This window comes from Nicotiana tabacum, chromosome 19, assembly GCF_000715075.1.
Source record: "Nicotiana tabacum cultivar K326 chromosome 19, ASM71507v2, whole genome shotgun sequence".
In the NCBI taxonomy this organism is placed as follows: domain Eukaryota; kingdom Viridiplantae; phylum Streptophyta; class Magnoliopsida; order Solanales; family Solanaceae; genus Nicotiana; species Nicotiana tabacum.
The window spans coordinates 87,893,271-87,965,359 of NC_134098.1; the positions used below are offsets into that span (position 1 = coordinate 87,893,271).

A 72,089-nucleotide genomic window follows, 5' to 3' on the forward strand; every position below is an offset into this window, starting at 1 on the left:
GCAGAAGCGGAAGGTCTCCGCATAAGCGAGACCACAGGGGCACATTTGGCATCGCAGGTGTGGAGCTGTGCTGGGCAGAGGGTATGCGCAAGTGCGAGGTTTTGGCGGCACCTGCGAGACCACTGATGCGGTGAAGCGGCCGCAGGTGCGGTAGTCGGGCTGCGCAGTGTTCTTTTTAAACAAAGGGGTTGGATCAATTCCATATCATTTCGTCCATGGGAGCCGATTTTGGAGTGCCATCTTCATCAGCTATTATGGGGTAAGTGATTTCTTCACAATGTGAGTTAAAAACATGATTTATATGGATTCAAGCATGAAAATTTGTAGAAATTTAGAATTTTAAAAAATAACCTAGAAATCGGTATTTTTGGATTTTTACCACGAAATTGGTCTTGGAATTGAGAATAAATTTTATATTTGAGTTCGTAATGTTATGGGTAATGGTTATCTTCGAATATTTTCGGAATCTGGGATCGTGGACCCCAGAGTTGCCTTATCGACTTTTCGAGTGGAGTTGTGAACTTGTTTAAATTGATTTGTTATGAGTATTAGAGTGTATTTTTATGGGTTTGCACATTGTTTGACTAGTTTTGGAGCGACGGGAACCGGTTTGAGGTGTTAGAGCGGCGTTGGAGCCGGTTTCGGAACTTCAGAGCGAGGTAAGTCTCATGTCTAACTCTGTGTGGAGGAAACTACCCCTATGTGATATATTTAATATTTGTAACTTGTTTCGGGGACTATATACGCACGAGGTGACGAGAGTCCATACGTAGTTAGATTCATGTTATTGTCCGGGTAGACTTAGGTTTACATCATGTTGTACTTGTACTATAGGGATTATCCTTGCTTGTCTAATTCTTCTATTTCGCATGGACTTGCTATTGTAGAGTTTTCGCGAGTTTTATGATTTGCCACGGAATAATGGTGTTCCTCTTACGGATTTCTCGCGCGTTATACGTTGTCATCGAATAATTTTCCTTTAAAAAATTATAACTCTCATGTTCATTCGTGAATGGGGGTCAAGGACCCGTTCAAACTTCTTATTCTAATGGGATCGGGCCGTTCGCCTCGGCAGTTTAATAGATGCATCTATGGTTCGTGTCGTTCGACTCTCGGCAGTGCATAGTTTAATATTTATGTTGGATCGGGGCGTACGCCTCGACATTTTTATAAAAATATCCTCATGGAATCGTGCGTAATATTTGGCAAGAAGCCAGAGTATCTGTGAGATTTTCCCTGATTCGAATTATAACAACCTATTTGGTGAGGTCCATATATATATTATATATATATGCTCCGGTTGAGGAGGAAATTTCTAATTAAGAGCTTGAGTTTATTGTAAGGGGGATAATTGTACCATATATTTACACTTGTTTATTTCATTTATTTACTCTGCCTCATATTTGTTCACCTCCTTACTGTACCTGATATTATTGGACCACTAGTGAGTGCAGATGTCGACCCCTCGTCTCTACTCCTCCGGAGTTAGTCTAGATACTTACTAGGTACACGTGGATTTACGTACTCATACTACACTTGCTGCACATTTTTGTGCAGGTACTTTTATATCCGGTGGTCCTTTGGGCACGGAGGCGCGGATGATGCGGGGACTTGCCGCGAGCTGCATTTCAGATTAGATCCGCAACCAACAGAGTCTACTCCAGAGTTATTTGTATTTTTCCTGTCTAATTTGTATTTCGGACAGATGATGTATTTTAGTTACTTCCTAGTAGATGCCCGTGCATTCGCGACACCGGGTTTTGGGAATGTTTCTGGGTTGTTCTGTATCAAGGTTGTAAAAATATTGCCATTTACTTTGTAAATTTTATCTTCTGTCCCAGCCCATTCCACATCTCGCCCAATCATTTGTCAAACCAAAATATGTGGAAGAAGAAGAAGAGGCCTTCACGACCAAAGAAATTGATGATATTTGTGAAGCCATAAAACAAATGATATACGAGTTTCACATGGTCCAGCCAGGGGAAGGCACAAGCAATGCCGAGGTGCAGCATATGGGCCCAGATGCCAAGCTCCAGAATTGGAAAGCTACCCCATTCCCTATCAGATGGGAGTTCTGGTAGTCCACTTGTCACGACCCCAATTCACCCTCCGTAGGATGTCGTGATGGCACCTAGTCTCTAAGATTAGGTAAGCCTAACAAATTGCAGAATAACAAAATAAGAGTCTGAAACCCAAACCTCAATAGTTGTAATAAATGAAAACTGCAAGTCAAAGAACTACAATCTCCCAAAATCCGGTAGAAACAAGTCACAAGCTTATAAGAGAAATACTAATGTCTCTATACATCAGAGTCTACTAAAATAAGGAAAATGACATGATAAGGATAGAGGGGGACCTCCGAGGTCTGCAGACGCTGGCAGATGTACCTTGAAATCTCCGCACACAGGTAGCTCACTGATATCTGGGCTGGTAAGAAGTACCTGGATCTGCACAAAAAGATGTGCAGAAGTGTAGTATGAGTACACCACAGCGGTACCCAGTAAGAGCCAAGCCTAACCTCGGTAGAGTAGTGACGAGGTCAGGTCAGGCCCTACTGAAAATAATAGAAAAGTAAGATAGAGGATATAATAATATAATGAAATGATTGAGAAGTGAACAACACAACAAATAGAGGTAAACAACATGGGCGCTCCCGAGGTACCGCCTCGTAGTCCCAAAGTAAATATGCAGTACAGGGGGATCTCCCGAGGAACCGCCTCGTAGTCCCAAAAGTAAATATACAACAGATATCCGAAGGGAACAACACATTTACAGCAAGAATCTCACAGTTAAAGATTTAAATCAAATAAAATAAGCAGGTAATTCAGCTAAGCATGTTGCACATATTGCAAGTAAGAGTTAGGGCACGTAGACATGTGGTACTAGACTAAGCATGATCACTACATATACTAAAATAACTCAGATAAAGAATTTAAAAGAAGACTACTCAGCAAGAACCTATATTTCCAAATTTATCCCGTGTAAGCACTCGTCACCTCGCGTACACGGCGCTCACATATCACAAAATGTTACAACAATATCAAATCCTAAGAGGATTTTCCCCACACAGGGTTAGACAAGCCACTTACCTCAAGCCAAGCTCAATCAGACAATAAGAATGCCTTTCCCTCGATTTTTTGATTCCGATCGGCTCGAATATAGTCACAATTAATTTGATTAAGTCAACACAAATTATAGGAATTAATTCCATATGAAAATTCAGATTTTTCAACAAAATTCGAAATTTAACTTAAAAATCGCTCGTGGGGTCCACGTCTCAGAACCCGACAAAAGTTACAAAATATGAACGCCAATTCAACTACGAGTCCAACCATATAAAATTTACCAAATTCCGACATCATCTCGACCCTCAAATCTTCAATTTAAACTAAGAGGGTTTTCTAAATCTTCCAACTTAATTCACCAATTAAATGTTAAAAACAACCACGGATTCGGGTAATTTAACCAATATTGAGTTAAGAACACTTACCCCGTTATTTTTCTTGAAATCTCCCAAATCTCGCCTCTCTCCGAGCTCCAAATCGGTAAAAATGGATTTTCAGAACTTAAACTTTATGCCCAATGATTTTTTCTCTGCGATCGCAGACTAACTCACGCGATCGCGAAGAACAATTTTCCCCTGCCAAAATTTTTACCTTACACGATCGCGGACTCCTTCATGCGATCGCGAAGCACAGCTTCCTCAACCCTACGCGATCACGAACTTGTCCACGCGATCGCGAAGAACAAAGCACGTGGCCCAGCTTCTGCCTCCTATACACTACGCGATCGCGACATTACCCACGCGTTCGCGATGCACTGGCGTCCAAAGCTACACGATCACAGCCCTATTCACGCGATCGCGAAGGGCAATTTCTCTTCTGCTCAGCAAAGCCTATGCGATAGCGGACCTTCTCACGCGATCGCGGACCTTTTCACGCGATCGCGGACCTTCTCACGCGATCGCGTAGAAGGAAACCAGGTTCAGACTTCAGAAAGTTCCAGCAAAATTCCAAGTCCAAAAAGTTATCCGCTAACCATCCGAAACTCACCCGAGGCCCCCAGGACCTCGACCAATTATACCAACAAGTCCTAAAACATCATACGAACTTGGTCAAAATCTCAAATCACATCAAACAACACTAAAATCGCGAATCGTACCCCAATTCAAGCTTAATGAAACTTAAGAATTTTCAACTTCTACATTCGATGCCGAAACCTATCAAATCAAGTCCGATTGACCTCAAATTTTGCACACAAGTCATAAATAACATAACGGATCTATTCAAATTTCCAGAATCGGATTCCGGCCCCGATATAAAAAAGTCAACTCCCCGGTCAAACTTCAAAACTTAAATTTCTATTTTAGCCATTTCAAGCCTAATTGAACTACGGACTTCCAAATAATTTTCTGGATACGCTCCTAAGTCCAGAATCACCATACGGAGCTATTGGAACAATCAAAACCCTCTTCCGGGATCGTTTACATATAAGTCAACATCCGATCAACTATTTCAACTTAAGCTTTTAGTCTTGGAACTAAGTGTTCCATTTCACTTTGAAATTCCCCCGGCAAGTCATATTATTATAATTGAACACATGATAAGCAATAAATGAGGGAACGAGGTTGTAATACTCAAAACGACTGGCTGGGTTGTTATATTCGCCCCCTCTTAAACAAACATTCGTCCTCGAACGGGTTTAGAATCATACCTAAAGCCTCAAATAGGTGTGGATATTTGATCTACATCTCCCGCTCAATGTAGCTTCTCCGACTAGCTGGCCTCTCCACTGCACTTTCATTGAAGCTATGTTCTTTGATCTCAGCTTTCAAACCTGCCGGTCTAAAATGGTCACCGGCTCCATATCATACGTCAAATTACCATCCAACTGTACTGTACTGAAATCCAAAACATGAGACGGATCCCCGACATATTCCGGAGCATCGATACATGGAACACTGGATGAACACCCGATAGACTAGGCGGCAACTCAAGTTCATAAGCCACCTCTCCAATCTTCTTAAGTATTTCAAAAGGCCCAATATACCTAGGACTCAACTTGTCCTTCTTTCTGAACCTCAACACACCCTTCATGGGTGAAATCTTGAGTTGAACTTTCTCCCCAACCATGTAAGCAACATCACGGACCTTCTAGTCGGCATAACTCTTCTGTCTAGACTGCATCGTGCGAAGTCGATCCTGAATAAATCTAACCTTTTCCAAAGCATCCTGCACTAAATCAGTACCCAATAGCCTAGACCTACCCGGCTCAAACCAACCCACCGGAGACCGACACCGTCTCCCATATAAAGCCTCATATGGAGTCATTTGAATGCTCGATTGACAGCTGTTATTGTAAGAAAATTCTACAAGTGGCAGAAACTGATCCCAAGCACCCCCAAAATCAATCACACACGCACGAAGCATATCCTCGAATATTTGAATAATACTTTCGGACTGTCCGTCCGTCTGAGGGTGAAATACTCTACTCAACTCCACATGAGTACCCAACTCACGCTATACGGCTCTCCAAAACCATGACGTAAATTGCGTACCCCGGCCAGAGATGATAGATACTGGGACGCCATGAAGCCTGACGATCTCGCGAATGTAAACCTGATCCAGCTGCTCCGAAGAGTAAATAGTAACCACATGAATGAAATGAGATGACTTGGTCAATCTATCCACAATCACTCAAACTGTATCGAACTTCCTCTGAGACCGTGGGAGCCCAACAACAAAATCCATAATGATTTCACCCGGTCGCTGATGCTCATATTTCACCTGTTGATAATTTAGGCACCGGGCGACATACTTCACTGTCTTTCTTCATCCACCTCCACCAATAGTGTTGCCTCAAATTCTAATACATCTTCGCGGTGCCTGGATGAATGGAGTACCGCGAGCTGTGAGCCTCCTTGGAGAATCAACTCACGCAAACCATCTATATTAGGCGCACATAGCCTGCCCTGCATCCGTAATACACCTCATCCCCAATAGTGACTTCTTTGGCATCACCGTGTTGAACTGTGTCCTTAAGGACAAGCAGATCATAGAAGACCGAGAAAGCACACAAGCCAAAACTCGACTCGACTTAGAAATATCCAACCTAACAAACTAGTTGGCCAAGGCCTGAACATCCAAGGCTAAAGGCCAAGCTGTCTTGAGCTTTTGAAAGCTCTCTTCACATTCCTCGGTCCACCTGAACGGAGCACCCTTCTGGGTCAATTTGGTCATAGATGCAGCAATAGAAGAGAAAACCTCTACAAATCGGCGATAATACCCTGTCAAACCAAGGAAAATCCGAATCTCTGTAGCTGAGGAAGGTCTGGACCAACTCTGCACTGCCTCAATCTTCTTCGAATCTACCTTGATCCCTTCGCACGAAACTATATCACCCAAGAATCCCACTGAATCAAGCCAGAATTCACACTTTGAAAATTTTGCGTATAACTTATTTTCTCTCAAAGTTTGAAGCACAGTCCTCAGGTGTTGCTCATGATCCTCCCGACTCCGGGAATACACCAGAATGTTGTCAATAAACACAATGACGAAAGAATCAAGATAGGGTTGAAATACACTGTTCATTAAGTGCATAAATGATGTTGGGGCCTTGGTCAGCCCAAATGACATTACAAGGAACTCATAATGACCATACCGAGTCCAGAAAGCAGTCTTCGGGATATCTGGCTCCCGAATCTTCAACTGATGATAGCCTGACCGCAAGTCGATCTTAGAGAACACTTTGGCACCCTGAAGCTGATCAAATAGGTCATCAATATGAGTCAATGGATACTTGTTCTTCACTGTAACCTTGTTCAACTAGCGGCAATCAATACACATCCGCATAGAACCATCCTTCATCTTCACAAATAAGACAGGACCACCCCAAGGCGATACACTAGGCCGAACAAAACCCTTATCAAGCAACTCCTGTAACTGCTCTTTTAATTCTTTCAATTCTGTTGGGGCCATACGATATGGTAGAATAGAAATGGGCTGAGTGCCCGGTAATAAATCAATGCCAAAGTCAATATCCCTGTCGGGTGGCATACCTGGAAGTTACCGCTGGAAATACATCAGAAAAATCCTTTACTACAGGAATTGACTCCACGGTAGGAGTATCAACACTAATACCTCTCACATAGGCCAAATACGTATCACATCCCTTCTCAACCATTCATTGAGCCTTAAGTAATGAAACAACCTTGATAGGAACATAATCTAAGGTACCTTTCCACTCTAGCCGAGGTAGACCTGGCATAGACAACATCACCGTCTTGGCGTAACAATCAAGGATAGCGTGATAGGGCGACAACCAGTCCATGTCCAAAAAAATATCGAAATCCGCCATACTGAGCAATAATAAATCAGCTCTGGTCTCAAAACCACTGATAACAATCAAACACGACCGATACACGCAATCAATAATAATAGAATCACTCATGGGTGTAGATACATAAACAGAAGAGCTCAAAGAATCACGGGATACGCCTAAATACGGGGAAAATTAAGATGACACATAAGAATAAGTGAAGCCTGGATCAAATAAGATAGATGCATATCTATGATAGACCGGAACAATACCTATGATAACAGAATCGGATGTAACTGCCCCTGTCATAGCAGGAAGGGCATAATATCTGGCATGGCCTCTCCCTCTAGGGCGACCTCTACCTGTCCGACCTCCACCTCTAGCTGGCTGTGCAGGTGGAGTGGCAACTGGTGCAGTAATCATGGCCTGAGAAGTCTGAGGGCCCTGTAGAATATGTGCAGCCTGCGAAACCTGTGGAGGTGCACCCCTCCTGAATCTGGGGCAATACCTCACCATATGATGAATGTCACCACACTCAAAACAAGCTCTCGGAGGACGTGTCTGTTGTGACTGGCTCGGTCCTGATCGACTAGATGGACCACTGGAAGCACCCCGTACAGGAGCTACACTAGACACTAGCGGTGCATAATAGGGATCCTAGGGCCTAGGAATGGCCGGAGTACCGCTGGCGGCTGGAAGTACTGAATGAACAGGACTCTCATAACCCCTACCCTGATGAGCTGTAGATGGGGCACGAGAACTGTTATACATGCCAGAATCTCAGGGTCTCTTAGCTTCCCTCTCTTCTCTCTCCCGGATCTGCATACCCTCCAATCTCCTAGCAATTGACACCACCTGCTGGTATGCGATGTCCATCTCCAATTCTCGAGCCATACTGAATCTTATACTAGGGTGGAGCCCCTCAATAAATCGGCGAACCCGCTCTCGAATAGTAGCAACCAAGGCTGGTGCATGCCTAGCCAAATCATTGAATCGGACCGCACATTCTGACACGGTCATAGAACCCTGGCGCAACTGCTCAAACCCTCCGCGCCATGCATCTCTAAGACTCTAAGGAACATAATCCCTCAGGAACATATCTGAAAACTAAGTCCAAGTGAGTGAAGCTGCCTCAGCCGGACTATCCAACTCGTATGCCCGCCACCACTGGTAGGCTACTCATTTAAGCTGGAATGTCGGCCCAGTGATTTCTTCTATGCGATCGCGGAGCAACTCACGCGATCGCGAAGAACAATTTTCTCATGCCAAAATTTTTACCTTACGCAATCGCGGACTCCTTCACGCGATCGCGAAGCAAAGCTTCCTCAACCCTACGCGATCGCGATCGCAAACTTGTCCACGCGATCGCGAAGAACAAAACGCGTGGCCTAGCTTCTGCCTCCTATACACTACGCGATCGCGACATTACCCACGCGTTCGCGATAAACTGGCATCCAAAGCTATGCGATCGTAGCCCCATTCACGCGATCGCGAAGGGAAATTTCTCCTCTGCCCAGCTAAGCCTACGCGATCGCGGACCTTCTCACACGATCGCGTAGAAGGAAACCAGGTTCAGACTTCAGAAAATTCCAGCAAAGTTCCAAGTCCAAATATTTATCCGTTAACCATCTGAAACTCACCCGAGACCCCCGAGACCTCGACCAACTACACCAACAAGTCCTAAAACATCATACGAACTTAGTCGAAACCTAAAATCACATCAAACAACGCTAAAACCACGAATCATACCCCAATTCAAGTTTAATGAAACTTAAGAATTTTTAACTTCTACATTAGATGTCAAAACCTATCAAACCAAGTCCGATTGATCTCAAATTTTGCATACAAGTCATAAATGATATAACAGACCTATTCAAATTTCCAGAATCGGATTCCGACCCCGATATCAAAAAGTCAACTCCCCGGTCAAACTTCCAAACTTACATTTCTATTTTAGCCATTTCAAGCCTAATTGAACTACGAACTTCCAAATAATTTTCTCGACACGCTCCTAAGTCCAGAATCACCATACAGATCTATTGGAATCATCAAAACCCTCTTCCGGGGTCTTTTACATATAAGTCAATATCCGGTCAACTATTTCAACTTAAGCTTTTAGTCTTGGAACTAAGTGTTCCACTTCATTCTGCAATTCCCCCGGCAAGTCATATTATTATAATTGAACACAGGATAAGCAGTAAATGGGGGAACGTGACTGTAATACTCAAAACGACCGACTTGGTCGTTACACCAGTCTTGCCATTTCTTCTACATTACGAGTTATTTTAGGGTGTAACTCGAATGTTTTTACTTTACTGTCTTTGATTTTGATGTAAACCCTCATATCTTCAATTCAATGAAATGGAATCAATATTTCATCGTCCACAGATGTCTCTTTTCTTTATTCTGATTTTGTTATTTTTCTTATCTTTTCTTTTCAGTTCTAATAATGCGGACTTAAATAACATGACATGCTTGCGGACTTCATGCCTAGATCCTAAAATGTTGTCTAACTGTGAAATAATGAATCAAGAACCATAATATGATGAAGATGAGGCTTTTAGGGAAATAAATCGCGAATTGGAACAATAGAATAAGCCTAAGACAAACTTAAATGAAACCAAGCCAGTTAACTTGGGCAGTCCAGAAGAGGTCCGAGAAATCATGATAAGCATTCACGCCGATGAAAGAACTAGAGATGACTTGATCCAACTTTTGTTTGAATTCAAAGACGTGTTTGCATGGTCTTATGATGATATGCCGGGGCTGAGAGTTGATTTGGTGGTACATAAATTGCCCACTTATCCTGGTTATCCACCCATTCAACAGAAGCAGAGAAAGTTCAAAACCGACATCAGCAATAAGATCAAAGAAGAAGTCACCAAACAACTAAAAGTCGGTATGATTCGGGTAGTGCGATACACCACGTGGTTGGCTAATGTGGTTCCAGTGCCGAAGAAATATGGTAAAACCCGAGTGTGTGTTAATTACCGGGATTTGAACAAAGCATGTCCCAAGGACAACTTTCCACTGCCGAATATTCACTTCTTGTTGACAACTGTGCTAAACATGAGACACAATCTTTCATGGATTATTATGCTGGGTACCACCAGGTTCTGATGGATGAAGAAGATGCAGAAAAGACGGCTTTCACCACACCTTGGGGCACTTACTGTTACAGGGTCATGCCATTTGGTCTGAAAAACGCCGGGGCAACCTACATGAGAGCTATGACTGTCATCTTCCATGACATGATGCACCAGGAAATTGAGGTGTATATGGATGATGTGATCATTAAATACAGAACGCAAGAAGGTCATGTGCGAGATCTGAGGAAATTCTTTGAGCGTCTGCGCAGGTATGACTTGAAATTGAACCCGGCTAAATGTGCATTTGGAGTTCTATCTGGAAATCTTCTAGGGTTTATAGTCAGTCGGAGGGGTATTGAGTTAGATCCAACAAAGATAAAGTCTATTCGGTATTTGCCACCTCCAAAAACCAAGAAAGAGGTCGTGAGTCTGATAGGAAGATTGAATTACATCAGTAGATTCATTGCTCAGCTTACTACCACGTGTGAGCCCATATTTAAGTTGTTGAAGAAAGACGCGACAATCAGATTGACAGATGAGTGTCAAGAAGCTTTTGACAAAATCAAAGAATATTTATCAAATCCGCCAGAGTTGGTTCTACCCGAGCCGAAGAGACCTTTGTTCTTGTACCTAACAGCCTTGGAAAATTCTTTCGGTTGTGTCCTGAGGCAACACGATGTGGCCGGGAAGAGAGAGCAAGACATATATTATATGAGCAAGAAGTTCACCAGTTATGAAACCAAATACACTTTGTTGGAAAGAAATTGTTGCGCCCTAACTTGGCTTACACAACATATCTCATAACCAGGATGGATCCTCTGAAGTATATATTCCAAAAACCGATGCCCACGGGAAGGTTAGCAAAATGACAGATCCTGCTCACTGAGTTTGACATAGTCTATGTCACCCGCACGGCGATGAAAGCCCATGCCTTGGCGGATCACCTAGCTGAAAACCCGGTCGATGATGAATACCAACCCCTAAGCACTTACTTTTCGGACGAGGAAGTAAATTCAGTTGAAGTAGTTCTAGAGGACACCAATGTCTGAAAAATGTTCTTTGATGGGGCTGTAAATGCAAAAGGTGTCGGGATTGGAGCAATTCTGATTTCGCCCACAGGTAACACTATCTGGGCACATCCAGGCTCCGTTTCTTCTGTACAAACAACACCACCGAGTATGAAGCCTGTATCCTGGGCATGAACATGGTAGTTGATCTGGATGTAGAGGAATTGTTAATCATGGGGGATTCTGATTTGATCATTCGGCAAGCCCAAGGTGAATGGGAAACTCGAGACATCAAACTCATCCCGTACAGGCAACATGTGGAAGATCTTAGCAAACGGTTCATGTCTGTCGAGTTCAGGTATATTCATCGATTCCACAATGAGCTAGTTGATGCACTAGCTACTTTGGCCTCAATGCTGCCGTACCCGGGTAATGTCCATATTGACCCACTGGAAATCCAAATTCGAGAAAGGCATGGTTATTGTAACGCAATTTAAATGGAGCCAGACGTTCAGCCATGGTATCATGATATCAAAAGGTTTTTGAAAACAAAAAAATATCCCGAGTAGGCCAGTGGAGATCAAAAGAGAACTATCAGAAGGCTTGCAAGCAGTTTCTTTTTGAGTAGAGAAGTCATATACAAAAGAACTCCAGATCTGAATCTTTTGAGGTGCGTAGATTCCCAAGAAGCTAACAAGATCATGAACGAAGTGCACTCGGGAGTATGTGGACTTCATATGAATGGGTATGTCCTAGCAAAGAAAATCCTTCGGGTAGGTTATTACTGGATGACCATGGAAAAGGATTGCTTCAGTTTCGTCTGGAAGTGCCATCAGTGCCAGATACACGGTGACCTGAATCATGCACCGCCTTCAAAGTTACATCCTATGTCGGCGCCTTGGCCGTTCGTTGCTTGGGGCATGGATGTTATTTGTCCATTCGAGCCGAAAGCTTCAAATGGGCACAGATTCATCTTGGTTGCCATTGATTATTTCACAAAGTGGGTCGGAGCAGTCACTTTCAAAGCCGTCACCAAGAAAGCAGTGGTGGATTTCGTGCATTCCAACATTATTTGTCGTTTTGGTATTCCTAAAACTATCATTACAGACAATGCTGCAAATCTGAACAACCATTTTATGAGGGAGGTATGCGAACAATTTAAAATTACGCATCGTAATTCTACCCCTTACCGGCCCAAAGTTAATGGCGTCCTTGAAGCTGCAAACAAGAACATCAAGAAGTTTCTCAGTAAAATGATTCAGAGTTCCAGACAATGGCATGAAAAGTTGCCCTTTGCACTATTGGGATATCGCACAACCGTGTGTACATTAGTCGGAGCCATGCCTTATTTATTGGTTTATGGCACTGAAGTCGTAATACCTGCAGAAGTTGAGATCCCCTCTCTTCAGATAATTGTTGAAGCCGAGATCGAGGATGATGAATGGGTCAAAACCCGATTAGAACAGTTGTCTATGATTGATTAAAAGCGGATGGCCGCAGTTTGCCACGGGCAGCTGTACCAACAAAGAATGACCCGTGCCTACAACAAGAAAGTGCACGGCAACTCGTTCTGAGACGTATTCTCCCGCATCATGAAGAAGCCAAAGGAAAATTTGCTCCAAATTGGAAAGGTCCATACATTATAAGAAGAGTATTGCCAAATTGAGCGTTGTATTTGGGAAACATCGAAAGAAATGACCCCGAGACATCTGTCAATGTAGACGCAGTCAAAAAGTACTACGTTTAACCCGTTTTACAGCTTTAACATGCTCTGATTAGGATGACGAAGGCTTTCCTTCTCGCTATCCAAACATTACCAGCCCTTTGCAAACCCGTCGAGCCGGTTCCCTTTCTTTGATTACCCTCTTTGGAACCTGGAAGTTGTATATAAAAAAAAATTAAAAAAAAAAAAGAAAAAAAGAAAAAGAAAAATGAAAACAAAAAAGAAACAAAGAAAAGAAAAACAAAAGAACTCAAAAACAAAGTTCCTTGAACTACGTTCGACTTGATTCCGAAAGGATACGTAGGCAGCCTCTTTCTGGGATTCAGTCACACCAAAATAAAAATTCACATTCCCCCAAAAGTTGAAACTAGGGCAGATGTTATAAATGTTCGGCGATAGTTTCGCCTGAAAGGTTCCAAAGTTGTAATTCAATCCAAATTCGTTTTACCCAAATCCTTTTCAAGTCCTTCCGATTAATCGGCAAAGATGTTCAAAATTGAAGGATACAGTTACTTGGATCTGATGCAACTAAAATAAGAGAAATACAATAAGAGAGTCTTATTGGTGAAAACCCTCGCGGGCACCGTAAGGCGATGGTAAGTAGAGAAATTAAAATGAGAGTCTTGTTAGTGAAAACTTGCAAGGCGCATTATAAGGCGACGGTGAGAAGAGAAATGAGATAGGTCAGCTAGTGAAAATCCGCAAAGGACGCCACTGATCGAAAAGAGGTTCCTCACAGCCATTGGCATCGACACAGTCCGTGGCAAGGTTTCTCGGTTTCGAGGCAAAAGTTGTGATGAATTTATGAGAGTCGGACGGTTTACATAGATCAGGCATCCAGTCCAAAAGGCATGTCATGTTCATTGAAGTCCGCATGTACTCCAAATAAGTCCTTCTTTCCTTTCCCCGAAAGGGATACCTCTTGTTTAAATTCATTGTCCATTCCATTGTTTGTTTTTCTTTGAATCCCTTTCGGTCTAACTCTGTTCCGAAACTAAGACGAAGAAGGGATGGTAAGACGGATTTACAGGGTTCTTATTTGATACAAGCTAATATGCAAAAAGGTACCCAACCTCGCCAGGGATATCAAGTTGACCCCGACTGGGCATGGTAGCTGATGTTTTGAAATTGAAAACTCTCGAAAGAAGGAAATCAAATTGAAGTGCCTACAAGAGCAAAAATGAAGTTGAAAAGGTTGAGTCCCACGCGACTAACCGTCGTGGCAAGGTTTGAAAAGCCAAGGATTCCCCGTTGCTCTGAATTTAAAATTGGGAGAAAGAAGTCAAAGGCCTACAAAGGCAAAATAAAGTTGGAAAAGGTTAAGTCCCACATGACCAATCGTCATGGTAGAGTTTCAAAAAAGCCAAAGGTTCTCCAGGGTCAGAAATGCAATCGGTATCCAGGAAACAACCAGTTGCATTTGAAATCATCATCAAAGAAGCCGGACCGAGATCAAGTGACCGAAACACTCAATGCCACAAAATCAACCATTGTTTCAAACTAACAATTGTTCTTTGTTTGAAAAATAGGAAACGTGTGCAATCCAAAAGCAACCTTGCAAGAAGCAGGTGCAACCAAAAAGAAATTGCGGGGGCTAGAAACAGCTCTGCAGCAGCAACAACTCTGAAAGGGAAGTCTTTTCCAAATTCTTTCCCGCATTTTACTCATTCTCTTAGTAAAAAAAAAAAGTTCAAAATCATGGTAGTATAGGGTTTCCAATCCCTAGCTGCGTTTTTCAACATAGGGTCTCCACTCCCTAGTTGATTTTATTTTAGACATAGGGTCTCCACTTCCTAGTCTCTTTTCCAACATAGGATCTCCACTCCCTAGTCTCTTTTCCAACATAGGGTCTCCACTCCCTAGTCTCTTTTCCAACATAGGGTCTTCACTCCCTAGTTGATATTTATTTTAGACATAGGGTCTCCACTCACTAGTCTTATTTTCCAACATAGGGTCTTCACTCCCTAGTTGATTTTATTTTAGACATAGGGTCTCTACTCCCTAGTCTCTTTTTCAACATAGGGTCTCCACTCCCTAGTTGATTTTATTTTCTGACATAGGGTCTACACTCCCTAGTTGATTTAATTTTCTGACATAGGGTCTTCACTCCCTAGTCACTTTTCTAACATAGGGTCTTCACCCCTTAATTGATTTTATTTTAGACATAGGGTGTCACGACCAAAAATCCATTAAAGGTCGTGATGGCGCCTAACACCACTGTCACGCAAGCCAACAATAAAAGTTTAACTTAATTACTCATTTTAGTATTTTTAAAATCGTAAATTTCCTTCAATTAAATGGTAAGAGGTAAAATTTACAAAATCAGAACAAAATACGAGTGAGAGGTATGTACCTAAACTTGTAAATCAAGCTGAACTTTTGCCAAATAAAGGCCAAGGAAAACAGCTATTGAGTGAGCTCAAAACAGATCAACAGCAGAAATCATGAGAACAATCCAAATCCCATCTAAACAACAGAGTGACAGCAACAGTAAAACCAACATCTTTCAAATCAAACCAAGCTTTTTGAATCCAGAAATGATGCAAGAGTCCAAAGAGGTTAGAATCAGCTTTTAATCCCTCTTTCTTGATTGTTTTCTTTCTATTTTTGGAGTGTTTTTGCAGCTATTAAAACTCAGATTTGGAACCTAAATTGCTAGCAACCGTATGACCCTTTTTTCTAAGTTTTTTCTCACCAAAATGGGTGAGAATGAGACCTTTTATAACAAGATTTTTAGGGCAACCAAACCTGATTTTTCTAATTCAGTTATACCTTTTAAACTTTATTTTTGTTCACTTATACCCCAGATTCCCAAACCGTTTTTATTTTATGTCCTTCAGAGACAGTTCTCTTCTCTCTCTTATTTATAACAGAAAATATTTCATAATTTTTAAATACAAAATTACCCTTCCTATTCCTTATAATTACCCATGCCCTTTCAAAACTTCTTTAACCAACTGATTCTAAATTATTCCTAACTTGAACTCTGGTTAAAAAAACTAAACTCATTTAACTAAGATTGAGGTCTAAACAATAAACAAAAATAAACCAAACCAAAAAAAAAAAAAAATCTAATAACAAAGAAAATTAGAAACAAACTATTAAACAAAACATCAAAACATAATTTATATAACTATTTGCAAGTTAAAGGTGCGAAACCGGACAGATTATAAACTTTAAACGAGAACATGCAATTATTTATTTTTTTGACGATTTTAACAGAAATTGAAAAACACCACAAGATGGGTTTAAACGAAAACGAAAAACAAAGCAAAGATTTCGAGGTTACCTTTTGAAAATGCAAACAAACGCTTGGTCAAGGGTTTCTCTGACCAACAGTGGTCATCAACGAGTAATCACTGACCTTGTGCTTTTAGAATTCGGCTAGTGAATACGTGCTAATGACTACTGAAGTCGGAGAGAAAAATGAAATTCGCTGCGTTCATCCTCCGAATGGTAGAAATCGAAAGAAAAGATTTGGGGTTAACCTATTGTGAGATCTGTTACGGGATGAGTTCTAGGGCTCTTTAGGGGAATATAAAAATGAGTTAAGGAATAAGAGGCTTTGAGGGTCATGGGGTAAAGAGTTGGGGTAAAGAGTTGGGGCGGCTAGAGTTTTGAGTGGGGAATGGGAGAGATAGGGGAGATGGGGAAACGAGGTTTGGTCTCTAGGTTTGGGGGGGAGGGGGGTGAGACAGTTATATGGGATGGGGGTTGTCAATTCCGGACCATCGGATTAAACTCAAGGGACACTAGGATTAAGGATCTGAAACGAGGGCGTTTTGGGTTTAAAGGGGAGCTGGACCGGGTTTTAGGAAGATTGGGCTTAGGCGAATTTGGCAATTTGGGCCACCTATTCAAATGTGCTCTTAGCCCAGTTTTCAACGAAGACTAACCTCTTCCTTTCCCTTCTTTAATTTTTGCAATGTTAGCCACTTTAAACCCAAATAGCACCTAGAACTCAAATTGCAAAATTAATTCTTTTACTACTTTATTTATTAATTAACTAATTAATTACTTTAACAATATGAACTAATAAAAGAAAATTATTAATCTGAAAACCAAAAACAAAAAATGTAAAATGACTAGGGTATTTTTGTGATTTTCATTTATCAATTATGTAATTAATATGTGAATAAATCCTAAAAAATGCAATTAAAATCTAAAATGCTATGCAAAGAAGAATTGGACATTTTTATGGTATTTTCTATGATTTTAAGATATTTAACATGCACAAGAAATGCAACTACAATGCAAATAAACAATTAAAAAGGAATTCCTAAAAACTATAAAATCAAAAACAAGTAGAAAAATCCATTTTTTGTGAATTTTTGTAGGAGTATTTTGTAGGGAAAAAATTACGTGCTCACAGTTGTGTTCGTCAATTTGACAACACTAAGAGTAATATAAATTCTGAGGAATCTGCATTTCCAAAATAGACTAGAGTAAATGAGAAAAGTTCTCATATTCTTCCAAAAGAGGGCGTGCGGAGTGCTCACAATTGTAATGTTCCTTCTGAGAAGCAAAACTATTGACCTGTGATTATGATCGTCCCAGGTATTGTCTTTACAGGGCTACATTTCCTCTTTATGTTCGGAACACTTGGCTTAAAAAAAATAGGTTGTGATGATTCATCCAATATTAAGAAGCCGATATCCCTTCAACACTAGAACAGTGAGCTCCTCCATATAACAATTAAAACGTTGTATGTAACTGGTAAACTCATGGTTTGGTGTCAGCTCGATGCATCCTACCCAATAAGTCTAAATCTTTGTCCGGGCTCCTGTTGAATGGAGTAGTAGAGAGTGAAATACACATCAGTGTCAGCAAATATGGTACTTATTGGTAAAAAAACAGGTCAAATGTTATTTTCACAATAATATACTGTTAGCACCCCTTTAGTCTACCAACAATTTACACATGGAAAGTTTCAAAAGATCAGGAAGTAGATGAGTCCAGTCATCTATTAGTTATGTTCATATATTTCCTGTGGCAGTCACACATTGGTAGATCACTTTCTCATTCCAGTTGTGTTAGGGGTTATTTCCCAATTTTTAGGTGGGTGGTTAATCCATCAGTGTTTATATTTAAATTTATTTGAATTCAGTGAAAGGTATGCATAAAATTATTCCTGCCTTTGAGTACTTCAACTCAAGAGATTACAGGTTCTCTCTTAACGAACCAGCACCATAGGTCGAAAAAAGAAAATCTCTTCCCAAACTAACTCTGATTTTATCTTACAGCGTCCCATAACTACATCTATAAAAAGGGACCGTGACAACTTGGTATCACAGCCGAGAGTTATTGGAGACCAAATGCAACAACAACTAGCACAGTTGGTGAACTTGTTCCAAGAAGAACGTGTCTAACCAGACAGGAAGCCATATATGCTCGCAACCACAAAGGATTTAGCAAATTCGAAGGCCGATTTTGAATCAATCGAAAATACCAGGTACAATCGAGGTTGGAAGGGTAAAGCTGGAGTTGAAGGAAGGTCAGGATCAGAAACTGGAGGAAGTTCCAGCATTCCCAAATATACAAAGTTGAATTTCCCACATTTTAGTGGGAAAGACGACCCTTTGGGATGGTTGAATAGGTGCGAACACTTCTTTCGACACAAGCAAACTGAAGAAGAAGAAAATGTTGGACGTGCTTCTTTTCATTTAGAGGGGAATGCACAACTCTGGTTCTTTAAACTAGAGACAGATATGCCTCAACCATCTTGGATGAATTCAAACGTCAATGAAACCTTCGTTCTGGGCCACCAATAAGAAGTCAAAAGTTGGGAGAATTGGCTAAGTTGTGCCAGATCGGGTCTGTGGCAGATTACCAGAAAAAGTTTGAGCAATTGGTTTCGCAGGCTGGTACCCTCACACAGTCGCAAGAAATTGAACTTTATATCAGTGGTCTTGCTGACTATATAGCAACTGAAGTGGAGTTGCATAACCCTCCAGATTTGGCGACAGCAATGAGTATGTCCCGGCTTTATGAACGCAAGGGACAACCCCTTCATTCGGAATTATCAGATGTCCGTAGATCAAAGACAACAGATTTCTCATCGCAACAACACACCAGATTTGTAAAGAAATTGACCAGATCTGAGATGGAGGAAAGACGCCTTAAGGGACTTTGTTTCAATTGTGATGAACCATTCACCCAGGCCATAAATGTGGATTGAATCTATAAAGGAAGAGGAGAAGAATCTGATGCACAAGAGTCATATCCTAACACTGATTTGCCAACCAACAACGCTTTCCATACTTCCCGCTTGAGGACAAGCGCGATTTGACAAAGGGGAGTAATGTTAGCACCCCTTTAGCCTACCAACAAATTACACATAATAAGTTTCAGAAGATCGGAAGTAGATGAGCTCAGCAACTTTAGGCATCTGTTAGTTATGTTCATATATTTCCTGTGGCAGTTATTACTTATTAGTAGTAGCAGTTATCAGTAGGAGGCCACTTTCTCATTCCAGTTATGTTAGGAAGTTATTTCCCAATTTTTAGGTGGATGGTTAATCCATCAGTGTTTGTATCAAAAATTATTTGAATTCAGTAAAAGGTATGCAAAAAATTATTCCAATCTTTGAGTACTTCAACTCACGAGATTGCAGGTTCTCTCTTTCTCTCTTAACGAACCAACACTATAGGTCGAAAAAAGAAAACCTCTACCCAAACTTACTCTGATTTTGTCTTACAGCGTCCCATAACTAGATCTATAACAGGGGACCGTAACATAGACCCTCCATCTCAATTTATATGACCCTCTTTCTATTTTACAACAAGATGAGCTACTACGCCTCAATCCCAAAGCAAGTTGGGATCTTTCTACCTTACGTCTCAAAATATTTGATGCTATTTCTTCAATATTTTGTTCCAAAATAGTTTACATTAGCCTCCTGGAGTTAAAGTAAGTGGTTTTACAATGTTTCCAAACATATTCCTACATTATTCTCATTTGAGTATTTTCCTTCATGAAGAAGAATAAAAAAAATTCCATGCAAAAAATTAAAAGACAAAGTACTAAAGCTTTGTGTATAGAGTACTCAATAGTTTTGCTCATTATGGACAGAAACTTACCAATCATATCTTTGTTAAGTATCTTCATTTCCGAGTTGTTGAAGCGAATCAGGGCCAACAAGGAATACACGTCTGGACGTTTGGTACCGGAAAACCACTATTCCTTTATATGCTGCCCGTGGTACACCATCCTGATGAAACGAACAGTTAGTGCAAGTTTTACAGAAAGCAAAAGGAGAACCATGAAAGAGGACAAATCCAGTCACAGCTAGTGTGAATAGACCTGTCCACGGTTCAGGCAAAGAACAGATATGGGCCAGTCAATGGTCAATATTAACATCCTCAGACATATATGAAATGGAATAAAGATGGACCAAGCTACTTATGAATGTAACCACAATTAACATCACTACGGTCGGGCTATCATAGGTCTAATTTCAACTCCACCCCACCCTTTCCCATAGTACTGGCCTTGAGCAACAAATAGGCGTTAAGAAAATTTTATCTTTAAATTTGAAAACTATAATATTGACTATTAATCTAGGCTATATTTACCAAAAAGTAACTAAATTTGCAGAAACAGTTTGTTTAAGAATTAAGTAACCAAGTAACCAAAGCCACAAATAAAACAAGTAAATGACTATAGCTCAATCTAAATTGCAACCTATGGACCTAAAAGATCTCCTCCTATTTCATTTTCACTAATTCTATTTAAAATGGCTATAGATCAGTCTAAATTTTAATATATGAACCTAAAAAATCTCCTATTTCATTTTTACTCATTCTATACATGTGGTACAAAACCAAGAATGAATACATATCAAAATATAACATATCAACCTATCCAAAAGAATGCTTTCTATATCAATTATTTGAAAAATATGAATTGTAATAAATATATGAGACCAAGCAGGCTAGCCTAACACGGTTCAAGTTTTGCCCATATTGGCAAACCTCATTTTTCGTTCGTGCAGACGCAACCTCTAGCCCAAGCACATATTGCATGGAAAGTTACTGGGGCCCAAGCCCATAGATAGGCATAAATGAAAGAGAAGATGGCAGGCATGTATTTCAAATTTCACCTCCATTTGCACCTGAATTCTAGAAGGGAATGAGTTGTGCAATTGGATTCTGATTGCTTACTCTAACACTAAGAGCACCTGCATATTTTTGCGTCGCAATACTATTACCAGCGTTTGTGTTATCAGATCAGCAACTGTTTGCATCGATGATATATCGAAAGAAAATGTCATATGGCTGTGAAACAATAAATCTCCAAGTGGTAAAAGGATAAAATCAGGCATGAATTTTGAACTGCTCAACAGTCTGTTTCAGAGTTAAGTAGATAGACGGCTAATATGCTATACGTAGCCATACTCGACATACGTAATGACTGCATCTAAAGAACCCACTCAAACAAATATGATCAAATCTCAGGTCATAATCAATTCAATATGAAGAGAAGGGTCACATATGCATTACCTTCCATTCTTCAAAAATGCCAAATTGCCGTGCGATATCTTCAAAGTCTAGTTGATCTCTGTACTGAATACGCACATCACCATCTATGTTAAATGCTTTCAAAACAGCATCAGCTCCATGGATGGGCTTAGCCTTTTTAACCAAGTCACCAAAGTGTTTCACGTAATTGTCCTGAGAACACGAAACCACAAGTTACCTACGCAAGATGGTTTAAATGACAAATTTCTCAATCAACCATCTAATAATTTGTCAGCATTCACAAGTTCTCTAAATCTTTCAGCACAAAAATAATCTTCAAGTCATTACCTCCAAAAGGTAACTAAGGTCCATTGACTTCCAATCAACCTTCCAACAAAATTCAAGGTAGAATACATGTCATACAAATGGAAAGAATGAGTAGGCAAGAAAAGGGGTGATGGCAATAAAATAAAATAACATGCCTGGACATCATTTAGTTTAATTGGCTCAAGATACTGCTTGAAAAACTGCCCCAAACTAGAACCCTGCAAATAATGTAAGATTGTTGACAAGGCTTAAGGAGAAGTTTCTGTAAATGATGGTAAATATGGGGAAAGATTTAATGTTATTGACTTAGATGGTGGAAATTAATAAAATTTCCATCTTTAAGAACAGCAAAAACATTTTTTCTCTTGATAAGCATGTAAATGAGTAAGAAGAGCAATGAGATACATATTAACTTTTTCTTGATCAGTAAGAAACATTAAGAATATCACACCATTGAAGATCAGAATTCAAGCTCAACTATGTCTACTGAGCCAAAGTCATCTAGCACTGATTTCAAGGAGCACATACATGCTCACCAAAATTATATGATCTGCAAACTTCTGGGCGAATAAATTGTCGACCTCTGTGATTCTCTTTGAGTCTTAGCCAGTCGTCCCAGTAAGTAAAAGTAAGGTCAAAGAAAATCTTTGAAGTTTCCAAGGTAGTCAATTTAGGCAAGAAATAAGCACATCAGTTCGAAAGGATATGCCTTTGGCCACTTTGGAGATAGTTCGTCCCAAGTAGATTTTGAAAGCATCCATCCAAGACCGGGAAAAAAATCAGAGCGGTAAAGAGCATCTGCAGAGTAAATTATAAAGCATTTCAGTGAGATCAGAAAAGCAGAGCTCTGTGTACTTTGCTAAAAGACACCTAAATAATATCAATAAATTCCGCAACATCGAGAAGAAAACAATGGGATTAACCTCCATGGAGGATATACTTTTGCTCAGCCCAACAATGAAATCAATGGGGTAAAAACATGCAACTCCTTTTTCTTTTGGACAGTCCAAAATATTCAATTGAAGCCAATCCTAGAAAGGGCTATGGATTTGAAAAGAGAACCGTAGCGCCCCAAAATTTTCTCTTACGACAATCTTAGCCATAAAATATTTGTGTTTGTACCAAAAGAACAAGTCACTTACGACTGCTTGATTCACATGCGAAAACGATTGGCTCCTATCAGTTCAAGAAAAGGTAATTCCCTGTCCTAAAAATTTTAAAAATATATTTTCTTTTCTTGTTTTTGTTTTCCAATTTCTCATAAAACTTCCTGTTACAACTCCAACGAGCAAATTTTCAACTTTTCCCCTTTTTCATTGGTTTCTCCAAAACGAAAAGAGGAGACGTTAAAATTCAGTACTAAGCAGCTACCGACTGTTCCGACGCGCCCTTGACCTATTTTAATTAAGACCAAAAACCTATCTCTAAAGTGGAGCCTAGTTTAAGCTGTCAAACAAGTGATGATTGAATGAAAGAAAAACCACTAGTATATTGTAACACTACCAGTCTTCTTACTGATGCTTGTATTAGCATGAGTAATATGATTCAATTTCAAGTTGATGATTAAAAAGGATATGGGTTGAGCAAGGAGAAAGAGAGACAATGGCAGAGAAATTCAGGAACCAGTCACAGAAAGAGAGACATGTGGCAGACAAATCCAAGAACCAGTCATCGAAAAGGAATAAAGAAAAAACTGCAGAGGTATATCAAAAGTAAAGTACTCAAAAGCAAATCCTTTACGCTGTTTTAGGATATAATTTCTTCCAAGGAATCAAAAAGAAAATGAAGTATAACCATTCAACAGAACAGAAAAAGAAACCATCTGCACTAAGCAGCGTTTGGGTTTCTTCATTGAATAACGGTCAGTAAAATTTCCAATTGAAACAGGAGAAGAGTTCAAAAGAAAAATCATAACCACCAATCACAAAGGACAAAAAAGAAGGAAGAAAGAAAAAACTTACAAGGATCTTGGACAAACTGCATTTGTCCATTGTCATTCCAAGAAGAAATAGCCATAATCGACCTGGGATGTTCACCATAAGTATTTAAGAAATTCTTATAACATACTTGGGACATTTAGAACAGGCTTTTTATCCCCATGTTTTAGGCTAATCCCATTCTAGTTCGTTCACTATCTAGCATATTTGGACGTCAGTCTACGAGGGAAAAGCTTTTAATCCTTTTGCTAAGAATATTATATAACCAAAATGGAAATCAATCTATCCCCCTCGCTGCCATCAGATTTTCTCCTATCACAAGCCTGGAAGAGCAGGAGATCTTGGATGCTGTTGAATCTGATTCAATTATGTTGGTTCTTTTAAGAAAATGAGGGGGGAGTTGGACACGAGTAAAAAAATAGTAATTTTCCTGAGACTAGGATGAATTGAATAATTCTTTGAAAGTAAAACAACGCAACATCCGGATCCTTTAAGAGTGCCTTACTTGTCTCTGTCAAGAAGAGTAGCTCCAGCCTCAAAAAAGTCAAAAAAATCAGGGGCAATTTCCATATCATCTGCATGTCAGAGGCACAGATATTGTGAGAAGAAAAAGAGCAAAGAACATGCAACATAGTGATTAAGATAGATCAGCAGTACCTTCTAGTATGATAACACGGCTAAAATTATGCTTGTAAAACAGCTGATCCAATGCCCACTTGTAATGACCTACGGAAAGAGTGATCGACAATGGCTAAGGCAAGACTAGCACTAGTTGGAATAAAAATGAGTTACGAAAAAAGATGGGAAAAAAAAGGACCAAATCATCCTTACGTGCAATTTTGTAGTATGCAATCAGCTCCCCTGGTCTTTCAGTATGCACAGGTTCAAAATCCAAGTGCTGTTGATAAAGAATCGAAAAAGTCTTTTCTTAAGAACTGTCAAGAAAAAGCGCCAAGAAGAGTTTGATACCGAGCTTAAGCAGAAGCAATTGTTAACTACATTTCACATTGCCAGGCCAGAACAGTTATCAGCTAGGCAGCAAAAGGTTAAAGATAAAGACTAAAGTAACTGCAGCCAAATGATAAAATGAAGCAGACAGATTCATATCCTATGCAATGCGTAGCTTTTATCAGAGAAAAACATTAGGTAGAAAAAGCAATCGATAGGTTACAAAACTATGAACCTATTGCAGTAGATGAATGAATATATGGAACAGAAGTGTGGCTACTCATAAGAGAGAGAGAGAGAGAGAGAGAGAGAGAAATCACATATATATGAAGAGAGGGGGAAAAGCTGCAACATAAAAGCATAAATCAAACAATACATGCCTCTTCCACTTGTGCTGTCTTATAGGGAAAAGGACAAATTGTGTCACACAATGATACAAAGCTGAAGTAATAAAAGGGTCGAAATGATAAGGAAAATATCTACAGGTTAAATATAAATAATGTATCTTTTCCCTTTCAATCTTTTAGCAGATGAAAACTCCTTATGGGCAATATTTCTACTAACTTGTTTCCCTGTACATAATATGGTTATTGGTAATGATGATGATTGAGTATTGCAAGTAAAAACAAGCCTGGCAACAATGAGTTCTTATTCTTAAGTCTATACTTCCCCTCCAAGTAAAGACATATACCTGATTTAAATTTCAAAGATAGAGATACGCCAAACATCCTGTTTTCCCTTCTCACGCGGTAGAGAAGATTACCTGCATATACGTCAGCTGATCATAGCTCAAAGCAAGCTTCCTAACATCAGGATGTGATCCATCCTGCCAAAGGGAGGTAGATCGAAAAGTAGGTTCAACAACAAAAAGAAGACAAGCATACAATAGAAAGTTATGTGCGAAAATAAATGGGTACCTGGGATATGAAAAGAGGATATTTTGGCGCAACAGATATTTGGTATCTGATGACAACAATGGAAGTACCGGGCTTATCAGCTGAGGCATCTAATATGCAATAAGAAGCAGACAAAATTGTTTTGATACAAAACATACTTTAAGATGGATTTAATAGTCTTTTCCAGGTAGTCAGCCCGATTGCAAGCCATAACAACTACAGCAGCCACTGGCATCTAGTAAATATAGTAATTAGGTGATGCACAAATTTGACAGAAATGAAGTCAACAGATGTTGATAGTGAAAGCATGACTGAGGATATGAGAATGTATGTACACCTGTACATTTCCGATCAACTTTTTTATGCCCTTACCTGTAACAAATAAATTAACAATATCAACTATATAAATAAGTACAAATACTTGTAGCATGGGTATATCTAGGATTAGAGCCCATAATATTAATAACTCAATGATATGAACAGACACATTGACACTGACAGATCTTTATTTGCCACGTACAATGGGTTTCATTATTACAGGCAAACATTTCATATTACTGTGACTAAAAGCAGTGGCTTTTGGACTAAAAGCTGAAAGAAGAAGAGGAGTTTATGAACTTACTTTCAAGATCCTGAACAAGAGCCCTTAACTGTCGGCACTCCTGGTCCTGACGCTTCATTTGTTCTGAAAATGTAGCAAGATGAAGATAAGGAAAGTAAAATTACCCATTACCTTTCTTCCCCTCCCCCCAAAAAATACAACTACCTGTTCCCTTCATACAAAAGAGATAAGTAGCATTTCAGTTTCTGACAGCAAACACCAGATTTTATTAATTGGGATCTGTTAGGTTTTTTAAAGAGATGGAGCAGCAAGAAGATTAAAAGAATGGTTGAAATTGTCTCTCATTTTAATTTTATTAACCAGAGGGCTTTAAATAGCCAACTTGAAAACATAATCTGCAGAATAAATATTCAAATTTCAAAAACCTCAAATATCTCAACTAACTTATCCAACTAAATTTACATTTAAACAAAGACCCCTCCTACGACTAAACTACTTATTATTCTAGTAAATCATAAATCAGCAGTAACAGAAGCAAATATTCAACATGATCTGTATTATCACAGAAAGGATAAGGAACAAAGCATTGAAAGAGGACACGAAGAAACTGAAAAGGTCCTATCCTCACTGCTCATCCATGAAGATGTCTCGAAACTTACAACACAAAAACAGAAAATTTCTCAAAAGAGACCAGATCTACATCAACACAATAGCACATAACAGGGATGGGAACAACTGAACATTCAATTCAAAAGGAACATGCTGGATTGGGAACTGGACGAACTCTTTGATCTATACAGAATACTTGAAGACCTCACGATGAACCCACAAAACCCAGACATCCTAATGTGGGACAACACCAGCAAGGGCATTTATTCAGTGAAGGCAGGGTACAACAAAATGTGCGTATCAAATGAAGTGATTGATCATTGGCCTTGGAAACTAATCTAGAAAAAAAACTCCCACAAGAGTCATGTGCTTTACATGGACAGCCCTTGAAGAAGCTATCCTGACTCAAGATTTGTAGAAGGGGTTTTCAAATGGTGAACAGATGTTACATGTGTCATCAGAGTTCAGAGTCAGTAAATCATCTTTTTTTGCATTGTTCAGTGGCTGCAGACATATGGTAAATGTTCCTATCAGTTTTTGGTATTAGCTGGACAACACCTCAGAACCTAAAGGAAGCAGTAGAAAATTGGAGCTTCTGGGAAGTTGACGGAACCATCAAAAAGACCTGGCAGATGATCCCAGCGTGTATTTTTTGGTGTATTTGGACAGAAAGAAATAGCAGATGTTTTGATGGCATTTCAACTCCTAATTGCTCCCTGAAATCTATATGTTTGATGAATCTTTTTAGTTGGAGTAACCTTTCCCCTGTAAATGACGTTATTCCCCTCCTAGATTTCATTAGCTCTCTTACTCTGGCCTAGCAGGCAAAGTTTTGGTATTGGTTAGCTCATGCTCTGATCTAGATTTTTGTACTTGGAGTTAACCATTACTATCTTCTACACTCTCTTGCATCTTCTTGATCAAATATTTTCAGTGTACTCACTTATGATAGGACCAAAACTTACATAAAATTTTCAAGATAGACTATTTCCAATAGATCCATTTGTAGAATGGAGGAAATAAATCCATTTATCAAGAGGACAATGAAGAAAGAAAGGACTACACCGAAAAACACATTGCACCTTCAAGAGCAACTATTCTTCCTTGCTGCTGGCTAATCTGGTCAATAAGCAATCTGGTCTGACTTGTACAGTGATTTTCTGCTTCAATCTGTGTCATTCAATGATTTATACACATAGTGAGCAATTAAAAGTTCTTTACTTCTTTCTTTAGCCTGCATCATTGAAGAAGGGCGCAGTTGTATGCTGTTAAGACAACACAAAGAAAGATTATGCAATATCCTTCTGAGAAGAAAAGAGAAGATTTTTGGAATGACATTTGAATTGTTGAAGGATGCCTTCACGTAGAGCATATGAAGATTTTAGAAACATCATATTCACAATACATGACATGAATACAAATTCTTAAACTGTAGAACAAAAGAAATATGTCTATGGTATTTAGATTTCCTGTAGGGAGGATGACTAGATGAGTCCAGATACATACTGCAGCAGCAAGGCGATCTGCATATTCTGACTGTGTCGCAAAAAGCCGCATCTGAGCAATGTAGCAAAAGCAACCACTTAAAACCATACCTAATTCACCATTAAGCAAACACTAATCCAGAAAGAAAAAGAAAGAAATCAAAAAAAAAAGGTAAATTCTTTTCATAATACCCATGTCAACAAAACCAAGTAACCTCATATATTGCTTGGCTTTCCCTAAGCAATATAAACTTTTCTTTTTACAATTGCGGTTGCATGCATCTCCACTAATCCACCGGGTACTTAATACCTCCTACTAGCACAGATATCAAGTAACTCTATCCACCAAGCTTAGGCAGATGAGAATATTGTTGCCCAAATTGTTCATTTGTTACGCCAGAACCTTGGGGCTAGAAGTTAAATCTTGATATTTGCTTTTGTCTAATACATTAGAAAGAGATAACAGAGATACCAAAACTAAACCATACAGTACAGTACCAAAAGTTATTTACCTCAGATGGTACAGTGTCGTCAGAATCTATTGCAAATTTGCAATAGCAGAAAAAAGTTTCAATTGCTTCGCCTACAAGCCATGAAAATTTCAAATGCATAGCCTACAGAAGTTCTTTTGGGCATGTGAATGTCAATTCTTTCCTAGCGGTTCACCTTATCTTTGCCAAGGGGAATTTGCGACCAAAATACTAAAAGAGGGAACCAGCTGCTTAAAGTGGCACACCCCACTAGTGACACAGCTAAATCAATAAATGTATTGAAGGGGGTTCACTTTAATCTCTTGCGAGGAAAGTTACACTGTACAAATAGGGAAAAATTATTTTTTATATATATAAAAAAAATTGTTGAATCCCCTTGATAGTTAAGCTATTCTGCAAGTTTGCATTTTTTTTTAATCCCCTAGGTATAAATCCTGACTGCCCACAAGTTGATGTTAAAATTGTTCTCTAGTTTCCTAAGATTTAATAACAAACTTGTTCTAAATTCTACGTAATTCAAAATTAGTTCCACTAATTTCTTAGTCATCAATTTTCTGTATTAAAGATTGCAAATTATGTTCATGTAGAGTTCATATGAAACAGTGGTAATTTAAGAGAAGGCTAAGGTCCAAAAGAAACCTAACCTAATGAACCTATTTCATTGCTGGTGATCTTAATCGTACAAGAAAGATAGATCTGAGATATAAGCCATGTATAAGAGAACCTGTATGTAGATGAAGGCGACAGCAGCCAAGATGAGGAGGTACCGGAAATCACAGCAAAACTTGTACCCTCTCATCGTGCGATTTCGATTGAAGGCTTTAGGAGAAAGCGAATAGTCTATCACTGTTCAGTTATGAGTGTTTCATCCGTGGATTTACTTTGCCTGTTCAGTTAGGATCAAGTCAATATTGGTCCTTTTCATACTCTCTTCTCTCTTGGAAATAAACTCCGACAAGACAATTAAATTTCACAAGGGGAAAAAACACAAATTAAATATAAAAAAATTACCGTGTTTTAAATAAGATGAATTTTCTGTAGATTAATAATATAACGGTTAATACAGGAATAATATGCATAAAATTATAATGCAGGGATTAAAATATGTGTTTTGCTTATTTAGAAGAAAATTATTTAATCTTTTTAGTTGTTTTAATACATATATTACTAATTTTCATATTCTTATTACACCTTATATCCCAGCTATAAAATAATATATTTATTAATTTTTGCGTAATTTATTTATATATTTTTTATGCAGGTAATAAAAACAACAACCAAACATCCTATATATAATGCTGAATTTTAAACAAAATTCAAGAGGCAACCAAACACTATATTGTAATAGCTTGTACATGCAACCAACAATTAAGGAGGGTCGTTTGGTTGGTGAATAAATAATACCAGAAGTATAATGGCGGGATTATTTAGTCGATATAATTTTATTAGTAGATATTTGGCTAATTAGATAAAAATAAAATATATACAAGATATAAAACATGTATTTAATTTTATACTTAGATAAGTTGAGATAATTTTTTATTTCTAATTTTCACCTAAGATTTTCTAAAGGACTTTGAGAGAAGAGCTTTGGAAAAAGGTATCTTAGTCATTTTGGTATGTTATTTTGAGATTAGTAATTCGGGGATTGTTATTCCGTATTGAGAATGTATAAAAATGATATCATAACTATGGTATAATTAATCTCATAATTAAAAGAATCTTGCATTTTTATTCTGAAATTGTTATCCCTATCCCACAAACTAAACGACCAGTAAGTATTTTTCTCTTGTCATCGTGTACGTAGTGACAAATCCACCAATCAAGCTTAGTGGTTTCTCTCTTTCTTGTTGCAATCCTGGTCTTGATTTTCCCTTTTCCTCTTGCAGGAGAAACCTAATGCGTCTAAGTTATGGTCTTCCACTCCACTCTTTGCTAATCTATGTTGTGCTGGGTCTCTTCATTTGATCAATATTTACTGTATAATCTCCTGTGTCTTCGTTCAAACATCATGTGTTATGATCATTAAATGGTACTCCTATAAATTAATATTACCTCAGTATGTACACTATCATTGTCTATGATTGTTTTTTTTTTTGTTGCTTCATTGACAAGTTAAAATGATCATTATATTAGTTATTAACGAACAAAGATATAATAAAGTAAGGAGTAGGTTTCATCATACAATAGGACTAAAGGAATGCCACCACTAGCCCACGTTAAAATAAAGATTAAGCGTATATCCAAAGAGTGTTTCTGCGTACATTTATAACCCAGCAAATTGTCATGATAATACTTACATAAATACTCAATTTCGCGTTGAAAGTTTATGCTATTAATATCCATGAAACTGATAGTTTTTGAACAATGGAAATAATATGGATGCCTCAGAGTAAAACAAGAATTGACCTACCCTCCTTGCCGCTTGAGCTCCAAAGGGAAATATAAATGCTGCAACATTTTATCTTCCAATCCTTGCGCTGCACCAAGATGTGTCATAACATCATAGATTTCCGAATTTCCAATCCAAGCCCTGTGCGCTGTGGCGGAGGGTATTAATAATGACAACAACGGATATCTTACTTTTATGTTTTATGCGCGGAAAGTGGAGTGGTTGTCCAACCGAGCAAGTTGCATAATGGAGTAATCCTAGAATGACAAGCTAGCTATTAAACTTATATCCTAAAGTTCCTGTATACTCAAGTATTCTCATTCTGCTCATATCATAATAAATCTCAAATATGTCAAAGCAGGCCACCGTCCATCCATCCTTTTGGATTATTTTTTCTTTGTTTAATCCCTAATGCCTTTGTCATAGCTATGTTCTACTAACTTTTTATTACTCCGGGTGGTTGGCCATTTTGATTTTGGTGTGCTCCACAATTTCCTTTTCTTTTACTTGAGGGAACTGTCTATATCTCGTGATATCCTTCAGAAAAAAGACTAAAACTTCACTTTATATGGCTACTACCCTACCCAGAACAAATGAAAGACCTTGGCTTGCCACTTTAGTAATCTAGTATCACTACTTCCTCTTCGAAAGGACATTTCTTGTCCTCTCTGTTTCCTCTCTCGGAGTTTATAAACTTTAAGATTTGAAGGTCGCTTCCTCTCTGTCTCTGCGGTTGTCTCCTTTTATTTTCTATCATGACAGAATTAACTTCCAAGTTCTCAGACTTGAAAAGTTCTTCCTGCCCGTCCCTTTAGCCCTGCTCTCTCCTCCATTTCTAACAGTTGTTCGTCACATTGGGTTTTATTTTACTTTTGTTGGTAATCTGATCCTTCTACAGTTACCAACGCATTAATTGCAATTGGAGGCGTCATCATGAATTTAAATTGTTTTCTGCTAATTCTGTTCGTCTGCTTTATTGGACAATCTTCAGAGGAGCAGAGACAAGCTTATGAGGTGAAGATTGGAGCCATCTTTTCTTTTGGCACCACCAACGGCAAGGTTGCTAGAATCGCAATGGAAGCTGCTGTCCAAGACGTCAATTCTGATACCACTCTTCTTGACGGAAGAAAACTTGCTCTCACCCTCCATGATTCAAACTACAGCGGATTCCTTGGGATCATTGGAGGTATATATATATAGTTCTCACCTTTTCATACTACACTTTTTCAATTTATCTCTCACTGCTCTTAGATATCACTTGACTAGATCGTCTTGTTAACTCTTTTCTACTTTTCTGGCTTCCCAGCATTACAATTCATGGAGACCGATACAGTAGCTGTGATTGGCCCTCAAAGTTCTGTAATGGCCCATGTACTCTCTCACCTTGCGAATGAACTCCATGTCCCGCTCCTTTCTTTCACAGCATTGGACCCCACACTCTCACCTCTTCAGTACCCCTATTTCATTCAGACTGCCCCCAGTGATCTTTTTCTAATGACTGCCGTAGCCGATATGATCAGTTATTTTCAATACAGAGAAGTCATTGCAATTTTCTCAGACGATGATCAAGGTCGAAATAGTATTGCCGCTCTAGGTGATAAACTTGTTGAGAGACGTTGTAAGATTTCTTACAAGGCAATTCTTCCACCTGAACTCATGTCTAGTCGTGACCTGATCGTGGCTGAGTTGCTCAAGGTTAAATCAATCGAATCCCGAGTTATTGTTCTACATACACTATCCATAACAGGTCTCAAGGTTTTTGAGGTTGCCCAGGAGCTTGGCATGATGACGAGTGAATATGTTTGGATTGCTACTTCTTGGCTTTCCGGTGTCCTTGATTCGACTTCAGTTTCAACAAAGGTGGCTAGCTCTATACAAGGTGCTCTCACCCTTCGGCCCCATACACCTGATTCCCAAAAGAAGAGGGCTTTTGTATCAAGGTGGAACAAGTTGAGCAATAGCTCCGTTGGTTTGAATGCCTACGGTCTATACGCCTATGATACTGTTTGGATGATTGCTTACGCAGTTAAAGAGTTTTTAGATCAAGGAGGCAAAATCTCCTACTCAAATGATTCTAATTTGGACAGTTTTGCTGGAGAGACGATGAACCTTGCTGCACTTAGCATTTTTGATGGTGGTAAGAAGTTGCTTAGTAACATATTAAAGACCAACATGACAGGGGTAAGTGGTCCCATTGCATTTAAACCAGATAGATCCATGTTCCGTCCCTCGTTTGATATTCTCAATGTAGTTGGCAAAGGATGGTTAAGGCAAATAGGATACTGGTGTAACTACTCTGGGCTATCCGTTGTGCCTCCGGAGTCTCTTTATGCCAAACCAGCTAATAGGTCAAGTGCAACTCAACGGTTGGATCAGGTTATATGGCCAGGGAAAACTAAAATCAGACCGCGTGGATGGGTATTTCCAGACAATGGGAGGCCGTTAAGGATTGGAGTCCCAAGGAGAGTGGGCTTCAGAGCTTTTGTTTCAGAAAAGGAAGGTAGTGGAGTGGTCCAAGGATATTGCATAGATGTCTTCCTTGCAGCCTTGAAGTGTCTTTCATACCCTGTGCCACATCAATTCATCATTTTTGGAGATGGACACAAAAATCCAAGCTATACTCAGCTAGTAAACATGATCACAGCCCATGTGAGTACCGTCAATGGCATTGCTATTCCCGCTACTTAAAGTTGCAAAAACTTAAGTGTAGTTAACATTCAGTATAACATTGTTTTCTTATTCTGTGATAGGAATTTGATGCTGCAGTTGGTGACATTACAATTGTCACGAACCGCACAAAGATATTGGATTTTAGTCAACCATACATAGAGTCAGGGTTAGTGGTGGTGGTACATGTGAAAAAGATGAGGTCGATTGCTTGGGCTTTCCTGCGGCCATTTACTCCCCTGGCGTGGGGAGTCATAGCCGCTTTTTGCCTTGTTGTGGGAACCGTAGTGTGGATACTAGAGCACAAATTTAATGATGAATTTCGTGGCCCCCCAAAGAAGCAGGTGGTCACAATTTTATGGTGAGTTAATTGGATGCCTTTCCTGTTAGCCTTCTAAGTACTGTAATGGGAAGTTAATGCAACTACCTAAGTACTAGGATCCTACGAAGTTACGCAAGAAGCTATAGAAAGCAGTGTTTGAATTCTATTTTCTTGCATTACTAATCTCATAATTTGCATCTTGATTTTAGGATTTGAACTCATCTCCTTGTACCCCTTATTTTGCTTGCAGGTTTAGTTTCTCAACTATATTTGGAGCCCCGAGTAAGTATCTAGTTTCTCCTCCTTTCACAAAAGTCAAGGTAATAACTGTATTTATTTAATTTGTAGTGTTAAACTTTGGCATAATGGTTAAATTCTGAAAACCTTTCAGGAGAAAACACAGTGAGCACATTAGGTCGAATTGTACTGCTTATATGGCTATTCGTCATCTTGATAATTACGTCGAGCTATACCGCCAGCTTGACATCGTTTCTAACGGTTCAACAGCTTGCATCATCTATCCAAGGAATTGAATCCTTAGTAACAAGCAATGACGCAATTGGGTACCAGGTAGGCTCTTTTGCTGAGAACTACTTATTTGAAGAAGTCAACATTGCAAAGTCTAGGCTTGTTCCTCTTGGATCACCAAAAGAATATGCTGATGCCCTTGAACAAGGAAGAGTTGCTGCTGTGGTCGATGAACGTCCATATGTGGATCAGTTTTTATCAACTTACTGTGGGTTCCAAAAAGTTGGCCCAGAGTTTACCAAAAGTGGATGGGGATTCGTAAGTATTTCCTTACTCATATATTATTGCTACTAACGCTTATAGCGAAGTAATAAATGGACATGAGTGGCAAAATGACTTAAGAGCTAGTCATGTAACATAAGCTGATAGCTTGATGCAATTAATTTTATAGGCATTTCCGAGAGACTCACCCTTAGCTATTGACATGTCAACTGCAATCTTGCAATTATCTGAGAATGGAGAGCTAGAGAAGATTCACAAGAAGTGGTTAAACAGAAAAGTTTGTGGAGGGCAGAACTCTGAAGCAGATTCAGAGCAGCTTCAGTTGAAGAGCTTTTGGGGTCTATTCCTCATTTGTGGAGTTACTTGCTGTTTTGCTCTGATTGTATATTTCTGCTTCATGTTGCGGCAGTTCAAACGACATTTTCCTGAATTAACGCAGCGTTCTACTTCTACTAGAACTAGAATATCACATTCAATACGGCTTAAGAAGTTTTTGTCTTTTGTGGATGAGAAGGCAGAAATATCTGCAAATAGGTTGAAAAGAAAGCGGATGGAAATGGAAAACCTTTCCACTAGCTAATGCCGATCATCATCGAAGCTTGAAATGATGAACATTTTCCAAAAGAGAGACTGTGAAATGTTCTCCTTTGATTCTTGTTCATCTTATCATGTAACAACGGAATGTAGAGAACATCTAGTGTTCGAAGAATTAACCCAATAACTTTGTAATTTAATATAATAAGATGTTAAGTTTTAGGATATTGATGTACAGCTCCAATAACTCTAACAAAAGTGGGTTGCTCTAGTGGAGAGCACACAGCCTCTTTATCCAGGGTAGAGATAAGGTCCAGGGTAGAGATAAGGTGTGCGTACAAACTACCCCATCACACTTCACTAGTGGAATTATTCACTAGTGGAATTATACTGGGTTGTTGTTGTTGTTGTTGTTGTTGTTGTTGTTGATGTACAGCTCCACAAATATGGAATAAGATGTTATGTTTTGGAATATTGATGTGATGAATGTGTTGAATGGTGTTACCCAACAGAGAGATAGAGAATGTAATATCGTTTATGGACAAAAATATAGGATTGCCAAAAGGCTAACTGAATCTTAAGCCGCTTCAGCATGTTAGTTGAGCTCATTTTGGCCTGCTTTAAGAGTTTATTCCTTGTGATACGGACTTCCTCATCTCTTTCTCACAAGAAGCCCAATCAGCATTTTCAGCTCTAGGTACCTTGGGTTGGGGCAAATTTTGAAGAGATGATTCAATAACTAACTTATTTAAAATGCTTCTTATTTACAAATAATTGGTTTGATCAAAGATTAATCCTAATAAATGGTGAGTAGATTAGATAAACCAGTATCTATATATATATAGAGAGAGAGTGATATTGTGCGTAAATAGAAAATTTCATTTACTTAACAGAAAAAATAAGCTATGTCTAGTTGGGTGGAAGTGTGTAAAAGAAAAGAAACTTACAGTAAAACAAAGAAAGTGGCCAACCCCTCAACTCAACCTAGTCTCTTTCAGAAGCTGAGTAGCGAGTTTTTCGGTAAGAACCCTCTTTCCTTCAGAGGCTGGTGATTGGGTGAGACTCTTTTACAGGCGTTGGCTCTCACTCTAACCAGTAACCACACTCTTCTTTGCAATGGCCATCTTCTGTCAGTCTCCCCTCAATCTCAATCTCAACCTCATCACCTCCTCACGCAAACCCAATCCTAATCCCTCCTTTAGACTCAATCTCTCCGCTCACTCCCGCACCCTCGTCACTGAGCCCCCACCAGTTTTCACCTGCGTCAAGTCATTTGCTCCCGCCACCGTCGCTAATCTCGGCCCCGGTTTCGACTTCCTTGGCTGCGCTGTCGACGGCATCGGCGACTACGTCACTCTCCGCGTCGACCCCGACGTTTACCCTGGTGAGGTTTCTATTTCTGACATCTCCGGCGCCGGCAAGAAGCTCAACAAAAACCCCCTCTGGAATTGCGCGGGTATCGCCGCCATCTCCGTCATGAAGATGCTCAACATCCGATCCGTTGGCCTTTCCCTCTCCCTCCAGAAGGGATTGCCCTTGGGCAGTGGTCTCGGGTCCAGTGCCGCTAGTGCCGCCGCCGCTGCGGTCGCCGTGAACGAGCTTTTTGGCCGCCCACTGGGCGCGTCTGACCTCGTGCTTGCTGGGCTAGAATCGGAATCGAAAGTCTCGGGTTACCACGCGGACAACGTGGCACCTGCTATTATGGGGGGTTTCGTATTGATCAGGAGCTACGATCCTCTGGAGTTAATCCAGTTGAAGTTTCCTCACGAAAAGGAGTTGTTCTTTGTGCTGGTGAATCCCGAATTTGAGGCCCCAACTAAGAAAATGAGGGAGGCACTGCCGCAACAGATAACCATGTCCCATCACGTTTGGAATTGTAGTCAGGCAGGGGCGTTAGTGGCGGCCGTGCTGCAGGGAGACCTGTCGGTTTTAGGAAAGGCACTGTCCTCTGATAAAATAGTGGAGCCAAGGAGGGCACCGTTGATTCCTGGAATGGAGGGTGTGAAGAAGGCGGCAATGGAAGCAGGAGCTTTTGGCTGCACCATAAGCGGAGCTGGGCCCACGGCAGTAGCAGTGACTGACAACGAGGAGAAAGGAAGGGAGATTGGGCAAAGAATGGTAGAGGCTTTTCTGAAAGAAGGAAACCTCAAGTCCTCGACGATGGTGAAGAAGCTAGACCGGGTTGGGGCCAGGCTTGTCAGTAGTGATCCCAGATGATTTTTGTCCTAATTGTCATGCTACAGCTTGTTGGTTCCTCGTACATCTTTTCTTGGGGGGGCCAACATGCCTTTGCAAATTTTTCACGGGAATGGTGAGAGTGGATGGTTCCGACATTCTTCCACCTAATCCATTACGGTCACCTTTGCATAGGGATTTTGATCTTCAGAGACTGATCCATTTTGGGCGGGTTGCCTACTTGAACTGGTGCCAAATAATGGAATAACTTAAAATTTTGGCAAATTGGCACCAAATCGTGACAGTTCAGTAGTATATGGGAGGTGGCGTCATGTCTCAACTGCTGTCTTCTAAGTACTACGGAGTACTCAAGTTTGGTGGTCATATAAGAAGTGAAAGCTATCAACCCAGCTAGAAGTTGAATTTGCATTATTTATAGCACTATAGTAGCTTTGAAGCTATATGAGATACACTTAGTGCAATTGCAATGCTTGATATTGAAACCTTCTTTCTTTTATCGTTTTTTATTTTTTTGTTTTGTTTAATAAGGTAATATTATTAAATTAAAACATATCTGTTAGTTACAGAGTTGCAAAATATAGATTGGCTTCTTACCCTCCTTTTCACTTCCTTTCAGCTTCTGTTCCTTTAAGTTGATGCATATATTTGGTTCCGATGTTGTGGGCGCTATTTCACCTTTTTTATTCTTTCCTCAACATAGCTCTGCGAAAGAGATACAAAGAATAAGATTCTTGATATTCTTTTGGGGGTGCAATATGCAGGGACTGAGGACATCCACTCTATGAAGCAAAGCTAGATACGTCGAGGGACAGTTCTGCTATGGACGAAGTCAGGCCTTAAGTGATCAAGGAGATAACAAGATGATTAATGGACCTTTGAGTTTCAAGAGCTTGATGAGTTTTTGTTTAATCACCACAAGTGATGCTTTAAAAAAAAAACAAGTGAACACCTTTGCGGCATTTCAGCAGAACCTTTCACAAGCATGACTACTAATCAAATGACCAAATTTCAAACCAAACAGGAATAAATGGCACTGTTCTAAACAACTGCAGTTGTAATTGGCAGAATCGTAAAACTCATTAAAAGATCTTGCACTGTTCTAAACAACTTAGAAAACTGAATAGCAAACACCACTCTATCAAACAAGGGAACCTTAAAGCAAACAAATTCCGGGCACTAGGCAAGGCAACATGTCGTCAAACGATCAGATCAGTTCTTAGCAGCAGCAGCCTGCCTAGCACCAAGAGCGAAGAACTCCGAGATCACTTCAAGAGGCATCCCTTTGGTTTCAGGTACTTTCAAGAAAACAAATATCCATGATATAACACAGACGATAGCATATATGCCAAATACACCAGCAAGGCCAATAGAGGACAGCATCACAGGTAGTGTGTAGGTAACAATAATATCCCCAATCCAGAATACTAGAGCACAGATGGCAATGCATATACCTCGGACCCGAGTTGGAAATATCTCTGAACAGAGTATGTTAGGAATGGGCCCGAACCCCATAACAAATGAGCAGAAGTACATAACAACACAAACTGTTGATATAGCAGCCTTTGCAACAGATCCCATACTCACTAAACTTCCAATAACTAGAACAATGAGGGCTATAATTAAGATAGGAATTGTGCCTAGCAGCAGACTCCTGCAATACAACAATATACAGAAAGGCAAAGGTAGTAATCAGATTTGCAGGAATCGAAACTAAGGACAATAGGACATCCATTCACTTTTTATCCAGCCTTAAGTGCAGGTAACAATGCAAATTTCTACAATATTTAAGATAAGAGAGAAAAAGGATGCTAAAGTCTATTATGTGAGAATCATTGTGGAGGAGAACCTTATAAATGTGGCCAAGCAAACCTACAAACAAAGATGGATGAAGGACCCTTTGTCTTAAATGAGTGGGAACGCTTCCCATAGGCATTGAAACTTGCTTGAACTCTAAATCAGCAGTGAACATGAAGCAGGTCAGAGTACAAAAAATGAAGAGATTTATTTCTCCCTTTAAGATGGCAACAATTTAGTGCATGGGAGGGTTTCTTTTTCCTTTTACACTCAGACCCTGGTTTGAATGGGTAGCCTCCCACTACACCCTGCTACTATTATACTTTTCTAGTGCTAATAATGGCAAAGGGCCCCCTCAATCTTCCATCTGTTAAAGCATAGAAATTTTTGCGATATCTCCCTCACTCCATCTTGAACTAGCAAACAGTCTACTGCAATGGAGATGCATTGCGTCCAAATTCCAGACACATCTACTAATGAGGGGATTAGACCTTTAAAGAAAGAAGGGGGTGCCCTTAAAACAAAAAAGAATACCCCACAATTGGAGATGAGAAATCAAATCAAAATACTTTGTGAGCCATTTGGACAAGGCACTACGAAAAACATCATATTCACTCTTGTTCCATAGTAGTTACTCAAAAGTAATTACCTCCTGCCAGAGATATCCATAAGCCTCATGGCAACAGCTATTGAAGGGAGCATTAAGAAATTTGTGATTGCACTTATCAGCAGAGATGCAGAAGCAGAACTGATGCCAAGGTTTGACAAAAGAACTCCTACACCTGCTTGCTCAAGTATTTGAGGAGTATAGTACATAACTCCATTAATTCCTGAGAACTGCATGAACAGGTGTTAGAAAGGGAAGCAGACAGTCTTTGATACAGTGTAAACCAAGCTGACTCTAGCATTTCCTATGCAAGGATGCTGAATCAAGACGAAGTGAAATAGAAAAATCACAAAGATATCAAAGTAGGAATATCTTTACAATAGTGCCGTTTCTGTATTTAATGGAATTATGGCAGGAGGTTAAATTAGGTCATAATCTTGACTACCTGGCCTAAAAGAAATATTCAAATTTGAGGCCGTAAAGGACAACTGTGTAGCAGTACCAGCGGGACTTGTAAATATTTCAAATATCAGCAACCAGACTGCTAGTATCATATTTAGAATGCTACCTTACAAATATTGACTCATTAAACATCAGTTTGTATTGACTGAAGTCTCACCAATATCCATCTCTGTGAATGGTTAGCATGAATCAGCCTAATAGTTATCAACTTCTCTTATTCTTTTGTTGCTTCTCAAGATCTATAAAAAAAATGCTCAAGATAAATCGTGCCCAATCACAAAATTTACACGTCATCCTTTGATTCAGATTCAATTCAAGATGAAGAGTCTAACCCCTTAGGATTCTGCAGAGAAATTTTCTCCAATCCTAACCTATCAATAGATATTTTGATTGAAGGCAGGAATACAGCCCTAATGACAAGGTCTGGAAAGAATTTGTGTACTACATCTTTTGAAGAAATGAATATGCTTCTACTTAACTCTTAGTTGCATAAGGTCTCCAGAATCACTGTTAAAATAGCAACCGCGCCAAATAGACACTCAAAAAGTTTCTACAATAAAGCAAGAAAGCTACTGATCTCAAGTCCAGATTTAAGGAGGGAACATAACCAACCTGCAATAGAGACAGACTGACCTTGGGAATGCATGGAAGAAAGACAGTAGTTACACTATATTCTAGTAATATTGGTGATTACCTGCTGAAGTAGTTGGATTCCCACACCAACAATCAATGCATGCTTGACTCCTGGTTCAAATAAATCGCTCCAACTAGGCCATTTTCCAGATGCTTCAGATGGATGAATCATAGCTGGTCCAACATGATGTTGATCCATCAAATCTTTCGAATATAAAGCTGGTTGACTCACCAAAGCAGCAGCACGAACAAATTCACCACCACTAGGCATATCACCCCCAGGAAGAGAAACTAAAGATCCCTTTCGAGTTCCATGAGTTCCACCTTCATGCAAATAGATTCTTTTAAAACCTCCCTCCTTTTCATCATCACCTTCTCTCTCTGTCCATTTCCATGCAAGCTGCCATCCACCACCAATGCCAGCACTGCCAACTGGTTCACCATCATTACCCTGCATCATGCTAAAAAAACTTCCACGAGATGGAGGCGGAACCATGTCCTTTTCCATGCTTGTTGCCTGACGAGATATCAGTGGGCTCTGCAAATTGTCATCAGATTCTTCAGCTGCAGCCTCAGATGCATAATCATCGCCCTCTATGGCAAGGCTTTCTTCATCCCACTCTTCATTTTTTGTTTGATCTCCAGCAACACTAAACATGCTGCCGAGATGCGGAAAGAGCATGCTTCCCTTGCTTCCCACATCCGGAAGCTTTTCATGAACGCTGCCAAATAGAGTGACAACAGGGTCCATGAGGGGCACATTAGGTGCAAATGTGCTTCCTTGGCGAGATGCAACACCAACTACGCTTTGCCCAGTGACAGGCCGTGCAACCAAAGAGTGTCCATGTTCAGGCCCATATAGCCTAATATGATCTTTTTGAACACTTGGTTCCTGGTCTTCCGCAAGTCCATTATCTGGACCAATAATGTACTCCTCCACTGATGTTTCACCACCAACTCCAAGACCCTCAACTAGCAAAGCCATTTCTCCTGTAAATAGAAGCTGCATCAGTATTGAACTTTGCCAGTTTCATCAGGAAACCTAAGATCACTGATAAACTAAAGGAAGCCGAGCAGCACTACAGCCAAAGGCACAAGCATGATAAGTTCACAGATACTTTCGGTACACAAAGCAAGATATCAGATTCATTTTACGTCGAAAACTCCATGATCTTTTCAATCTCTACAGAACCAAGCTAGTACAATCACCAAAGTTTACTCTTCTGGCTATATACCCAAGTAAATATTGGACAAAGTGAAACAGTATAGTCCACATGCTTGGCCCATGTAAAAGAATCAGGCCAGCATGTGCGGGGGCCTGTTAAAGACATAATAATTAACTAGATGAATGCATCTCTTATCTAACAACTTAAACTTGTAAATGAGGTGGTCACGCATTTTAACAGCTGTTAACATTAATAAAATCAAAATTACTCCCTCCGTCCCAAATTAGTTGTCTTGTTTTGCTTCTCGAGAGTCAATTTGATTAATTTTCAAAGCTAAATTGGATTAGATCAACTCAATATTCTAAAACTAAAATTTAGATATTGAAGAACGATACAAAAAGTACGACAAGTTGCAATTTTTTAATGTCAATATGATCAAAAAACACATTTAAATATGTTGGTCAAAGTTCACAAAGTTTGACTCTCGAGAAGTTAAACATGACAACTAATTTGGGACGGAGGGAGTTGGAAGTAATGAAAGAGCTAGACGACGTCTTCGTTAGACAAAATCCATCTCCTGAAATCATTAAGAATTCCCCAATTTTGCATGCCTTATCTGTTAGAATAGTTTTGTGAATATATATGTAATTAGTTCGAGTCCCGTATGTAATAGGAGTAGGTTATATCAACAACAACAATAACAACAACAACATACTCAGTATTATCCCACACCGTGGGGTCTGGGATAATATGTTGGTCAAAGTTCACAAAGTTTGACTCTCGAGAAGTGAAACATGACAACTAATTTGGGACAGAGGGAGTAGGAAGTAATGAAAGAGCTAGACGACGTCTTCGTTAGACAAAATTCATCTCCTGAAATCATTAAGAATTCCCCAATTTTGCATGCCTTATCTGTTAGAATAGCTTTGTAAATATATATGTAATTAGTCTGAGTCCCGTATGTAATAGGAGTAGGTTATATCAACAACAACAACAACATACCCAGTATTATTCCACACTGCGGGGTCTGGGGAGGGTAGTGTGTACGCAGATCTTACCCCTACCTTGTGAGGAGTAGGCTATGTATTATGTGTGTTTATAATTAGGGTTCATTGTATTACAACTAACATCAATAATAATATTTTTCTCCCGTGCATTCTCACACGGTATCAGAGCAATAGTGGGAAACTTATCGTTGTGCATCATTCCAGTGACTTCTGGGAAGAAAGACCTCGTCACAATGCAATTTTCCGGCGACCTAAGAGGCTATCCGTAACAAAATCACTTTACGTTGGTGTTGTGCAAAAACCAACACCACCACAGGGTCCCCAAGGCTTCCGCGACCAAACCCCACCAAAGATCTCCAGCAACCGACCCCTCACGCGCCCTCACGCGCGGATCAGAAGTCAGATTTTCCGGCGAGTTCTTCCCCACGCGCCGGCGCGTGTGACCTTTTCCCGGCCAGATTTCAAATTTTTTCTTTCAGACAGCTTGTTCACGTGGCCATTCCGAGCCTACCCATGCCTTTTTCTTTATATTCCGATCACTTTGAGATTTTTGTGGCAACTACACGGACTTTCTAGCAGCTACAGTGATTTTTCCGACAAGCTTCTTTTGGACAGATTATTCATGAGGTTATTCGGAGTCTTTTCATTTAAGTTTCATCAAATTCCGACAACCTTTTTATTTTTCCGGCGTGAACAGTAATTCCCAAAAACAAACGCTTTTCCCGGCATAAACATTATAATGGCATTCGTATCAGAAGCCTTTGACTCACAATCTGTTGGATCCAATGCAATCCAGATGGTTTCTTTACCGGATTATATTGAGTTCCTTCAGTATAAAGTATGTAAACAGACATCTTGAGGGATAGCTTCCGTTGTTCAAACAGATAGTAGCGTGACTTGTGTCTCCCAATCTTCAACCTCTGAGTCTTGGGTCATTGATTCAGGTGCATCTGATCATATTTCCGGTAACAAATCTATTTTCACTACTACTTCATGTTCTCAATCTCTCCCAACAGTCACAATGGCCAACGGGTCTCAAACCATAACAACTGGAATACGTCAAGCAAGTCCACTTCCTTCCTTACCTTTAGATTCAGTTCTTTATGTTCCCGGTAGTCCTTTAATCTCATAGCCGTTAGTCTCTTAGCCAAATCACTTAAATGCTATGTTTTATTTCTTGATGACCTTGTTTTTATATAGGAACGCAGTACAGGGCGGATCATTGGTACCGGGCGTGAATCAGATGGACTTTATTACCTAATTCTAGCAAAATCACATGGACTCACATCTTACCTTCCTTCAACAACTTGTCTTGTTACTGATTCACCGGATTTATTACATAAATGGTTGGGACATCCCAGTTTGTCAAAACTTCATAAAATGGTACCTGGTTTATCTTACTTGTCCACCCTAGAGTGTGAGTCCTCTCAGCTCGGTAAGCATACCCGCTCCCATTTCCCTCGACGTCTTGATAATCGAGCAGCGTCACCTTTTACTTTAGTCCATTCAGATGTTTGGGGTCCTAGTCGGGTCAATTCTACCTGGGGATTCCGCTACTTTGTCAGTTTCATTGATGATTATTCCAGTTGCACTTGGATATTTTTGATGAAAAATCGGTCTAGTTATTTTCTATTTTCCAGACCTTCCACACTGAAATTCAAAATCAATTTGGGGTTTCTATCTGCACATTTCGTAGTGATAATGCCCTAGAGTATTTGTCTTCCCCATTTCAGCAGTTTATGAACTCTCATAGGATTATTCATCAAACATCTTATTCGTACACATCTCAACAAAATGGGGTAGCTGAAAGAAAGAATAGACATCTTATTGAAACTGCTCGTACCCTACTCATACAGTCTCATGTTCCGTTGCGTTTTTAGGGGTATGCAGTTCTTACATCTTGATATCTTATTAATCGTATGCCATGTTCAGTTATCCAGAATCAAGTTCCATTCTCTGTCCTCTTTCCCCACTTACCTTTGTTCTCTCTTTCACCCCGTGTCTTTGGGAGCACGTGTTTTGTTCATAACCTTACTCCAAGAAAAGATAAGTTAGCTCCTCGTGCCCTTAAGTGTGTAATTTTGGGTTACTCGAGAACGCAAAAGGGGTATCAATGCTATTCTCCTGACCTCCAGCAGTACCTTATGTCCGTTGATGTTACTTCTTTGAAACCCAATCATACTTCACAGGTCCAGGTAATCACTTAGATATTTCTGAGGTGCTACCAGTTCCATCTTTTGGAGATTCAGTCACTATCTCTCATTCATCTTCCTCTACAACTCCATCTCCATTACCTATAGCTCCAATTCCACCACCTAGTCCAATTCAACCTTCTGCAGCTCCACTATCTAATCCAGTGCAACCTTTTGCAGCTCCACCATCTAGTCCAGTGCAACCTTCTGCAGCTCCACCACTCCTAACTTATCACCATCTGATTCACGTCCTACACCAGACCCTGCTAATACTGCGGACTTGTTTCCTCTTAGTCAATTGATTGCACTAGGGAAAGGTATACGGTCTACACTTAATCTTAATCCTCATTATGTCGGTTTAAGTTACCATCGTCTGTCATCACCCAATTGTGCATTTGTATCATCTTTGTCCTGTGTTTCCATCCCTAAGTCTACAAGTGAAGCACTGTCTTATCCAGGATGGAGACAAGCTATGATTGACGAGATGTCTGCTTTACATACAAGTGGTATTTGGGAGTTTGTTCCTCTTTTTTCGGGTAAATCGACTGTTGGTTGTCGATGGGTGTATGCAGTCAAAGTTGGTCCAGATGGCCAGGTTGATCAACTTAAGGCTCGTCTTGTTGCCAAAGGGTATACTCAAATATCTGGGCTCGATTACAGTGATACTTTCTCTCCCGTGGCTAAAATAGCATTAGTCCGCATTTTTCTATCCATGGTTGTTGTTCGCCATTGGCCTCTCTATCACTTGGACATTAAGAATGCTTTTCTTCACGGTGATATTGAGGAAGAGGTTTATATGGAGCAACCACTCGGTTTTGTTGCTCAGGGGGGGTCTAGTGGCCTTGTGTGTCGGTTACGCCGATTCCTCTATACTCTAAAGCAGTCTCTTCGAGCCTGGTTTGGTAAGTTTAGCACAGTTATTCAGGAAGAGGTTTCTTCACGGTGACATTGAGGAAGAGGTTTATATGGAGCAACCACTCGGTTTTGTTGCTCAGGGGGGGTCTAGTGGCCTTGTGTGTCGGTTACGCCGGTTCCTCTATAGTCTAAAGCAGTCTCTTCGAGCCTGGTTTGGTAAGTTTAGCACAGTTATTCAGGAGTTTGGCATGACTCGTAGTGAAACTGATCACTTTGTGTTTATCGGCATTCTCCTTCAAATCTCTGTATTTATCTGGTGGTTTATGTTGATGATATTGTTATTACCGACAATGATCATGATGGTATTACTAAGTTGAAGCAACATCTCTTTCAACATTTTTAGACCAAGGATTTGGGCAGATTAAAGTATTTTCTGGGTATTGAGGTCGCTTAGTCTAGCTCAGGTATTGATATCTCACAACGGAAATATGCCTTAGACATTCTTGAGGAAACACGAATGACAGGCTGTAGACCTGTTGACACTCCTATGGATCCGAATTGTGAACTTCTGCCAGCGAAGGGGGAGCCGCTTAGCGATCCTGCAAGATATAAGCGGCTGGTTGGTAAATTAAATTACCTCACAATGACTAGACCTGACATGTCCTTTCATGTGAGTGTTGTAAGTTAGTTTATGGCAGTGTTGTGAAGAGCGTGAAGCGAGGAAAAGCGACAACCCCCATTTCACGAGAAGCGAGAAGCGAGAAGCGAAGCGCTCGCTTTTTTGAAGTGAAGCGGAATTTTAAAAAAAAATTAAAATAAATACTGTTTTGAAGGAATGCTTTCAATTCTTCCTTCACATGCGACGGAACTTTAGGACAAGATGCGACATTTGGTTCACCACCGATTAGATGCGCTTTTTGACGATAGATTCCCTCATTTGAAATCTTATCACAAAAAAGACATCTAATGGCCATCTTGTTGCTCTTGCTAACTCTTTTAGAGTAAGCCCAAGCCGGGTCTTTCCTATTTTCTTTTGGCGCCATTAAAAGAACAACTACATAACACATAAGAAAGGCAATAAAAACTAAGAATAAAGGATATAAAAAATTAGAGGAATTTTCGGTTAATAACTGGAAAAATTGGGCAGTAATTTTCTGGAAAAAATTCGCCAGCATTTCACCGCTTTTTGGAAGTTCCAAAAGAAAAAGAAAAAGAAGAAGAAGAAGAAGAAAAGAAGAAGGAGGAAAATCAGAAGTTCAGAACATACCTGTTGAAGTCTTGAAGTCTTGAACTTGAAGTTGAAGAAGAAAAAGAAGAAGAACAACCCTGGTTGATGCTTTGAGATTCTTTCAGAAATCAGAATCAGAAGAAGAAGAAGAAGAAGAAGAAGAAGTCGTCGTTGTTGGAAGTTGAAGAACCCTAGTCGTTGCTGTTGAAGAAGTCCAGACCAGTGTTTAATCCAAAAAACTCGTTTTTAATAAAATAGGGTTGGGTATTTTAAAACAGAGAAGCGGACGCTTCTTCGCTTCGCTTCGCTTTCCCCGCTTCTCGCTTTTTACAGAGAAGCGGTCGCTTTTACTGACCTGAGTCGCTTCACCTTGCTGAAGCGCTGCCCTTCACGCTTCGCCTCGCTTCTCGCTTAAAGCGAGGAAGCGGGCGCTTTTTTAAACATTGGTTTATGGATTCTCCCTGTGATAGTCATTGGGATGCAATTGTCCGCATTCTTCGGTATATAAAATCAGCTCCAGGCAAAGGACTATTGTTTGAGGATCGAGGCCATGAGCAGATCGTTTGATACTCAGATGTTGATTGGGCAGGATCACCTTCTGATAGACGTTCTACGTCTGGATATTGTGTGTTAGTAGGAGTTAACTTGATGTCTTGGAAGAGCAGGAAACAAAATGTTGTTGCTTGGTCTAGTGCAGAAGCAGAATATCGAGCAATGGCTATAGCAACATGTGAGCTAGTTTCGATCAAACAGTTGCTCAATGAGTTGAAATTTGGTGAGATCAGCCAAATGGAACTTGTGTGTGATAATCAAGCTGCCATTCATATTGTATCGAATCCGGTGTTCCATGCGAGAACTAAACATATTGAGATTGACTGTCACTTCGTCAGAGAAAAGATAATATCAGGAGATATTACTACAAAGTTTGTGAAGTCGAATGATCAGCTTGCAAATATTTTCACCAAGTCTCTCACTGGTCTTCGTATTAGTTATATATGTAACAAGCTCGGTACATATAATTTGTATGCATCAGCTTGAGGGGGAGTGTTAGAATAGCTTTGTGAATATATATGTAATTAGTCCGAGTCCCGTATGTAATAGGAGTAGGTTATATATTATGTGTATTTATAAATAGGGTTCATTGTATTACAACTTTTATTTTTGATAAGGTTCGTTGTATTACAATTAACATCAATAATAATATTTTTCTCCCGTGCATTCTCACATTATCAATCTATGCACCGTATAATATGTCAAAAATCAGTATAATTAGAAAAATGTCTTCCTATTCCATTATGTCCAAAAATTATGCATCATATGATTCGTCAAAACAAAGGAAGGCCAAAAAAGAACTACTCAAACATTATGCATCATATGAGTATGATTCAATGCCGAGGGCCTTTCGGAAACAGCCTCTCTACCGCCCGGGGTAGGGGTAAAGTCTGCGTACACACTACCCTCCCCAGACCCCACATGTGGGATTACACCGGGTTGCAATATCTTATACTCCTTTTCTTCTAATTATGTAACACCATTTACTAAGATTTAACAACCTGTTCATAAGTATAAGTAGTAGTAAAATGAAATATCAAATTAGTAGTTGCAAAGCTTAAAGCCTACTCTTGACTGGTTAAAGGAAATAAAATTCTTGAAATTTAATTAAGTTGTATAACATGATATTACAAGTTGAATGTTGTCAAACGTTTTTTAACGTCCAACATAGAAGGAACGTCATATAAATTGGGACATATGAGTATTGGATAGACTCCAAAATTATATTTGTTATTAGTTTGTTAGCTTGTTAGTAAGCTAGCATCCAGACTGATAGTTACTCTATCTCACCTAATAAAGATAAGATTATAGAATAAGCAAACGCCAAAAAGAAAAAGGAGAGGAACTTTTGGGCTGGGTGGGACTTAGATTAGAAATTAAATAATACTCCCTCTGTTCCAGTTTATGTGAACCTATTTCCTTTTTGGTCCGTTACAAAAAGAATGACCCATTTCTAAATTTGGAAACAATTTAACTTAAATTTTCAAATCTACCCTAAATGAGAAGCTTTTATAACCACACAGATACTCTCGACCCCTTTTTGACTTGTTTAGCACCACAAATTCCAAAAGTCTTATTTTTTCTTAAACTCCATACTCAATCAAACAGGTTCACATAAATTGGAACGGAGGGAGTAGAATAATGAAATGTGAAATTCGAACATTTCAATAATAAATTGGTCAGGTTATTTGTTGTACATACATTCCTTAATGAATAAGTCAAAAAGATGAAAAGAAAAGGGGAAAAAATAAAATGACAAAGCGCTCTGGACAAAAGTTTGAAATTTGATGCTTCAAAGGTGTAAATATTTCAGTTAATTTGATAGTCGAATATTATTATTTCGATTGATAAATTGTCCACTTCTAGAATGACTTAATTACCGACTACGTTCATTATAGAGCTACTTCAAAACCAAAGGAAAAAGAAGCAAAGAATTTTATAGATATTGTAATCAAAGTAAAAATAAATAGAACACACAAGTCAATATATTCAATGACTAAGATCTCATTCTTCTGTTTTTGTTATCCTTAGTTAGAGATTTCCATTACAAACTAGCAATCCTATAACAAGAAAATTTTGTTATTCTAAAACATCTATCTGCACATGTTTTTAGTTCTTAATTTCTTTTGTGGCTATGTTGTTTACTTGATAATCAAATATCTGGATTCACCATCTATGCATCTTTTTAATATAATGAGCTAGCAGTATTACTAAATCTTCAATTGCTAAGTTTTATAATAAGAAAAAACTAATCAAATTTAGTGAACCTGTCCAGATACGATCTACTTGGGGGATAATGTGACTGTGGGAAAATACGCCAAATTGCTTATGAAAAGCCATCTAAATGTTAGGTCACTCTTCTTTCTTTAGGGGGACATTTTTGTTCTAGGTTGCAATATATTTTGCAATTTTTATGATACAACTAAAAGTCTAAAATCAAATACAGATTCCATGAGCTCACCAGAGACATCTTCCCGTCCACGGAGCCTCTGCAAAACACGCTTTGCATCTAGCATTCGCCCTTTACTCACAAGCCATCTGGGAGACTCGGGCAAGTAAAATATTGTCAATACAAAGTACAGAATGGAGGGGATGGAAAGTACACCAAGCATCAGTCTCCAAGTGGGAGAACTCATCAACGACATGCCAAAAACCATGCAATATGAAAAGAACATGCCAAGACAGCCAGTGAACTGAGGTAGAGTGTTCAGTAAACCCCTTATCTCTGGCGGTGCTGTTTCAGATATATAAATAGGAACAAGAATAACTGCTAAACCAACACCAAACCCATCCAAAAGTCTTGCCAAAAGTAGAACATACACATTTGGAGACCAAAGCATCACAAGGCCACTAACAAAATAAAGAACCGAAGAAGTTATGAGCAAGGGACGACGGCCAAGCCAGTCAGCTATTGCACCAGAGCAAGTTGTAATCAAGACAGCACCAATAAGTGACATGGAAACAATAAGCCCTTCCATAGTAGGTTGAGTTTCCAGCTTAAATTCTTTTTTAATGTACAGAATGCCCCCTGTATTCAGAAAAAAAAAATGAGTAGAGAATCATAACCAGTTGAAAGATATCATTGAGACTTTGAGTAACATCTAAGGAGTGAAAGAACAGAATGGATAACCTTGTTAGAAATCAGACTAAATTATCACAGACATCGACTGCACGAGATACCAGATTACATACAAAAGCAATAAGATTTTCAGGAGGAAAAACGGATTAACATCAGGGGTACTAGATAAAAACAAAAAAAACAGTATTGAAGAGATATGCCATATGTGAAAGGATTACCAGCTATAGTGGCGTTGTCCCATCCTTGCAAAAAGCTGCCAATTGCAGCTGCAACGGCTACGAGCACGGCTCCACTCATTTCCTTTAAATACCAAACAGAACTGCTGGTTAAGGTCCCTTATTGATGATCGTAAAACCAGTATAGAAACGAGGATACCTTTCGATACTAAAAAAAAGGATTTCGCCAACTTTGTTAAAGTTGCAGCGACTCAGAAATTAAAACCAGTTTAAAAATACTTTAAATCGTATGTGTAGAATTAAAAAAGATGGGATACATAAGCATCAATAGAAAATTCAATTCGCACAGACGACCAAGTGGACTATCAGCATGGAAGATTTCAAAGTCTTTTACCTTAAGGATGTTCAAGTGAGTCGAATTATGAAGAGAGGGATTAAAGAAACCCGAATCACTCGAGAAGTTGGTGCAACTTCTGATGTATCAGTTTCATCACAGAGAAGAATTAGAAACAACAAGAAGCTTCCTCCCTCTGCCTGGCGATCGTCGGTTATAAAACTCAAGCTAGAATTTCAAAATTGTAAAGAGTAGAGAGGCGATTAATGTATTACGGAGAAACAAACAGGGTTCCCTTTTGGAATTGGAAAGGAAAGAAAGGAATGGAAAAGTAAAGTAGAGTAGAAAAAATATAGTACTAAATTTTATTGGGAGCCGTTGGTAGGGTGACACCTGCCAGCATGTAAGCATCTTTTGTTGCGCCCGTCGATTCGCTGTCCTCCCCATTTTCACTAACGTTTTCCGGCTCGGCTACTATATAGCTAGTAACAGTAGAACCGAATATATGTGAAAGGGAAAAAGTAGGTTTTGTGATATAAACAAATACTTCTAGTTCTAGTGAAAAGGAGGGTTTAACCAAAGTGATGCCATGATTGATGTCCGTTTTTACATCTAATAATGTCTTTTCGTCATACAAACGAGTCATAAATTAAGGTGAATCTCCAGCTAGTTCTCCATCATATACTAAAAAACAAAAACAGAAAAGTAAAAATACCTTTTAAGGAAAAGCGACGTCAGGATACTAATAATACAGAATTACATGATTAATCCAGGATGTCTGCTACTGCTATGAGTTTCCGATCCAAAGCGTCAGAACTCTGTTGGCCGGGGAGTGGTTTTCTGGAATGAGGGTGTTAGCAATATGGTTTTTGAAATGATACGAAGCCGAGACACTTCTCGGTTTAAATTTTTAAAAATCATACTCCTTTCTTTTCCTGGCCATTTATGATACTGCACCCGTTGTCCCACCAAAAATCTCATGTACGAAGATCCTAATAAATTTTTCAAGTACAACGTCACGTACTTAGTCGTTAATTAAGTACACTTACTTGCGGCACTTGACAACTCGCTCAAGATCTTGCATAACTTGTTCACGTTCTTGTTATGCCAAATCAGTCTTACTATACTCAAGATCACTAAGGAATGTTAGAACATACGAGAATTGCCAAAGAAAGATTTTGTATTAGAAAGAACTTGATTGTTTTGCTTGATAAGTTACAAATGAATAATACCCTTTATATACTAGTCTCCTAAGGTCTAGTGAGTAAATTATAATTATTATGCAATGCCCTTATTATTTACAAATAAGTACACCCTCTAGGATTTTCTACATGACTAGAACATTCCAAAGCTTTCCAAAAGAGTCTTCCTACCAATTCCATAAATATCTAGAGCTTTCCCAAGAAAATTCTCCATAGTTCTAGAATATTCCACCATGAGCGAGTTCCTAACTTATGTAACCCTTCCATATGGCAAAAAAAATATGTCAAGTGGCACCTACGTGGCATGATGATGTGACGGGACATGACACTCTCCCCCACCCAATTTTGTGCCGCCCTCGGCACAAAGCATCGATACGTATGCACGCACCTCACCTTGGCATCGCTGGAGATCTTTGTCCATTAGCCATAATGCCTTATGGGGCGGTTCGCCTTTCTATGTCACAAGGTACTGGTCACCTTTCTTCTTGCCCCGTTTGTACTTTGGACGGCTAGCAATGATGGCCTTGATCCTACGCCCATCAGATGCCTCTCCTTGCTCTTGGAATGAATCTCCCCATGACTCAACCAAGTCTAGCAGCTTCTCAAGCATTGGATCCATGCTTCCACTTCCTATTTGGCTGCCCTCCGTGGTCCCAGCCTTGCTAGCAAACTTGACCCCTCTGCTTGGTGAATCGTGTAAGTCCGATAGCATGCCATCACTTTGTAACTCGCCATCCTCTTTAATTATGTCCGCCCAACTTTTCTTGCTGTCATCATGCTACATTTGCATGGCACCAAGATAGGCTTTGGAATCTCCTACTTTCGGCTTAGATTCTAAGCGCATCCCTCCAATGCAGGCGGTCCCTCCTGTGTCACCCTTGTGTGCCTGAGCAGAGTTCCCGATCATTGTTGCAAGCTTCCCCAACTCTGGGCATTCACTTGCCCGATGTGATCTTTTACAAAAGTAGCATCCTCTCTTAGGCAAGTACTCGTTATTGTTTTCCGGCCCCTTGCCATTTCTCTTGGACCCCTGTACATTATGGGATGGCCCCTTGCCATTTTCCTTGTATATCTCGGCTATGCCTTCCCCGTTGTCCTTGTTATAATCTCCCCAGCCCCTCTCGGCGTTGCCTTCTTTGGACTTGGTAGGCTCCATCTTGAAGTCAACGAGTGACTCGGCTACCGCTATGGCCTCGTCCACTTGGCTACTTGATGGCTTCTTAACTCGTGCTTTGCCCAATTTTGCAACTCATCGATAAAGTAGAAGAGGGAATCTTCTTTGGATAACGACGGGATTTGCAGCATTAAGGTAGTAAACTCGCGCACATATTCCAGAATTGTAGTCATCTGTCGTAGCTCCCTTAGCTTCCGCCTAGCCTTGTACACCACATTCATCGGGTAGAATTGCTTCTTCAACTCCTTCTTGAACTGCTCCCACGTCTCAATCTTGCATAGCCCCTTCTCCATGTTAGCACACTTTCGACGCCACCATAACGTGGCAACCTCGGTCAAATACATTGAGGCATTGCGTACCTTAACAACTTCTTTATCCTCCTTGACTACCTCAAAATACTTGTCCATCCTCCAAAATAAGTTTTCCACCTCGTGTGCGTCCCGTGCATCGCCATACTACTTTCGCTTAGGGACCTTCACATTAGTCCCTTTTGCAAGTACCATGCCCTTGATAATTTCGACCATGGTTCCCTACAAAGCTTCCTTCTAGAAATTTCATGTAGTCTTTTAAACATTCCTTTAGTCATAACCTTTGCTCTGATACCACGTTGTCATGTCCTTAGTCGTCAACTAAGTACACGTGCGGCACTTGACAACTCGCTCACGATCTTGCACAACTTGCTCATGTTCCTGCTATGCCAAGTCAGCCTTACTACACTCAAGATCGCTAAGGAATGTTAGAACATGGGAGAATTGCCAAAGGAAGTTTTTGTATTACAGAGAATTTGATTGTTTTGCTTAACGAATTACAATTGAATAATCCCCTTTATATACTGGTTACCCTTGTGTGCCTGAGCAAAGTTCCCGATCATTGTTGCAAGCTTCCCCAACTCTTGGCATTCACTTGCCCGATGTGATCCATTACATAAGTAGCACCCTCCCTTAGGCACGTACTCACTATTATTTTCTGGTCCCTTGCCGTTTCTCTTGGACCCCTGTCCGTTATGGGATGGCCCCTTGCCATTTCCCTTGTATACCTCGTCTATGCCTTCCCCATTGTCCTTGTCATAATCTCCCCTGCCCCTCTCGACGTTGCCTTCTTTGGACTTGGTAGGCTCCACCTTGAAGTCAACGAGTGACTCGGCTACCGCTATGACCTCGTCCACTTGGCTACTTGATGGCTTCTTAACTCATGCTTTGCCCAATTTTGCAACTCATCCATGAAGTAGAAGAAGGAATCTTCCTTGGACAACGACGGGATTTACAACATTAAAGTAGTGAACTCGCAAACATACTCCCGAATTGTGGCTGTTTGTCGGAGCTCCCTTAGCTTCTGCCTAGCCTCGTATTCCACATTCATAGGGTAGAATTGCTTCTTCAACTCCTTCTTGAACTGCTCCCGCATCTCAATCTTGCATAGCCCCTTCTCCATGTCAACACACTTTTGACGTCACTATAACGCGGCAACCTTGGTCAAATACATTGAGGCATTGCGTACCTTAACAACTCCGGCATCATCCTTGACTACCTCAAAGTACTTGTCCAACCTCCAAAGTACGTTTGCCACCCCGTGTGCATCCCGTGCACTGTCATACTGCTTTCGCTTAGGGACCTTCACATTGGTACCTTTTGCAAGTACCATGCCCTTGGTAATTCCGGCCATGGTTCCCTACAAAGCTTCTTTCTAGCAATTTCTTCTATTCTTTTTAACATTCCTTTAGTCATAACCTTTGCTCTGATACCACGTTGTCACATCTTTAATCGTTAACTAAGTACACGTGCGATACTTGACAACTCGCTTATGATCTTGCATAACTTGCTCATGTTCCTGCTATGTCAAGTCAACCTTACTACACTCAAGATCGCTAAGGAATGTTAGAACACGGGAGAATTGCCAAAGAAAGTTTTTGTATTAGAGAGACCTTGATTGTTTTGCTTGATGAGTTACAAATGAATAATCCCCTTTATATACTAGTCTCCTAGGGTCTAGTGAGTAAATTATAATTATTATACAATGCCCTTATTATTTACAAATAAGTACACCCTCTAGGATTTTCTACATGACTAGAACATTCCAAAGCTTTCCAAAAGAGTCTTCCTACCAATTCCATAAACATCTAGAGCTTTCCCAAGGAAATTCTCCATAGTTCTAAAATATTCCACCATGAGCTAGTCCCTAACTTATGTAACCCTTCCATATGGCAAAAATATATGCCAAGTGGCACCTACGTGGCATGATGATGTGGCGGGACATGACACTCCCCCCACTCAATTTTGTGCCGCCCTCGGCACAAAGCATCGATATATACGCACGCACCTCACCTTGGCATCGCTGGAGATCTTTGTCCATTAGCCATGATGCCTTATAAGGCAGTTCGCCTTTCTATGTCACAAGGTACTGGTCACCTTTCTTCTTGCCCTGTTTGTACTTTGGACGGCTAGCAATGATGGCCTCGATCCTCCGCCCATCAATTGCCTCTCCTTGCTCTTGGCCTGAATCTCCCCATGACTCAACCAAGTCTAGCAGCTTCTCAAGCATTGGGTCCATGCTTCCACTTCCTATTTGGCTGCCCTCCGTGGTCCCAGCCTTGCTAGCAAACTTGACCCCTCTGCATGGTGAATCGTCTAAGTGCGATAGCATGCCATCACTTTGTAACTCGCCATCCTCTTCAACTATGTCCGCCCAACTTTTCTTGTTGCCACCATGCTCCATTTGCATGGCACTAAGATAGGCTTTGGAATCCTCTACTTTCGGCTTAGATTCCAAGCGCATCCCTCTAATGCATACGGTCCCTCCTATGTCACCCTTGTGTGCCTGAGCAAAGTTCCCGATCATTGTTGCAAGCTTCCCCTACTCTGGGCATTCACTTGATGTGATCCTTTGCATAACTAACACCCTCCCTTAGGCACGTACTCGCTATTGCTTTCTGGTCCCTTGTCGTTTCTCTTGGACCCTTGTCCGTTATGTTATGGCCCCTTGCCATTTCCCTTGTATATCTCGGCTATGCCTTCCCCGTTGTCCTTGTCATGATCTCCCCCGCCCCTCTCGTCGTTGCCTTCTTTGGACTTGGTAGGCTTCATCTTAAAGTCAACGAGTGAATCGCCTACCGCTATGGCCTCGTCCACTTGGCTACTTGATGGCTTCTTAACTCGTGCTTTGCCCAATTTTGCAAATCATCCATGAAGTAGAAGAGGGAATCTTCTTTGGACAACGACGGGATTTACAGTATTAAGGTAGTGAACTCGCGCACATACTCCCGAATTGTGGCCGTCTGTCGGAGCTCCCTTAGCTTCCGCCTAGCCTCGTACACCACATTTATCGGGTAGAATTTCTTTTTCAACTACTTCTTGAACTGCTCCCATGTCTCAATCTTGCATAGCCCCTTCTCCATGTCAGCACACTTTCGACGCCACTATAATGCGGCAACCTCAGTCAAATACATTGAGGCATTGAGTAACTTAACAACTTCGTCATCCTCCTTGACTACCTCAAAGTACTTGTCCATTCTCCAAAATAAGTTTTCCACCTCGTGTGCGTCCCGTGCATCGCCATACTACTTTCGCTTAGGGACCTTCACATTAGTCCCTTTTGCAAGTACCATGCCCTTGGTAATTCCGACCATGGTTCCCTACAAAGGTTCCTTCTAGCAATTTCTTGTATTCTTTTTAACATTCCTTTAGTCATAACCTTTGCTCTGATACCACGTTGTCATGTCCTTAGTCGTTAACTAAGTACACATGCGGTACTTGACAACTCGCTCATGATCTTGCACAACTTGCTCACGTTCCTGTTATGCCAAGTCAGTCTTATTACACTCAAGATTGCTAAGGAATGTTAGAACACGGACCAAAGGAAATTTTTGTATTAGAGAGAACTTGATTGTTTTGCTTGATGAGTTACAATTGAATAATCCGCTTTATATACTAGTCTCCTAGGGTCTAGTGAGTAAATTATAATTATTATACAAGGCCTTATTATTTACAAATAAGTATACCCTCTAGAATTTTCTACATGACTCGAACATTCCAAATCTTTCCAAAAGAGTCTTCCTACCAAGTCCATAAATATCTAGAGCTTTCCCAAGAAAATTCTCCATAGTTCTAGAATATTCCACCATGAGCTAGTCCCTAACTTATATAACCCTTCCATATGACAAAAATATATGTCAAGCGGCACCTACGTGGCATGATGATGTGGCGGGCCATGACAACAATATGCAATATATACACAGTTTTCTCCTTTCTTCAATTTGAGAATAACAACTAGCAAAAATAATTTGAACTTGATGTAATATTGAATAATAGTATAATTATTTATAATATTATGTTTAAGATTCATAGCTCAGTACATGTTAATGATACTTTTCACCCACAAGTTAGATGATTTTTACCTGGATTATGTTTTGTCAAGAATAAGCTTACATATATATACTTGATGATCATATCTACTCTTGACCAATGCTACACCTTATAATATGTTATTTCGAATGTTATAGAAACATCTGTTCTTCTAAATTTTATATAAGACAAATGTACACCTTGATTGTAAATGGAAACCTTTTGGCCCTTGTGCATCAACTTCGTAGTATGGTAGCAATATATACCAGATTTAATTGGATCATTATCTTATTGTACTATATTGCAGCTAAGATCTTTTCAAATAAATATTAAAAAAATTATTTACTATATGGCAGAAAAGCATGAAAATTAAGCCATTTGTCTTCTATCTATTATTTTGTAGCGGCTTCTCTTTTTTTTTTTTTTTTCTTTTTTGTATTTCTAATGGTATTAGGGGTGGCAAGTGGGCAGGTCTCGTGGGTCGCGGTCCCGGGCCGACCCTGGTCCTTAAATAAACGGGCTTAGCGGTCCCGGACTAAATGGGTCGGGCCCGCGTGCTAAGTGGGCCCAACGGCTAAGTTGTGATTTCTTTAAAAAAAAATTAAATAGAAATTAGAGACAAAAAGATGTTAAAAAAATATCTAAGGCAATGCCTTGTAAATGTATTATAAAATTGTGACCTAATTTTTTAATTCAAATTTAAAGACAAAAATATTGTAAAAAGATATTCAAAGTAATGCCTTATAATTTATTATAGCAATAAAAAAATGACAATATCTTTCTTAGTCTTCCTCCCTCCGATAGACTGAGCACATCAAGGTACTAATACCACTATTGAGAAGAAAAAGGAACTAATCAAGATATGCCAAAATACAAGTTACATAATACATACTAATTTTTGTTCATACAAGTTACATGCTATCTCTTACAAACTTCATAAATCCTTCAAGGTTCGGAGGAATTTCTATTGGTGGTGGCAGAAAAGTAGCTTGGTCATCGCCGTTTCCATTGTCGGGCGAAGCAGCATCCTCAGCAAGTTCAGCTAGCATTTCTTCGTAAGTTTCGTCTTCCTCTGGTTGTGATTCAGCAAGTCTAAAATTTCTTCTTTTCGAACGGATCCAATCTCTGAAAAGTACTAATTTTTCCAAGCTCTCCCTCATAGGCGCTCTATAATCACCGATTTGAAGTCTTGCTTGACTGAAAGCGCTCTCTAATGCCACTGTTGAAGCTTGCATAGTTAAAATATCTCGGGCCATCCTTGAAAGAACCAGAAAGTATTTTTCTTTGTCCTCCCACCATTGCAAAATATTAAAGGAGCCGTGGGGATTCACTTCCTCAATTTGCTGTGACAAATAAACTTCAAGCTCATTTAGTTTTGAAAAATCATTACTACTACAACCAAAAGAACCCCTAAACCCCACCCAAGCACTAAGTGCTCTTACTCCCGCAGTTCTTTTAGATGATTGAGAATTAGAAGAAGAAGGAGTTGGAACATTTGGTCTAGTATGATTTAATGCAACTTGATAAAAGATTTATAAATAGTTTGAGCATTTATTCTAATTGAGGCTATTTCTTCCGGAAGTTTAGGCAACTCATCATCTTCAAGTGCTAAACCATTATAAACAGTTTCATACCAAAATTAAGGACCTCCTAATTTCATACAAGGATTTAACAAAGCATCAACACCATAAATAGGGGGAATAGGAAAAAAATATTTTTAAACTTTTTTCTCATAGAATCTAATAGCAAGTTTATAAATTCCCCACCCTTTAAAAAATGAGCAAACAAATTTGCAAGTTCTGCAATATAAACTAAACAGTTAGAAATAGTAGGATAATATTGCCCCAAAAATTCATTTGCAGCAATATGAAATTTTTTTAAAAAATCAACAAGCATTTTAACATTAGCCCAATCCCCATTCGTAAGGTGCTTGTCATCATCACTTACATGTGCATTAAACGTTGAGTTTATGGGGTTTCTATATTCATATGCAATAACCAAACTTTTATACATATAATTCCATCTAGTTGGACAAGGTTTAAGAACCTTTTTTTCTCTTAAAGAACATAACTTATCAATTTATAATATAGTGAACGTTGCAAGAAATATGCATGATTTCGATTTGGAATTTTAAATCGGATTTCAACGTGTATTTTGGTTATGAGATACGGTGGAGATTTTTCTTTATTTTGTCTGTATACGGGTAAAATCGAGCCTGTCGCATGACTTGACTTCCCGGTGAGCCGAGCGGAGTGGGAAGATGACCGTAACGTATCAGAGTCAGAGCAAAGAACCCCTCGTATCAGGGATCAGGCAAACACCTGCCGTCGGGGATATCGGGACCATATCCTCGAGGTCCGATTTAAGGGTTGAGACTTCGAAGAGCATTACCGAGCAACTCACATGACTAACAAAGGGTCATGCGCAAATCTCGGCTTGTATCAGTGATCGGCGTAACGGAAGATTTTTACCTTTCTAAGAATTGTACTTAGGGTAAAACTCCCCTAGTATATAAAGGGGAAAGATTATTATTCATAAAAATATTGTAACACGCATATCAAGGCAATATACTCTTATTTTCTCTCCTATTCAAAGTTCTTACTTTTGTTCATCAGTTCTTCATTGTTGTGAGCTCGGGATCGAAGGCAAGCATTGTATTAAGCCGTTACTGAGTCCGAGATCACTCCCCTGAATTGGTTGATAATTTATTACATCATTTATCTGTTTAATCTAATGTTATTTATCATTTGTATTGAATTGATCCGCATATCCTTAAAACCACATATAAATTCAATAGTTATCCATTTTTTAGGGTAAACAGTTTGGCGCCCACCGTGAGGCTAAGGATAATAATGGCAATTTGATACAAATTTTCATAACACACTATAGTTTACACTTGTTCTTTGAGCTTTTAATTCTAGGTAAAATTAAAAATGTTAAACTTCCAATCTACCCATTTGAACGTTGATGTTGAGTCCGGCCACCATGGTGAGAACAACAACGTGGTGCCCAGCAACAAGGTGCCCCCTATTAACCACAACCGAATCTCAGTCGCAGATCTGATCGATGCTAACTCACACATGGTTGTCAAAGCAAACTTACCTACTGACCCCAAAAATAGCATTAGAGGGGGAGCTCGGTCGATAGCTCGGAGTACACACGACGGCGAAGGTAATGGAATCAACTTGCGGGTGATCTTCGAAATGTTATAGGCTCAATAGGTAGCGATAGCCTAGTTGCAGAACCAAAGCCGCGCCTCCAGCAGAGTTGAGCCTGAACCATCTCGGGAAAACGCTCGCATAAATGAACTGTCCACAGAAAGGCCGGGTGAAGCAGAATCCGGGACAAACCCCGAATAATAAAGATGTTTGAGGAGCTAACAAAACGGGTGGAATCGGGGAAAAAAAAGATCGAATCCAACGACAAAAAAGTGGAGACTTATAACTCCAGGGTCGATCAATTCCCAGGAGTGCCACCGATACTGAAGGGCCTGGATTCCAAGAAATTTGTCTAAAAGCCTTTCCCTCCAAGCGCAGCTCTGAAGCCGATCCCAACAAAGTTCTGTATGCCCGAAATTCTGAAGTAAAATGGAATAACTGATCCAAATGAACACGTGACCTCTTACACATATGCCATCAAGAGGAACGACTTGGAAGATGATGAAATCGAATCCGTTCTGCTAAAAACGTTTGGAGAGACCTTGTCAAAATGAGCTATGATATGGTATCAAAACTTACCCCCTAATTCTATTGACTCGTTTGATATGCTTGCAGATACCTTTGTGAAAGCGCACGCCGGGGCCATCAAGGTCGAGACCAGGAAGTCAGACCTTTTCAAAGTAAAGCAAAGAGATAACGAGATGCTCGGGAAATTCGTGTCGAGGTTTCAAATGGAACGGATGGATCTGCCTCCGGTTGCGGACGGTTGGACCGTTCAGGCATTCAGCCAAAGACTCAACCCCCAAAGAGGTTTCGCATTAGTTGAAACAAAATTTGATAGAATTCCCGGCGGTAACTTGGGCTGACGTCCATAACAGGTACCAACCAAAAATTAGGGTCAAAGACGATCAGCTCGGGGCCCCTTACGAGTCTGTTTATCCCATCAGAACTAGGGATAGATCCAAAAGAGCCATCGATCATGAACCAAGATCAAACAGAGATCGGTATCAACCATACAATAGAGATAAAAGGGTAATGGGTCCGTACGCAACCCTGCAAGGAGTGAAAGAAGAAGTGATCGAGGTCATAATAACTGGGGACTCATGAGCAAAAATGGTTTCGACAGACCCATCTGGTCTAAGGAGGCACCAATCGGAGTACAAATTCAGCGTCGATGCCGCCGGTATCGTATCAGCCATCGGACGTATCAAAGATACTAAGTGGCCTCGACCATTACAATCTGATCCTAACCAAAGGGACCCCAACCTAATGTGTAAGTATCATGGTACTCGCCGCCACAAAATCGATGACTGCCGACAACTGAGAGAAGAAGTAGCCCAGTTATTCAATAACGGACACCTCCGACAATTTCTGAGTGATCAAGCCAAAAGTCACTTCATGAATAGGGACTCCAACAAGCAGATCGAGCTAGAGGAACCTCAGCACGCCATTAACATTATCATTGGTGGAGTTGACGTCCCCCAAGGGCCGATGTTAAAACGCACTAAGGTGTCCATTACAAGAGAAAAATGGACTCGAGATTATGTACCGGAGGGAACCGTATCTTTCAACGACGAGGACGCTGAAGGCATCGTGCAACCACATAATGATGCACTAGTAATATCTATACTCATAAATAAATCTCGAGTTAAGCGTGTGTTAATTGATCCAGGTAGCTTGGCCAATATCATCAGATCGATGGTCGTGGAACAGCTGGGTGTACAAGACCAAATAGTGCATGCAGTTCGAGTTTGAAACAGATTTAACATGGCATGCAAGACTACTAAAAGGGAGATAACCCTGCTGGTAAACACAGCTGGAACCGTTCATGAAATAAAGTTCTACGTGATTCAAGGAGATATGAGATATAATGCTCTATTCGGAAGATCGTAGACTCACAACATGAGGGCAGTACCCTCGACACTACATCAGGCGTTGAAATTCCTCATACCGGGAGGGATCAAGACTGTTTACGGAGAACAGTCATCCGTAAAAGAAATGTTCGCTATCGATGAGGTGACCCCGATATTCGCACTCTCAACATTAAAGAACCCGAGTTCAGCTACCAAAGAAGAAACTAAATAGCAATCACTGACATCAACCCCGACCGAACCAAAAAAGTAGGAGACATGAGAGGATGATGATTACGGAGTCCCTAGGTCATTCATAGACCCTGACGATTCCGATGCCACCTTGCTCGATCGGAAGGTATACCTGGGCACGAGGCTAACCCTCGAGCTCAGGAAGAAACTCATTGAATTCCTTATAGCTAACATAGATTGCTTCGCTTGGTCCCACCTTGATATCACAGGGATCCCGCCAGAAATAACCAATCACAAGCTGAGCTTAGACCCGAAGTTCCACCCGATTAAATAGAAGAGGAGGCCTCAGTCCGAAGTCAAGCACACATTTATCAAAGACGAGGTATCCAAACTCCTTAAAATAAGTTTCATTCGGGAAGTTAAATACTCAAACTAGTTAGCAAACGTAGTGGTAGTGCCTAAAAAGGGAAATAAAATAAGAATATATGTAGACTACAAAGACTTGAACAAGGCATGCCCTAAGGACTCTTTTTCTTTGTCTAACATCGATCGCATGATCGATATGACGGTCGGCCACGAGATACTCTGCTTTCTCTATGCCTATTCCAGGTACAACCAGATCCGGATGGACCCGGGCGACCAAGGAAAGAATTTCTTCATCACTAAATACGACACCTATTATTATAACGTAATGCCGTTCGGACTAAAGAACGCCGGTGGTACCAATGCCTAGTAAACCGGATGTTCGAAGAACAAATAGGAAAATCAATGGAGGTTTACATTGGAGACATGTTAGTTAAGTACCTGCGAGCAGAGGACCATTTGGAACATTTGCAGGAAACGTTCAACATACTGAAGAAATACAATATGAAGCTGAACCCGGAGAAATGCGCATTCGGGGTCGGGTCCAGGAAGTTCCTCGAATTCGTGGTGTCCAACCGGGGAATCGAGATCAATTCCGACAAAATCAAAGCTATAGAAGACATCACCGTAGTGGACAATGTCAAGGTCGTTCAAAGGTTAACCAAGCATATAACCACCTTGGGTCGGTTCATATCAAGGTCCTCTGATAAGAGCCATCGGTTCTTCTCATTTTTGAAAAAGAAGAATAACTTTTCATGGACCCCGGAGTGCCAGCAAGCTTTGGAAGAACTCAAGCGGTACCTTTCGAATCCACATTTACTTCATACTCTAAAGGCAAACGAGCATGTATACCTGTGCTTAGCGGTATCCGAGATAGAAGTAAGTGTAGTCTTAGTACGGGAAGAGGAAGGTACGCATTTTCCTATATATTATTTTAGCACGACTCTAGGCGAGGCAGAAACAAGGCGCACCTGGAGAAATTGGTGTTTGCTTTGCTAAGCGCCTCCAGGAAGTTAAAGCCATATTTTAATGCCATCCCATATGTATCGTAACTACTTACCTATTGAGGAACATAATGCACAAACCCGAGCACTCGGGACGGTTGGCCAAGTGGGCTGTGGAAATTAACTGGTATGATATCGAATATCGACCCCGAACTGCCATTAAATCTCAAATTTTGGCAAACTTCATGGCCGACTTCACGCCGGCCTTAATACCCAAAGTCGAAAAGGAATTATTGTTAACCTCGGGGACCTCCTCGGGGATCTGGACACTCTTTATGGACGGTGCCTCAAACGCAAAGAGGTCCGGACTCGGCATCGTGTTGAAGTCGCCCTCGGGTAACGTAGTTAGGTAATATATTAGAACTATGAAATTGACTAACAATGAGGCCGAGTATGAGGCCATGATGGCAGGTCTCAAATTGGCTAAGAGCCTGGGGGCCAAAATGATCGAAGCTAAATGTGATTCCCTCCTTGTGGTAAATCAAGTCAAAGGGACATTCGAATTGAAAGAGGAACGAATGCGAAGATACTTGGATAAACTACAAGTAACGCTACATCGATTCAAGAAACGGACTCTACAACACGTGCCCCGGGATCAAAATAGCAAAGCCGATGCTCTGGCTAACTTTGGGTCATCAGTTGATGATGATAACTTCAGCTAGGGAATGGTCGTACAACTCATGAAATCGATAGTAGAAGAATGACCATGCCAAGATAAACTCGACAAGTTTAACTTAGGATTGGAGAAACAAGTATATAGATTACCTGAAGACCGGGAAGCTGCCCTCGTATCCCAAAGAATCAAGAACTTTGCTAGCCTGTCCGAAGATAATACTCTGTTCAGAAGAATGTTCGATAGCCCACTTGCCATATGCTTGGGGCTGGGAGACACTGAATATGTTTTGAGCGAAGTTCACGAAGGCACATGCGGAAACCATTCGAGGGCAGAATTGTTGGTTCGTAAGATAATCAGAACCGACTATTATTGGATCGACATGAAGAAAGATGTGAAGGAGTTCGTGCGAAAATGTGACGGCTGTCAGAGGCACGCACCAATGATCCATTAGCCCGGGGAGTTACTACACTCGGTCTTGTCGCCCTGACCATTCATGAAGTGGGGGATGGACATCGTCGGTCCCCTAGCATGGGCACTTGGTAAAGGTCAATTTATACTATTTATGACTGGTTATTTCTCTAAATGGGTTGAAGCTCAAGCGTTCGAGAAGGTCCGGGAAAAATAAGTCATCGGCTTTATTTGGGACCACATCATATACCGGTTCGGTATACCAGCCTAGATAGTATGTGATAACGGGAAATAGTTCATCGGCAGCAAGGTAAGCAAATTTTTCGAGGACCATAATATAAAGAAGATCTTGTCAACACCCTATCACCCTAGTGGGAACGGGCAGGCGGAGTCGACGAACAAAACAATCCTTCAAAACCTTAAGAAAAGGTTGACCGATGCCAAAGGAAAATGGAAGGAAATCCTGCCCGATGTCTTGTGGGCATATCACACAACCTTAAAATCCAGTACCGGGGCCACCCCGTCTTCGTTAGTCTACGATGCCGAAGTACTAATACCAGTCGAGGTGTGAAAACTGAGCCTTAGGTTCCGGTATGCAACCGAAGAATCCAATAGCGAGGCCATGAGCACGAGCCTAGAACTACTGAATGAAAGACGCGAGGCCGCTCTAGTCCGGATGGCCGCCCAAAAATAGCGGATAGAAAGATATCACAACCGAAGAGCCAACCTCCGACATTTTAACAGCGAGGGCTTGGTAATAAGAAGAGTAACATATAACACCCGTAACCCGGATGAATGGAAGCTAGGACTGAACTGGGAAGGTTCGCATCGAGTCATCGGGATTACCGGTAAAGGTTCGTACAAACTCGAAGCGGTAAACGACACAGCTACCAAACAACTGGAACATGACCCACTTGAAACGATACTACTGCTAAGTTACGCCATCATTCGTTTTCTTTTATTTATTTTACTTTGGCTAACACTTGCAGACAACAGCCAAAGGAGAATGTAGTTGATTAGGTCTGAAAGCAAGCGTTGCACTCTTATTCCCTTGAACCGGTTTTGTCCCAAATAGGTTTTCCGGCATGGTGTTTAATGAGGAAATAATAAATCCTGCTAGCTTAAAGTCGAAGACCGGTTTTAAATCGGAGTCAATGGTCGCATTAACAGTATCCGAGTCCACTCGAAGATCGACCTCGAATACTGGGGGCCATCACCCTCGGGTCATGATTTTTAGAAAGGAAGGAAATTTTGTGCTCAAACAGTCTAGGCTCGGTGGTTAGGATTAGTTGTAAGGGACAAACGGTCAAATGAACTGTGCCCGCGTAGGTCATACCGGCCGCAATATTTTATACAATCTTGTACGTTACGCACAAAATTGAAAGAAAGTTTCTACCTTGCTAACAAAATATTTTTTGCTTCTTAAAAGTATCGAGCCCAAGGGACACCCTATATGAGCCCAAAGGGCTACCCCACTTAGGGACTGGCATCCTTGATAAGTTCAGGCGGCTCGGGTTATCGAAACCCGGAGGCACAAAACCTATTAGGTAGTTCCCAAACCTAAAAGTCTACGGCCACCCTAAAAATGGTTCGGAGACGTTCGAAACCCGTAATCAAAACATAAGGCCTTCAATAAAATTCCAAACTTGTTCAAAGGTTACCCTCGGCAAAATTATAGTCTAAAAACATTTAAACAAGGATCTTGGGAAAAGCTTCCGGTCACTCCGAGCCCCCATAAGTTTCAAGCAAAACTTGCATCGAGGACAAGTCTTGTTCGGACCTACAAAAAATGACTTATTACTACGTTTTATTCCATGCTAAGGCATTTGAAATCTTTGCAATTGTAAAACGGATGTTAAAGGTAATAGACTTGAAAATTTCCAAAAGGGAAAAAACTTTATATATACATTCCAGAATGTCTTTACAAAGGCCAATGAAAATAGCCTCAACAAGATAAATATACAAGATGCAAAAATAAAGACAAAAATTTCTAAGGCACCTATGCCTGATCGTCACCAGAGCCGTTGGGGCCTTTTTCATCTTCGGGTTCGTCGGAGCCCTTAGAGCCTTCTTCATCCTCGGGTTCAGCCAACTTCTTGGCCTCGACCTCAAGACTTTTCGCCTCCTCAATCTTGGCCGACATGTCGAAGCCTCGAGCATGGATCTCTTTGAGGATCTCCGTCCGAGATAGCCGCCTCATGTACTCGGTAGTAGTTTTCAGGCGAGCCTCGGTTGCTTTGACATCATCCCTATACTGGGCCACCATCTCTTCAGCATCAACCTTAGTTGCTTCCGACTTGGACCTCGTTATTTCGAGCTCCTAGCCAAGGGAATCCCATTCAGCAATGGCCAAGCCCAGTTGAGCTTGAAGGTCCTCGTTTTGTTGAGCACGTGCATCGGCCTTCTCTTTTTCTACTCGGAGTTGAACCTCTACCGATACTAGCTGTGCTTGGGCGGTCTTCTTCTCTGAATCCAGCCGGTCCATTTCGCCCTTTCAAACGTTGTCCATGGCTTTGACCTCATTCATTTCAGCTTAGAGTTAGTCGATCCAGTCACTCTTTTGCTGAACCTGCGAGGTTTGGTCATTAGTCGCCATGGCTAAGTCTTCATTGCTAACTTCAAAAACCTTTACCTTTTCGACCAAGTCGGCATGCTCCTTCTGAGCCGCATCCAGCTCGGCAAGGAGATTCTTGATGACCCCTTCGTGTTGCTCGCTGAGAAGCTTATACATGTCTCTTTTCTCCGCAAGCTCCTTGACCTTAGCCTCGAGCTGGTACCGAAGAAATCTTTCGTGATGGAGTACCAAGGCTTGCGAAACCTCGGTCTGGTTAACACTTTCAGGATCGTTCTAGATGATTTTTTGGAATCGACTCTATATTCTAACATGACAACAATTTCAGATTATCGTGGCTTCACCAAAACCTTTGTATCTCGATGTTGGAATGTTGAAATTGAAAGTCGTTTTAACTGATAGAAACTAGACTCAGAGTGCTTCGGTTTTACCAAAAATCATGGCTCGAATCATGTCAGATTATTCTAGCAATACTTTGAACTTAATTTTTGAATCTGACACGCATTAGCAGGTAACTATCCTTCTTGTACTTGTATTTTTTTTTTGCTACCTTCTCTTTTGTTGTTGTAGTCAATGGAAATATCTTCGTCAACAAGGTTAGACGCACATAGAGGGAAAATTCGTGGCAAAAAATAGAAGGACAAATTCTCAACAGCATATAGAAGTATCAAATCTATGACAACATATAGAAGGATCAAATCCATGAAGAGGCCAACTTAAGGCACAAAGGGACATAAATGTCCACCTTAAGATTGGAAAATTATAGTTTCTTTTAAGGACAAACCTACGATGAGGTCAACTTAAGGTGCAAAGGGACTTTAATGTCCACCTTAAGATTGAAAAATTATAGTTCCTTTTAAGGACAAACTTGCAAAGAGACCAACTTAAGGTGCAAAGAGACTAACATGTCCACCTTTAGATTGACAAATTAGAAAACTTCAACTTGAAGACTTAGCGGACTTTACAGATTTCAACTTGAAGACTAACAAATTTGAAGATTTGACGGACTTAAAAATTTGGTGGACTTTGATGTTTCAACTTGAAGAGCGGTGGACTTTTAAACTTCAACTTGAAATTTTAGCAGACTTGAAGACTTCAGCTTTAAGACTTGGAGGATTTAAATGTTTCAACTTGAAGAGCGGCGAAGACCCATAAAAGTTCGCGAAGAAGACCTTTAATATTTGTGGAGAAGACCCATAAAAATTCGCGCAAAGTTCCTTAAAATCTCACGGTCATGAACTTTAAAAGTTCACAGTGAAGACCTTTAAAAGTTCGCGGTGAAGACTTTTAAAAGCGCTCGATGAAGACTTTATAAAAATTGTGGCGAAGACCCTTAAAAGTTCGCGGTCATTATCGTTAAAAGTTCATAGTGAAGACCTTTAAAAGTTCGCGGTGAAGATTTTTAAAAGCGCGCGATGAAGACTTTTTAAAAATTTGTGGCGAAGACCCTTAAAAGTTTGCGGTCATTATCGTTAAAAGTTCATAGTGAAGATCTTTAAAAGTTTGTGGCGAAGACTTTTAAAAGCACGCGATGAAAATTTTTAAAAGTTCGTGACGATGACCCATTAAAGTTCGCGCAAAAATCCTTAAAAGCTCGTGGTAGAAATCTTTAAAAGTCGGTAGTGAGGACCCTTTAAAACTTGCCACGAGCACCTTTAAAAGTTCGAAACATACGCCTTTTAAAAGTTCGGAATGAAAACCTTAAAATTTTTGAATGCCTTTAAAAGTTCGAGATGAACACCTTTAAAGGTTCGCAACAAAAACTTTAAAAATTTGAATGCCTTTAAAAGTTCGAGACGAACACCTATAAAAGTTTGCAACGAAAACCTTTAACAAAAACCACCTTCATAATTGTCCCGGATAACATTTTAAAACTAATTTTATATTGCACCACGCTGGCAATTTTAGATTTGTGCAGTGTCATCAAAATATTCGTATCTTGGTGTAGAAATATTGAAATTATGAACCATTTGATTTATTGGAAACTAGACTTCAAAATATAAAACATGTCCAAAACGTGGGATTTAATACCTTAAGGATAGTTTCATATAATATTTCGAAGTCAACTTAAAATTCCGGCACGCTGACGATTTCAAACTTGCGCGACTTCACCAAAACTCTTATATCTTGATGTAGGAATGTTGAAATCACGAACCGTTTGATTTCTTGAAAACAATACTTCAAAATATAAAACATATCTAAAATTTAGGACTTAATACCTTAAGGATAGTTTCAGATAATATTTCAAAGTCAACATCGGATTTTGATATACCGACAGTTTTGAATTGGCGCGACTTCGCCAAAACTCTTATGTTTTGGTATGGAAGTCTCGGAATCACAAGATGTTTTTCTTGATATCAATCGAAATTCAAGATCTCCATTCTCACTAAATATCTTGGGTTCAAGTCTCACTGAATTTGAAACGTTGTCCTCGGGAATCTTTCTTCTTATATTTGTGTTGCCTTTTGACGCCTCTCTTCTCTTACCCCCTTTTTTGGCAGTGAGCTAATATGAAGCCCAACAAACTTGAAGGTTATGCGAACATAAATACATAGCGAATCCCCAGACTTTGATGCAAACATTGTCATTATTTCAGTGAAGACACTATTTTACCATAGCAGCTTGCCCCCTTTAAATCAAATGGGACCCAAAGTTTAACAGAAAAATGGTATCTCAGCTCGATTTTCAAGTGCTGAATGAATAGATTACATTCCATCGTACTTCATTCGAACAACGATTGGGCACTATGTATCTTTTGAACTCATGCGACTGAACTCAGAATGAAACTCTAAGCTGCCTACGTACCTCGGTGAAGAGAATCACGTCATACCGTAGTTCAGAATGGGTGATTTTTTTATTTATTTTTTTCTTTTTTTATTTTTTTTATGTCCTAACTTTTGCCTAGGCCGCCTCTTTTGAGGTTTTCAACCTAGCGGACTCTTTTCTTTTTATATGTCCTAACTTTTGCCTAGGCCACCTCTTTCGAGGTTTTCAGCCTAGCGAATTCTTTTTTTTTTTGGTGGGCCGTACACAGTTTAGACCCATGCGGGCCAGGAGTGTAGGAACATGCAGCTTAGGCTCATGCGTCAAGAAGCGTTGCAACTTTAAGGATAATACTTCTTCAAAAACTTGCCATTGATCGGGCCGATTCTCATGCCATCTGCATCAACCAGCTTGTAAGCCCCACTTGAGTAAGCTTCTTGTATGACATATGGCCCATCCCATTTTCAAGTGACCTTCCCTACAGGTTTATGGGAAGTAATAATGGGTTTTCGTATGGCCAAGACTTGATCTCCTACTTGAAAGGATCTCAGGCGAACTCTTTTATTGAAGGCGCGAGACAATCGAGTTTGATAACATTCAAAACTCTATTGAGCTTCCAACCTCTTCTCATCAAGATCCTCCAACTCTGCTAATC

At 40.1% G+C, this 72,089-nt stretch overlaps 4 protein-coding genes across 7 annotated transcripts; 2 read left to right on the forward strand and 2 right to left on the reverse strand.

Annotated features, from left to right (window-relative positions):
• Positions 1–17,465: 17,465 nt before the first annotated feature.
• On the reverse strand, positions 17,466–29,674 carry LOC107789589 (alpha-1,3-mannosyl-glycoprotein 2-beta-N-acetylglucosaminyltransferase-like). Its single transcript, NM_001325474.1, is given in 19 exon segments — positions 17,466–17,919; positions 20,216–20,346; positions 21,638–21,808; positions 21,944–21,982; positions 22,078–22,140; positions 22,451–22,544; positions 22,630–22,720; positions 23,884–23,945; positions 24,365–24,434; positions 24,517–24,585; positions 24,691–24,757; positions 25,571–25,633; positions 25,725–25,770; positions 25,862–25,938; positions 26,041–26,075; positions 26,326–26,388; positions 27,957–28,044; positions 28,381–28,431; positions 29,574–29,674. Coding segments are annotated over 18 exon segments (1,341 nt in total). The 5' UTR covers positions 29,649–29,674; the 3' UTR covers positions 17,466–17,919; positions 20,216–20,229.
• A 2,162-nt stretch (positions 29,675–31,836) lies between these two features.
• Positions 31,837–38,286, forward strand: LOC107807482 (glutamate receptor 3.2). Of its 2 annotated transcripts, XR_012702848.1 has the most exons (7): positions 31,837–32,427; positions 32,548–33,890; positions 33,992–34,269; positions 34,481–34,512; positions 34,622–35,016; positions 35,150–35,725; positions 35,844–35,986. XR_012702848.1 is itself a non-coding variant. In XM_016631892.2 (6 exons), exons 1-6 carry the CDS (start codon positions 32,175–32,177, stop codon positions 35,558–35,560), a joined length of 2,712 nt encoding a protein of 903 aa, XP_016487378.2. In that variant the 5' UTR covers positions 31,837–32,174; the 3' UTR covers positions 35,561–38,286. The 2 variants fall into 2 exon arrangements, 1 of the variants encoding a protein (XP_016487378.2); XM_016631892.2 differs by having other exon boundaries at positions 35,150–38,286.
• Positions 36,631–38,286, forward strand: LOC107807485 (homoserine kinase-like). Its single transcript, XM_016631896.2, has one exon. It carries the CDS (start codon positions 36,631–36,633, stop codon positions 37,729–37,731), a length of 1,101 nt encoding a protein of 366 aa, XP_016487382.2. The 3' UTR covers positions 37,732–38,286.
• Positions 38,287–38,767: 481 nt separating this feature from the next.
• On the reverse strand, positions 38,768–52,711 carry LOC107789585 (monosaccharide-sensing protein 2). Of its 3 annotated transcripts, XM_075238164.1 has the most exons (7): positions 52,155–52,407; positions 51,856–52,023; positions 51,504–51,585; positions 50,668–51,234; positions 41,268–42,196; positions 40,154–40,341; positions 38,768–39,361 (listed from the first exon to the last, which is right to left on the reverse strand). In XM_075238164.1, exons 3-7 carry the CDS (start codon positions 51,580–51,582, stop codon positions 38,920–38,922), a joined length of 2,205 nt encoding a protein of 734 aa, XP_075094265.1. In that variant the 5' UTR covers positions 51,583–51,585; positions 51,856–52,023; positions 52,155–52,407; the 3' UTR covers positions 38,768–38,919. The 3 variants fall into 3 exon arrangements, with proteins under 3 accessions (XP_075094265.1, XP_016466909.1, XP_016466908.1); XM_016611423.2 differs by lacking the exons at positions 51,856–52,023; positions 52,155–52,407 and adding an exon at positions 52,511–52,711; XM_016611422.2 differs by lacking the exon at positions 52,155–52,407 and having other exon boundaries at positions 51,856–52,101.
• Between the last annotated feature and the right edge of the window lie 19,378 nt (positions 52,712–72,089).

Bases quoted from the DNA above. Each gene is read 5' to 3' on its own strand.
- LOC107789585 (XM_016611423.2), bottom strand. From the start codon at position 51,582: ATGAGTGGAGCCGTGCTCGTAGCCGTTGCAGCTGCAATTGGCAGCTTT. The intron at 51,235-51,503 runs GTAATCCTTTCA...TTCTGAATACAG, and splicing joins GGACAACGCCACTATAGCTG to GGGGCATTCTGTACATTAAA. The intron at 42,197-50,667 runs GTGAGCTCATGG...TTCTATTTACAG, and splicing joins TGGACGGGAAGATGTCTCTG to GAGAAATGGCTTTGCTAGTT.
- LOC107807485 (XM_016631896.2), top strand. From the start codon at position 36,631: ATGGCCATCTTCTGTCAGTCTCCCCTCAATCTCAATCTCAACCTCATC.
- LOC107807482 (XM_016631892.2), top strand. From the start codon at position 32,175: ATGAATTTAAATTGTTTTCTGCTAATTCTGTTCGTCTGCTTTATTGGA. The intron at 32,428-32,547 runs GTATATATATAT...CTGGCTTCCCAG, and splicing joins ATTCCTTGGGATCATTGGAG to CATTACAATTCATGGAGACC. The intron at 33,891-33,991 runs GTGAGTACCGTC...ATTCTGTGATAG, and splicing joins TAAACATGATCACAGCCCAT to GAATTTGATGCTGCAGTTGG.